General features: G+C 50.0%; 2 protein-coding genes across 2 annotated transcripts in view; both read left to right on the plus strand.

Moving 5' to 3' along the window:
- The first annotated feature begins 5,516 nt into the window (after window positions 1–5,516).
- Window positions 5,517–34,047, plus strand: PPM1F (protein phosphatase, Mg2+/Mn2+ dependent 1F). Its single transcript, XM_084867842.1, has 8 exons — window positions 5,517–5,588; window positions 11,576–11,823; window positions 17,487–17,632; window positions 22,624–22,826; window positions 23,997–24,185; window positions 25,897–26,040; window positions 28,752–28,845; window positions 30,030–34,047. The coding sequence occupies exons 2-8, from the start codon at window positions 11,627–11,629 to the stop codon at window positions 30,407–30,409; spliced, it is 1,353 nt and encodes a 450-aa protein (XP_084723968.1). The 5' UTR covers window positions 5,517–5,588; window positions 11,576–11,626; the 3' UTR covers window positions 30,410–34,047.
- An 11,260-nt stretch (window positions 34,048–45,307) lies between these two features.
- Window positions 45,308–70,738, plus strand: part of MAPK1 (mitogen-activated protein kinase 1) — a 57,423-nt gene continuing 31,992 nt past the window's right edge. Inside the window, exon 1 of the mRNA XM_084867846.1 lies at window positions 45,308–45,670. Coding sequence (XP_084723972.1) covers window positions 45,552–45,670 — 119 coding nt within the window. The 5' untranslated portion in view covers window positions 45,308–45,551. The remainder of the gene's footprint in view (window positions 45,671–70,738) is intronic.

Consider the following 70,738-nt stretch of genomic DNA (forward strand, 5'->3'; position numbering starts at 1 on the left):
AACAATGTGAACTTTGATAAGCTGTTCTCGATAATCAGTTCTCAACAATTATTTGTTATTATTAAAGTTTAACATTATAAAATTAGCAAAAATAATATAAAACTCATATCCTGGCTAAATAGCCACATGGCCGCCGAAACCCGTCTACTCCCTTCCCGTTCTCCCACCGTTCCCTAGCTTGTCGTTGCATTCTTTCCAAAAATTGGGACTTGTTTAAAACGGCCACGGGGCGAAGGACAAATTGTTGAAAATCGGGACTGTCCCGCCAAAATCGGGACGTCTGGTCACCTTACTCTTTGCCCACAGATGTCTCCTGGGGGGCAGCAGAGAGTACCAGCCGGGTGGAGAGATCACCCAATACAGTCTGAAAGGGTGCTCTGACTTTCCCCATCCCGGCATGCAGACCCCTCTGCAGTGCTGACTCCGCAGTTCCTGCCACTGAGCGCCGGGTCCGGTTTTTCCATCACCGGAAGCCGAAGCCGGCGCGTGCCTTGCTTCGACCAAGGAGACGTGAGCCAGCGAGCAAAGACTTAAAGAGGGTGTGCCCCCCGCTTCTCCTGCCGCTGTGAGAGCCCGGGAGCCGTGTGAACAAGCTCAGACCAGCCCGTGGGAAACACGACGCTGAGCCAACCGCCAGGCGTGAGAGTGAGGGAAGGTGTGGCCGACCTTCGGTTTCAGGTGAGCCGGTCCAGACCAGAAACACGGCTCAGCCGATCCCCAGGGCCGGGAGCAAGCGGACCGGTGCTCCATGGAGGGGCGGTTGGTTGTGGGGCGTACGCGGACAGGGCTGCGGGCATCGTGTGGGCTGCTGGGACCGGCTGCGCCCGAGGTCAGTACCCACGGACCCTTGTGGGCCATTGTTGGAAGCTGCCCACTGAGAGGTGTGGACAGGGAACCCGGGAGCCTGCTCAGCCTTGGAGCTCTGGAAGGTCAGAGCCAGCCACCCACCGCCTAGTTGAGACAATGACAGCTAAAGCAACCTCCACCTTTCAGCCTTACGTGAATCCCTGCTGATTGGCTATTAGTAGAGCTATGGGTGGATCCCAAGATCTTAATAAAAGGGATCCCTAAGCCAGAGCAAGGCGAAGTCCTCCCCCTTGAGTTGGGCTCCCGCCTGGCCCCCGGTATTTCCAAGTTAACATTTTCTAGTCTCTTTCATTTGTGCGCGGCGGCCTCCAGGGCCTGGACCCGGAACCTGAACCCGGAACCACGCGGGATGTGAGAGGGGTTCACTACAAACTGGAGCCCAGATGTGGGACACTACAGGTCGTTAGGTCCTCCTGGTTTTGGTTAAACTAAATTGAATCTGGTCCCTGTCACTTGTCACAAAAAGGGCCCTTGATGGCCCACGGTTGGATAGACTGTGCAAGCCAATGGGTGAGAAGGATGAAGACATTGGCCGGTGAGTGGCTGGTCGGCTTGGCCCTGGCGTCCAGGCTGGATGGAAAAGGAAATGACATCAGAATGGAGTGGGAAGGTGAGCGTCAGCAGTTCAAGGTCCTTCCTCCTGGAAACTGTAGGATTTCCCTCTCGGGATCTGCTCTTGGAACTGGGTCACACCCAGCGGCTTCCCCCTGATCTCCCTCGGAGACCCTGAGCTCAGGGTGCCTCCCATCGGCCCGTTTTCCACAGGCTCCCGGAGGCCGCCGAGCTGGAGCACGCTCCTGCTTACAGGTAGGCACACTAGGGAGACCCGTCCCTGACCGTCATCCGAATTGGTCATGTATTTAGGCAAGGCGAAGCTCGGCTGGGCCCTGGCTGGTTTGGCTCAGCGGATAGAGCATCGGCCTGCGGACTGAAGGGTCCCGGGTTCGGTTCCAGTCAAGGACACATGCCAATCAAGCAGGAGGCAGCCGATCAGGGATTCTCTCTCATCGTTGTTGTTTCTGTCTCTCTCTCCCTCTCACTTCCTCTCTGAAATCAACATATATATATATGAGCTCAGATGGGCTCATGGATCACAGGAGCTTTTTTTTTTTTATCTGGGTGCCAGGGAAGAAAGCTGCATCCAGTCTTAAGTTTACTCAAAGGACAGAAACTTCCTATGATTATTAGTTTTATTTCTAATAAATGCAATATTTGATTCTTCGTTAGTTTATTTCCCCCCTCCAATTTTGTTACAAATTTGGGTGCAGCATAGAGCAGTATGATATTTATTATACATCCTTAAATTCCAAATAAAATGGATTTCAGAATTAAGTAGTGAAAAGAATAAGTAAATGGCCCTAGCTGGATTGGCTCAGTGGATAGAGCGTCCGCTTGCAGACTGAAGGGTCTCGGGTTCGATTCCAGTCAAGGGCACATGCCCAGGTTGCGTGCTTGATCCTATCCATGATTCATTGTTGAGGTTTCTATCTCTCCCTCTCCCTTCCTCTCTGAAATCAATAAAAAAATATATATTTTAAAAGATGACTTTAAAAAAAAAAAAAGGAATAAGCAAATGTAACACTCTGTTGCCCATTAATCACATTTACGACATTATTCAACACGAGGACGGAGATCCCACGGAGCAATACAGGAGACACACTGGTTCCAGTAAGCGCGGCCTGTGGTGGCACAGACAGGCAGTTACGTCAGGGCATTCCGGCTCCTCTGGTTGGTAAAGGGGATCCGCTGGGCAGTACATCTCACGTGGGGGTGTGGGCCACGTGGACACCCCACTGCAAGTGGCCTGGAGTCTAGGGGTGAGGTTTGCACCTCCTTCCCAAGGTCGCAGCTCAGTGGTGGTTTGAAAGCCCGGGACTAATACGATCCCATCTCTATGGTGAGCCTGGCAGTGTGTGAGGGCACAGGGAGTGGCAGAGCCGGAGGAGGGAGGTGTTACAACCACCTGCGGGTGGTGAGGGGGAAGCAGAAGGCTGAAGGTGGGGGCTCCAGAACAGGAGACATTTGGAGACCAGGGAGAGTTCGGTCAGGGTTGGGGGGCAGAGACAGGAGGGAAACCCAGGCTGAGCTGCTTGGGAGACACACACACACACACACACACACACACACACACCCCGTGCTGCTCCTTCTCCCCCTCGCCCGCCCGCCCGCCCGCCCTGGGCACAGCTTTGTGCGAACAGAGGCTCTGGCGGGGTGGGGTGGGCCTCGCCGAGAGGCTCCTCAGGAGCTGGGGTGTGATGGAATGCAGACGGGGAGGGGCGGACAGAAGCCACAGGGCACGAGGAATCCCACAGGCATGCCCTGGGCCCGGTGCCAGCGAGGGGCGCGCTCCTAGCCAAGCCCCGGGGCCTTGCTCTGCCTCCTCGCCCAGCTGCCAGCCTCGGAGGGAATCAATAGCTCCGACACAGGTGAGGAGGCCCGCAGACACCTGCCAGGGCGGGAGACCCAGTCCCGGGTGTCACCTCACCGACACCGTGGTTCTCAAACTTCACCCCACGGTCACCCTGCCGCGCGGCTGGTCCAGACACACTTTGAGAAACACTGATGCAGGTTCTCACAACTCTATGGGGTGGGTTGCTTGTTATTGTCCCCATTTTTCTGGGGGAGAGACTGAGGCTGGAGGGAACCTAAAAAAAAAATGTCCAAGGTCACACAGGTTATAAGTAGCCACCTCAGGCCTTGCTGACGACAGGATCTGAGGGGCGAGGGGTCATTAGGAGGATGGGATAAGGCACCCCCCCCTTCACCCCGCTTTATCTGCCCAGACACCCCCTGCCTTCCAGACCCACCCCCATCCCGGGCGGTTACCTTTCAAATTGGCCAACCGCAGTTCTCCAGGTTCCTGGCTTCACTAAAACTTTCCTTAGTGACGCATCCCAGGGGCCTTAATTCCTGGGAAGGAAGGACACAGGCCAGTGTGCGGACACAGGTCACGGGGGCAGGGCCACCACAGAGCTATTGCGGACCCTTCCTCCATAAAATAGATTTAAAAAATACTTTAGCCCTGGCTGGTTTGGCTCAGTGGATAGAGAGCATCAGCCTGTGGATGGAAGGGTCCCCGGTTCGATTCTGGTCAAGGGCACATGCCTGGGTTGTGAGCTCGACCCCCACCCAGCAGGGGGCGTGCAGAAGGCAGTTGGTCAATGGTTCTTTCTCATCATTGATGTTTCTAACTTTCTATCCCTCTCCCTTCCTCTCTGTAAAAAAAAAAAAATTCCCCCCCCCCAAATTATACTTTAGAACTGCATTGATATGAAGATGAATATATCAGTATTATATACTAAAAGATTTGTCTTTCACCTAAAAGTTCATCTATTTCTTTTGGTGTTAAATCACTTTTGTGGGCCTCTGTGCTAGCAAAAAAGTGGCCCCTAAAGATGTCTCGATCTTTCTGGCCCCTAAGTGGCAAAAAGGAATCACGATTGCAGATGGAATTACTCCTAAGATTGCCTTCATCTGCTTTCAAAGAGGGAGGTGATCCGGGTCATCGGGGGGGGGGGGGGGGGCCGATGTCGCCACAAGGGTCTTTCCTCGGAGGATGGAGAGACACAGGCAGAGGAGTGGCGCATCATCAGAAGCTGGAAAAGTGAGGAAGCAGAATCCCACCAAAGCCCCGGAGAGGAATGCACCCGCCGACACCGTGAACTCGGCCCATTGAGACCGTGTGGACTTCTGACCTCCAGAACTGTCAGTGAATTTGTGCCAGTTTGTGGTAATTGTCATAGCAGCAGAGACATATACACTTGAGTGGCCAGATTTTTTTGATCTCTGAACGCCTAATAATCTGGCCACTCAGTAGTGTATATCCTATGTAATAAAAGGCTAATATGCAGATTGTCCCCTCGACTGGGAGTTCGACCGGCAGGCAGGCAGGCCAGCTGCCCATGTCCCCTCCCCCTGGCCAGGCTGGCCGGACCCCACCCATGCATGATTTCATGCACCGGGCCTCTAAAATATATATATAATATATATAATATATATTATATATATTATATATATTATATATATCATATATACATATACATATACATACTAAGTGGCTAGATTATTATGCGTTCAGAGATCATAATAATCTGGCCACTCAGTGTATAGGTCTCTAAAAGCATGGTGGGTGGTCCTAACCGGTTTGGCTCAGCGGATAGAGCGTCTACCTGTGGACTGAAAGGTCCCAGGTTCCATTCTGGTCAAGGGCATGTACCTTGGTTGTGGGCACATCCCCGGTGGGGTGTGTGCAGGAGGGCAACTGATCGATGTTTCTGACTCTCTCTTCCTCTCTAAAAAAATCAATATTTTTTAAAAATAAAAAGTATGGTGGGTGGCCTGGGCCTCCTTTCCTGAGGGATGGTGGGCCCTGGATATTCCGGGCGCGTATCCGTGCTGCACAACGTGCTTAACTTGTGGGCGCTGTGAAATAGGGACTTCTTGTCCCCTGGCCTCCATTCCAAGGCCAGAGAAGTGAAGCAAGCCCCCTGCGAGCAGCCAGAACCCGGGAGGGCCGCTCTTCCCCTGAAATGAAAGGACCGCGGTCACGAGCCTGGAGGCCGCCAGGGGGCAGCAGAGGCCTGTCCCCCGCGCCCCCCCCATCCTCCCGCCCTGGCCGGACTGCGCCTGCGCGACGCCCGCGGCGCCGGGGCACGGGAAGTGGGCGGGGCCGGCCGGCGCGGCTCGCGGAACGGAGCGCGGGGCGGGCGGCTGAGTGGCAGGTGAGGCCCGCGGGGACCGGGGGCGCGGGGATCGGGGCGCGGGGCTGGGGGCGGGCTCCGGTGGGGGTGGGGGGTCTAGTGGTGCAGGGGTGACGTGGGGGCGCTGGGGACCGGGAGGGGCGGGACGGGGTGCTGCCGAGGCGGGGAGGCCGAGGTGGAGACTCCAAAGGGTCGGGGGGCCGAGTGGGGGGCTGAGGAGCCCGAGGCGGGGAATTGGGGGGGCGCTGGGGAGCCGAGAGTGCAGGGCGCCTGGCGGGGGTGTGGCCGGGCCAGGGCCAGGTGGGGACCGAGGGCCAAGGAAGAATGGGGGGTGCTGCTGAGGGGTGAGCCGCCCCGGGTTGTCGGTTTGTCCGGAGTGCGGCCCCTCCCCACCTCGCCGCCCCCCTCTGGGGTGCTGGGGCCGCGCCCCCGGCCCACACCCCCGCCTCCCCGGCCCCTGCGCCTCTGCAGGACCGCGTCCCAGCCCCGGTGCCCCCACCCCTGGCCTGCCGCCGCCCTCGGGGCGCCCACCCCCTCCCCCAGGTGTGCCTCGGGGGCTTTGCTGGAAGCCGCGGGCTGGGCTGCAGCAGCGTCAGCGGGACACGTGTGAGAGGGAGCAGGGGAGCCGCCCCTGCAGCTGTGCGACCTCAGGCGAGCCCCTCGGCCTCTCTGTGCAGGAGGGAGAAGCAGCGCCCTCCCGGGTTCTGGCTGCTCTGGTTGTAAGGGTTTCAGTGCAGGGCCTGGCAGGGTGGGGCCCAGTGGATGGTGATGGACTCCCCCCCCCCCCCCCCCCCCCAGCCAGGCACACATCCTGAGTGACACACGTCCTCATGGCATTCCCCGGGGCCCCGTCTTTGGGTGGGGCTGTGCTCCCAGCTGTGCTCCCACTTGGCCAGAGACACTCTGAGGGCCGGCACTCACTCTGAGGCCATCGCCCGCTCCCTTCTGGCCTTTATGCTCATGTCCGTCCCGTTGTCAGGTTTCACTCCTCCTGCAGCCCAGGTGGAGCTAGAATAAGGAATAAGGGCATCTTTGATCCCAGGGACCTCAGGGGGCTGTGCACCGTCCCTGAGCCTGTTTCTTCGCCGGCCACGTGGCCGAACGAACGGCTTGTGCTTTCTGCTTAGCGGTCGGAGGTAAACAAACAGAGATGCCGCTGTGAAAGCCATCAGCCTCCACACGAGTTCCTTGGGAGAATTCCCCCGAGATCCCGCCGGATGCCAGCCCTGCCTTAAAAGCCTTTCTCCGCTGCCCGCCGTGTCCGTGTCCCAGGGAGGGTTTCAGCTTTCTCTGTGAAGGTTCCCGGCCTCAGGCCGCACCTCGCAGCCCACTCCACCCACTGGTGGTGGCAGGAAGCCGGCCCCTCCCGCTGCCATCACACCTGCGGGCTGCCCGGGGTGCACAGGGCAGTGTTAGCCCCTGAGGGGGCGGGGTGGGCTTCCTGACCTCGGGGAGCTTACGATCTAGTGAGGAGGCCAAGCCTGTGAAAGTGGTGGTGGTTGCTCAACAATGCCACAAAACTTCCCGTAAAAATGGGTAGAATGGTCAGTTATGTGTTGTATGTGTTTTACCACAAAATTTATATATGTATATATACAAATTACGTATATTTATGTACATATACACTGTGTGTGTGTGTGTGTGTGTGTGTGTGTGTGATCTATATGAAAAGACCTGGATGCATTTACAAACTCTTCCAATAATTTGTCAGAGCAAAGAAAGAAGATTCTTTTTTTGCAGAAATATTTTAAACCATGAACACCGTCGTTTTGTAACCGTGATGCGATTCCCCTTTCTGAAGATTGCTATCTTCGCCCCCCTTCCCCCCACGAGGTTTCTGAAGTCAAGCAGGACTCAACAAGTATTTTGTCCAGACCTAGAAAAATGGCAATTGTACAAATAAGTGTTCGCTGAGCTTATGAGTTAAAACGAGTGAACTGGAGGAGAGCCGGTATTTTAAATGGGGGGAAAACGGACTTTTTACAAGCCAGCTGCCAGCAAGCGTGTTCTGAAGCCACAGAAGGCAGGGGGCTGGCCTCGGTGGTGTTTGGGCTAGAGAGGTCTCGCCGCCCTCCAGCCAGGCCCCGGAGCACGGAGGCGAGGGCGGGGCCCGCGCCAGGGGCACAGAGATGGAGAACGGGGCCATGAGAGAGGCCGAGTTGGGGCTGCTGGCCGAGGCAGGATGGGCGGGGTTTCCGTTGCACTTGGGGCCAGTGGTCACGAACCCCATGGGGGGACATTGGGCACGTTAGCTGGCCCTCATGCTGCAGCCCCTGCCTGTATTAAGCAGGGACAGCAGGGTGTTGGGAGGTGATGCACCTGTGGGCAGGCGTTAGCTGGCAGCAAGGTCACTCGGTCACTCGGTGCAGAGGGGCGTCGTTTGAGGAGCCAGCGTTAGCCGGACTGTTTGAGGCAGGTGGCTCTGGGGGCTGGAGGCTCAGTATCCTTCCATGCTCACCCTGGATCTTTGGTGACTTACACACACCCATGAACATCCCTGCACCAGCCTCAGCGCCGCCTCACCCTGCGCTGCCTGGGCCTGGCCTGGCCTGGGCCTGCGCCTGGGCCTGCGTGGTTCCGGACACTGTCTCCTCAGTTGGTCCCCTGAGAGCTCAGGGCCACAGCATCATCCTCCTGGCCTTCCCAGGGCCACCTCTGGATCCCCCTTTGGGTTAGGAGTTCCTTGACACCCGGCCCCTCACTCCCCCCCCTCCTCCCCTCTTCATCCTTTATCTCTAGGCCCCAGGCTCCCAAAGGCTGGGGTTGTTTTGCTCATATCCATGTGACTCCAGCCCGGAGCCGGGAGTTTGTTGAGAAAAGGAAGGGCCGGGAAGGAAATTACTCGTGTGTCACAAACCAGCTGGGCCCCAGAGAACGGAAACCGTGTCCTGGTTCCTCTCCTTGCGTCTCGCCTCCTCCGGGGGATGCAGACACAGCAGGCAGGGTGGGCGGCTCTGGGCCACCCACCTGCGTGGCCAAGGAGCGGAGCTGGTGCAGGCCTCAGAGTAAGCCAGCCCGCACCCCGGGCTGCAGGCCAACCCCTCTGGACCCTCCCCGCCCCCTCAGGCTGCTGTCCAGGCCCACACCGGACCCTGGGGGTGGGGCACTGGGCACAGGGCACACGACCGCAGCCCCCTGTTGGTGAGCAGGGCTGAGGCAGAGACCAGGTCTGCAGGGCTGCGGTGCAGAGAGACGGGCCCCTGAAGCCCCAAGGGAAACGGGCTCTCAGGAGGGGATAGGGTTCCTGGCATAGAAAACAGTGCCCCAAGGCCAGGAGGCTCCCGTGTTACCGAGCGTCCAGCAGCGCCACCACCAGCGAGCGAGGTCAAAGGTGAAGGGCCTTGAACTCTGTCCTTCATGCTGGCGGCCAGGCCTCTCCAACGGGGGCCCTCCCGTGCCTCCCGGGGGGTCAGTGAGGACGCTGTCTCGTTGTTCGGATCCTGCGGAGTATTTGTTTCTGGGCTCAGCCTTTCCCAGCCCGACCCGGGACCCTCGGTGCTGCTTGGGGCAGCTTGGCCTTACACTCATTTCTCTTCTCTAAGCAACAGGAGGCCGGGACTTTCTGCCCGGAGGTGGCCCAGCCCGCTGGGAAATGCTTGCTGTCCTCTTGTTGTCGTCATCGGCCGGATTCTTGTGTCTGTGGCCCTGGCGGGGGCCTGGCTGGCCGTCCTCCTCCCAAGCTGGCCCTCACCACCCCGCTTTCTTGACCCCAGACTTTCCTGACCTCCCCGTGTCACAGTCTTACCCTGGTGGTTGCAATGCAGCAGTCTCCCTTCTCCAGTTTACACTCTTTTTTTTTTTTTTTTTAAGATATATTTTTATTGATTTTGTACAGAGAGGAAGGGAGAGAGATAGAGAGTTGGAAACATCGATGAGAGAGAGTCATCGATCAGCTGCCTCTTGCACACCCCCTACTGGGGATATGCCCGCAACCAAGGTACATGCCCTTGACCGGAATCGAACCTGGGACCCTTCAGTCCCCAAGCCAACGCTCTATCCATTGAGCTAAACCGGTCTTGGCCAGTTTACACTCTTGAGCTTTTAACCCTTTGCCTTTGTAATCTGGGGTTGCACTGTATCCGCTTCTACTAATGAGTAGATGGAAGGATAACAATGAACTTAAGTCTGTCCTATCACACGTGGCCCCATTTCTACATTATTTCTTTCTTTCTTTCTTTCTTTTAATATATTTATTGACTTTCTACAGAGATGAAAGGAGAGGGATAGAAAGAAACATTGATGAGAGAGAAATATCAATCAGCTGCCTCCTGCACACCCCCCTACTGGGGATGTGCCTGCAACCAAGGTGCATCCCCTTGACCGGAATCGAACTTGGGACCCTTCAGTCTGCAGGCCGACGGTCTATCCACTGAGCCAAACCGGTTAGGGCTCTACATGATTTCTGTGTGTCTACTTTTAAAAATTAACTCTTGCCCAGGCTGCTGTGAGTTTCGCCCCGTGCACTGAAAGGTAGCAGGTTCGATTCCCGTCAGGGTACATACCAGGTGTGTGGGTTCAGTCCCTGGTTGGGCGTGTAGTAGGAGTCAACCAATCGATGTTTCTCTCTCACATCAATGTCTCTCTTTCTCTCAAAATTAATACATTAAAAAAATATATACTATTTTTCTGGGGGATACATTGGTGGAATTCATTCCCAGAGAAAGTCTCTCAGCCTGGATGCTAAGGAGAGGAAGAGAGCAAGGGGCAAGAGTGAGGAGCCAGCCTGTAGGAGCAGGTGGCGGTGGGAGGTGACTGCCCAGGTGTGTGTGTTGTGAAGGGAGGGGCACAGGCCGACCCTGGGGGCAGGGGATGGAGACCTATGGGACGGTTTGGTCCTGGAGGGCTGTGAGTAGGAGGCGGAAGTCCAGTGGACCCTTGGGGCCATTGGTTGTCTGACAGACAGGGCCTCTGCTGGCATACAAACTGAGCCACACAGGCTGGGGGAGGAGGGAGGGAGGGGCCGGGTTTGAGGTGGAGAGGGTGGCTCTCAGCTGGGGGAAAGGAGCCAGAGTCCCTCATTGGGGTGACAGATGGGGGTGAGTGACACCTTCCAGACGTGAGAGAAGTGGGGGGTGAGGGAAGGGAGGGGTGATGAGCGTGGGCTCCAGAATCCCCCCGTGACCCCATCATCTATTCTTGGGCCAAGGACTGCCCCTCCCCAAGCTGCAGGGTTCCCACCCGGGGAATGGGGGCTCGTCCTGGCTCCCGGGAGTGTGTTAGGTAATGCACAGGCTGGAGCCGGGAAGCCCTCTGCCTTCCTGAGGTTGCTGGGAGGAGGGCCCTGGAGGCTGGAGCTATGCCGGGACGGGCGGGTCCGTGGCCTGTGCCTGCCTGCCAGCTGATGGAGAGAACTTACTGGGGTGCCCACATCCCAGACTCTCCTGATTGTCCCTGGTTAATCCTCTCTTCCCTCCTGCCACGCCCTTGGGCACCCCACAGCCTGGTGCCTTCTGGAGTGGCCCAGGGCCAGCTCTCTCCGGCATGTGGGCTCTGCCACCACCCTGTCCAACAGGTGACCCTTCACCCACCCTCTGGGTACCACTTTCAGGCCCACAGAGCTGCTTCCATCACTTCCTCACCTCCCGGGTGCCCAGGGCCCTAAGGTCAGGTTGGACCCCCTCACCTGCCACATTGACCTGCCTCAGTGGCCTGGTCCCAGTTCCCTCTCCTGCCCACCACTGGCCATGCTGGCCATCTCTGCCAGTAACGCAGCCTCCTTAGGACATCCATGCAGGTGCTGCTCCGGGCTCCCTCCCCTGAAGCCGCTTTCCGCATCCCTCTCCGATCAGACCAGCCTGGGTTGTGCCACCGGCTTACTTGGGCCCCCTGAGCTGGGTGGGAAACTGGGTGGCCCTGCCCTTCCGCCCTGAGCCCCGGGCGTGGTGTGACACCTGCTGTCTGACGCCCGGAGGTGCTGGAGACCTGGCGTCGGCACTGCGGGGCCCAAAGACCCCCCAGCAGGGCACCCAGTGCTTCCTGTTCTTGCTGACCCTCCTGTCTCTCCCTAGAGTGAAGCCTGCCTGGAACCCTGGCAACAGGCCCCCCGGGATGCTCTGGGCATGGCCTCTGGAGCCCCAGAGCAGAGCGGCCAGATGGCGGAGGAGACCCCCGGCTTCCTGGACGAGTTTCTGCGCGACTTCCCGGCCCCGCTGAGCGCCGAGGGCGCTTTGCCGTGGAAGGTCCCGGGGACGGTGCTGAGCCCCGAGGAGGTGGAGGGCGAGCTGGCCGAGCTGGCCCTGGGCTTCCTGAGCAGCAGGTAGGCCGCGCCCACCCACCGGGCGGGGACAGCGCGGGACAGAGGGCGGGGCATGGCACGGGCCGCAGGCCGGCCTTGAACCTGGCATTGCCCCCGCACATCCTTCCCTGTGCGAATCCCCGTGACAGCGCCGTGTTGGTCCGAGGGCAGCCGTGTCGGAGCACCGCGGGCTCCGTGGCCTGGAGCACACACATGTGCTGTCCCAGCTCTGGAGGCTGGAGGTGAGAGATCGTGTCAGCAGGGGATGCTCTCGGACAGGCTGTCAGCCAGGACCTGCTCCAGGCCCTTCTCGGTGGCGTCTCTCCCTGTCTCTCTGTGCGTCCCCTTCTTGTAAGGGTGCCAGTCCTACTGGACGTGGGGCCCACCCTGCCCCAGTCTGACCTGCAAAGACCCTGATTCCAAATAAGGTCACACTGTGAGCCACCGCAGGTTGGGACTCCAGCATATCCTCTGGAGGGCACGATTCAATTCGTGACAGGTGCCAAGCAGCAGGCCCTGTTTCTGTCCCGTTTTGCGGATGGGGAGACAGAGGCCAGAAGGGCTAGGAGGCTGGCCGGGGCCTCCATGTTGAGGCAGGGCCTGGCCATGTGCCCTGCATGCAGGTCACGCTGCCCCACCGAGCAGCGTGGTGGTGTTTCCCCCGTCTCACAGGCGAGGAAGCCGAGCCACAGAAAGGGAGCACAGCCAGTTAGCAGATCTCGGGGGGGGGAATGGAAAGGATAGGGTGAGGCTTATGGCCTGTGACACTCATCCTTCCTCAAAGGACCACACCCAGAGTCCCTAAGTCTCTGCATCACTCCTGAAATCAGGGCCCGGCCCTGGCCTCCATGTGCTTCCTGTGTGACAGGTCAGCTCCATTCCCCCCGCCCCCTCCCGCCCCCCAGTGAACTGCCCGCTCTGCTGTGCGGGAGCCTGGGTTGCTGAGCACAAAGGCCCCCATTGTGGGCCGGCTTCCGGGCCACGTCCATCCCAGCATCCCCCACGGCTGGTCCCACGGAGCTTAGGAGAGAAGGCCCAGCGACGTGTCCCTCGGGATGGCGAGTGCAGAGGAGGTTGCCAGCGGGTTTGGCTTTGAGGAAATGTTTTAGAGGCAGGTGGGGCGGAGCAGGCCTGGGACCTGAGGGTGCTGGACGGGTGCTCGGGGGGTGGGAGACGGGAGGGCTCCCAGAGGTCTGCCTCCCTCGGGGCCGGGAGCACGAAGGCAGGAGGAGAGGGAGCCGCCAGGCGCAGCTGCGCACTCGCAGGGGAGCAGGGAAATGCAGGGGTGAGGGGGGCTGGGGTTGTGGGAAGAAGGCACCTCTGCTGACCAGGCCGAGGAGAGCAAGAGGACACTGCGTGCCAAGGACGACATGCCCGTGGGGACAGAGAGGAACAGCTGGGCCTCTGGGACCCGGGGCGGGCACCAACCTGAATCGGGTCCCAGGTCAGGAAGGAGAGGGCTCCGAGAAGGGATGTGCAAGTCGGGGAGCACCCAGGATGGGTGGGGCTGGTTTTGCTCCAGAGCAGGGGAGATGGCAGGGGGGGTGGGGGGGGGGGAGAGGAAGGGGTTGGTTAGGAAGAGGAGGGTGGCCGAGCAGGAGCAGGTGGCCGCCCTCCTGCCCAGAAAGGGGTCTGAGCTGGAGCAGTCAGGAACTGTCCACAGGCTCCGTGGGGCTCAGGGCCTTGGGGGAGCGAGTTTCCATGTCCTCAGGGTAAGTGTAGGGAACAGCAGGACTTCCTTGAGGTGGAGTGGGGCTCCTGGAGCCCAGCAACAGGCCCTGGGCTCAGGCATTAAACGGGCACCCCGTTAATTAGCAGGATGACAGAGCAGGCCTGAGGCTGTTGGTGACAGAGAGGCCGGGCGGCTGGGAGGCTGCAGGGGTAGTGCTGGCCTCTGAGAATCCACCTCAGAGCACCTGAAAGTGTAATACTTTATTTATTATTTTTTTAAATGTATCCAACTTTTAAAAAATATAGTTCTATTGATTTCAGAGAGGAAGGGAGAGGGAGAGAGAGATAGGAACATCAGTGATGAGGAGAATCATTGATTGGCTGCCTCCTGCACGCCCCGCTTTTGAGGATGGAACCCACAGCCCGGGCATGTGCCCTTGACCAGAATCAAACCCGGGACCCTTCCATCTACAGGCCGATCGACGCTCTATCCACTGAGCCAAACCAGTCAGGGCAACGTGTAATATTTTAGTCACATATTTTCCAGCCATCTTAGTGGATTTATTTTTAGTTCTATTTGTCTTTTTCTAGTTGTTCTTTCCTACGTAAATGCAGATGTTGGCATGCTGTCTTCACTGCGTGATGTCAGGAGCGTCCCACCCGGGCTCCCGTTCCTGGAGCTCGAGCCTGCGGGCCGGCGCTTGGGTGAAGGGGGCCCCGGGCGCATTGGTCCGTGAGTTTGTTCAGATTGTAAATGCTCTCTTTTACGACACTGACTGGACGTCAGATCACTGAGGTCAAGGGTGTGACAATTTCTATCCTGTCTTTCCCCAGTTGTGAGCAACTAGTTCCATGTTACATCTCAGGTCCCCAAGCGGTGTGCACCTTACACTGTATTATTTATGTGCCTTTTCATCCCTGCTGCTAAACTAGAAACTCCAGCCCTGACCCATTTGACTCAGTGGATAGAGCGTCGGCCTGCGGACTGAAGGGTCCCAGGTTCGATTCCGTCAAGGGCATGTACGTTGGTTGCGGGCACATATTCGGGGGGGGGGGGGGGGGGGAGTGTGGGGGGGTGCAGGAGGCGGCTGATTGATGTTTCTTTCTCATCAATGTTTCTGACTTTCTATCCCTTTCCCTTCCTCTCTCTGTAAAAAAAGAAAAAAAAACCCCAATAAAATATATTTAAAAAATAATAAACTAGAAACTCCTTGAAGATAAGTGGGCGGGACTAGAGCGTTTGTCGGCTCCCTGGTCCTTGCACACACACACCTGTCCCTTCACTGCATCTTGTGTTAGCAGCCCGGACTGACTGGGGGCCTGAGAGCCTTGAGAGTGTGGGGGGCGGGGACCCCCGGAGAGGCGGGAGGGGCATCCAGGAAGCCAGCCTGTGGCCCGCGGCCAGGCATTGTCTGGGTCCCCGCGGCCGGAAGGAAGCTCGGTGGCCGCCTCAGCGGGACTTCAGAGGGCCTGCAGGAGGGTGCAGCCCGACCTCCCGGGTGCAGCCGCCCCTTCTCCCTGCCCTGAAAGAGGAAAACCCGGCGGTGGGCAGGAAATCCCCAAATAGCAGAGGAGCTCATTTCTCATGTCTTGACTGGTTGTTTTTCAAAGGCAGTGAGTGCCAGAGGCTCCTCCCCCTGAGCCGCCCTCTCATTCATCCGGGCAGATTCCTGAGGTCATCTGTAGACATCACAGGTGCTCGGCCCCAAAGGGACATGACCTGTCCGCCAGGCTGTGCGAGGGCCTTGCCCTCCGGGTGAAGCCCCGTGTTGTCAGCCCAGCAGAGAACCACAGGCCGCCCGCCCGCCCGCCCGCCCGCCCTGGACCAGGGTCCCCAGGCCTCAGGGAAAGGCACAGGGGGGTGAACACACATCCTCCAGCCTGCAGGGGGCTCCCACTGGTGAGGAGGCAGATTCTGGGGTCAGGATATATTATTATTATTATTTTTTTAAATATATGTATTGATTTTTTACAGAGAGGAAGGGAGAGGGATAGAGAGCTAGAAACATCGATGAGAGAGAAACATCGACCAGCTGCCTCCTGCACACCTCCTAGCGGGGATATGCCTGCAACCAATGCGCACGCCCTTGACCAGAATCGAACCTGGGACTACCCACTGAGCCAAACCGGCCTCAGCAGGATATATTCTTTATTTTGTTTCGTTAATCCTCACTCGAGGGTGGTTGTTTTTTTCCCCCGTTGATTTTTAGAGAGTGGAAGGGTGGGAGAGAGAGAGAGGAAGAGAGACACTGATATGAGAGAGAAACATCGATTGGCTGCCTCCTGCATGTGCCCCCGCACCTGGGGCCAGGGTATCGAACCTGCAACCAAGGTGCGTGCCCTTGACTGGAATAGAACCCATGATCCTTCAGTCCGTGGGCTGATGCTCTAACCATTGAGCAACCGGCTAGGGCAAGATATATTCTTAAGGCTGTGGGGTATCTGGGGTGGCGACCCCTGTGTCTGGGGGAGCCACGAAATGCTTGCCAGGAACATGGTGTGGGAGGCTGGGCAAGCAGGCAGGCAGGCAGGCAGGCGTGGGAAAGTGTCTTGTGGCAGAATTCTCTAGTCCTTCCCCACTGGCCTCAGTCTCTTCATCCCCACGACTTCCTAGGAGCTGCCACTTACTCGTCCCTCTTCCTGAGCCCCAAGTCCCATCTCCTCCCTCCATTGGCTTTCCCGCTCCTGCCCACGCCCTCCCCACAGTTCTGATCTGGGGAGGGGCTGGCTGGGATCGTCGCAGCACTCAACAAGTCTTGCCTTCCAGAGCTATTCCTCCGTGGCCCTGGGCAGCCACCTCTCCGGCTGTCCCGGCCCTCCAGCTGCTGACTGCCCCGGCGAGCTCCTTCACGCTCGATCCCTCACCCCCGTTCACTCAGAGGCCCCGTCTCCCGTTCAGGCCTCTTGGCCTCAGCCGGACCCGAGACTCACTGTGGACGAGGGGCCTGTCCAGTCCCCGGTTGAGCGCCTGCTCCGTCCCCTCCTGGCCGCCGCCAGGTGCTGTTCCGCCAGGGCCTTGGCCTCCTCGCAGCGTTTACCCTTCGTCCACCCTGAGGGGGGAGGCCGGAGAGGCCCAGCCCATCAGGCACATCCCTCTTCAAAGCTCACCGAGGTCATGGCCCGTTTTCTGCCCCCCTACCCTCAGCCGCCCCTTGTACCAGCTGCTCTGATGGGCCAGGGACCCCCCTTGAGCCATGCGCCGCCCAGCCTTCTAAGCACAGCCCGAGGGTCCCACGGTGCTTTGTTTGTTGGTTGTTTTCTGGGGTGGCCGTGATGAGGGACCACAGGCTTGGCGCCCTAACCGACAGTAATGTGTTGTCTCGGTTCTGGAGGCTGGAAGCCCAAGATCAAGGTGCCAGCAAGGCTGGTTCCTTCTGGTGGTTGTTGGCCGCCCTTGGCTTGTAGGTTCATCACTCCAGTCCCTGCTTTCATCCTCACAGCATTGTGTGTGTGTGTGTGTGTGTGTGTCTGTGTCTATGTCCCAATTTCCCCTTTTGATAAGGACACCAATGTTACTGGATTAGGGGTGACCTCATCTTAACTAATTACATCTGCAACCAGCTTATTTCCAAACAAGATCACATTCCGAGGCCCTGGGGATTAGAACTCAATCTATGCATTTTGAAGGCCACGGTTCAACCCACAAGCTCCCCAACTCCCAGAGGTCCCCAGCTAGTACTGATGACCAGGCACCTGTCATCAGACTGAACGTTGGACAGTTGGTCTGGCCTGGCCGTGGAGGCCAGTGGACACCGCCCACAAGTCTGTGACACCTCCGCCCCCCACCCCACCCCGGCCCACGTCTGGAGCAGCACAGGCCCCAGGAGAGGGCGTCAGGTGGACGTCGGCTCCCCAAGGACAAGAGGTTGACCTGCTCGTGTGGCCCCCGGTTGGGGCGCAAGTAGTGGCTGCCGCCTCCTGCGGGGCTTCCCTGGGCGGAAGGGGCCTGAGGGCTTTCTCTGACGCCGGCTTCTGCCGAGGCGCCTTCCCAGCTCCCGTCTCTCCCGTCCCAGGAACGCCCCGCCGCCCCTGGCTGCATCGCTGGCCCATGAAGCCGTATCCCAGCTGCTGCGGACGGACCTCTCCGAGTTCAGGAAGCTGCCCGGGCCGGAGGAGGAGGACGGCGAGGAAGCGGAGGAGGGAAAGGCCCCTGTGACCCGTGAGTCCTCCTCTTTATCGGGACCCCGGGCTCAGCAGGCAGCCGGCTCGCCAGCCAGACAAGGGACAGGCTGCCGGCGAGCACCGGAGCGGGAGGAGGCAGGGCTCCCTGGCTTCCAGGCCTTGGCCGTGTGCCGGCGGGAAGGCGGGTGGCAGCACGTGGCTGTGTGCGTGGGCTCAGGACGGGGCAGGGGCGCAGGATGCAGAGCAAGCGCTCCCGGCCATCGCCGGGCTTCCAGACAGCCGGGTGAACGGTGTGCGTGTGTGGCCCGTGTTACAGCGGAGGACACCGAGGTCCCGCTGCTCCGTCACGCTCTGTTCTGCCTCACCGACCTCATCGCCCTGCGGTGCCGTGGGTGCGGGTCCCAGAGGCAGCCTTGATGTCCAGCGGAGAGGACATGCCAGAGCCGGGCCCCTGGCCCAGGCTGACTCGGCCCGGCAGTGGAGATGCAGTGGGTTCCCGTGCGAGCTTGGGGAGTCAGCCTCCCCCTGGACAGTGGTCAGCGGGGCGGCCCACGCCATGCAACAAGAGGGACCTGACCCCAAACCGCTTTGGCTCGGTGGAGAGAGCGTCGACCTGCAGATTGAAGGGTCCCAGGTTTGATTCCAGTCGAGGGCATGTACCTTGGTTGCGGGCACATCCCCAGTAGGGGGTGTGCAAGAGGCAGCTGATTGATGTTTCTCTCTCATCGATGTTTCTAGCTTCTCTATCCCTCTCCCTTCCTCTCTGTGAAAAATCAATAATATATATATATATATATATATATATATATATATATATATATTTTTTTTTTTTTAAAGAGGGACCCAAGACAGAGAGTGAGCCTTCTCCTGAAGAGGCAGAGCTCTTACTTTGCATGTCTTCTTTCATGTTCCTCGTCATTCCTGTCTATCACATTTCACCCTAGTACCCGCTCGGGTCAGACCAGAACTACAGCAAGCCAGGGCTGCTGGGCCGGGGCCTGCGGCGGGCTGCGCGGTGGGCCGGGCTGGGGGCCAGCTCGCGGTGGCTCTGTGCTCCCCAGTGAACGGGGCAGCTCCGGCCGCAGGCCCGGCTGGAGCCAGTGGGATGCAGAAGACGGAGTGGGCTCTGGGGCCTCAGCAGATTCTCCTTCCTTTGCCGTTTCCTATCTGACCGTGTTATTTTATTAGTTTTTAATTGAGATGTAATTGACACATCACACTGTGTGAGTTTAAGGCGTACAGCACTGGTTCATTTATGCAGTGCTTTCACTAGCACCTCCCTCACATCACTTAATTGCAGGCACACCTCCGAGACACGGAGGATTCGATTCCAGCCACCACTACAGAGCAAGTCATAATCTTTTTCTGGGGTTGGGGAATGATCTTGCCTTCGGTTTATTAAAAAAAAAAATGCAACATTTGACAAGCACACAGTAACGCAAAGCATAATAAAACAAGGTATGCCTGTATCAGCATGAGAGGGAGCACTGAGGGCAAAGCCAGGAACAGGCCAGGAAAAGAGGAAAACAGCCTTTTCCCGCAGTAGCGCCAGGCCCTTCTGTCCTGGTCCGCGGCTCTTTTCCCAGGTTCCCTGCCCCCCAGCCATTCCAGCACACCCTCCTCTGGCCCCCACCAGAGGCCTGAGACAGGCAGCCATTGTCCTCTGCAGAGCCTGCAGGCCCCGCCTCGCCCGAGTTCCGGCAGGAAGCCAGCGCCACCTGTTGGCGGGGAAGGAGCAGTGCAGCGTCTGACAGCAGCAGAGACCTCCACGTGGGGGCTCTCGCTCCCATGCAGGCCTGGCGTCCCTGCCTGAATCCGCCCGCCATCGCTGTCACGGGAGTGGGGCTTGGTGAGAGTTATCTGTGGGTGTCAGGAGAGACGTCACCCAAGGGCAGAGAAGAGACTGAGACCTCTGTGCCACGGGGTCAGGTGGAGCACCGGCTGCCCCTCCCCAGGGAGCGGTGCCTGTGGGTGCCAGAAAGCAGGCAGCCCTGTGAGCAGCCTAAGAGTGTGTGGGCCAGGCGAGCCTCCCCACGGCTTATCATTCTTGTCGGTAATTGTCCTTTGCTGGAGCCAAGATTCAAGTTTCAACACGTTGACGAAAACACTAGCGTGACCTAAGGCAAGAGAGTAAACGGTGCTGTGTCTCCCTGGGTGTTTCTGACCTGACACAACCAGTTCTTGACAGATGCTGAATGGGTGCGGTGGCAGCGGCCAGTTCCAGGCACCCCCAATGCGAGGGTTTCCTCGGACACGCCTTCCCCTGTCCTCAGCCCTGCTTCTCTCCTTCTGTAGCCACTGCCGCGAGGCACGAGCTGCTGCTTCTCCAGCTCCCCAAACGCTCCGAGTGTGGCCCGTGACTTCCTGAGTCTGCCCTGTCCCCAGTGGCTTGCCCTGGGGCCGCTGTCCTCGTAGGTGTGCCTGCCTCCAGCCACTGGGCCAGCAGGGGTCTTGGGAGGGGTCTGTGCAGCAGAACAAACTGGGTCTCTGAGGTGAAGCACCTGAGGTTTCCTTTGCACCTGCCCATTGTTCATTTTTTTTTAGAGCCAGGCTTCGGTAGGACTTGGATTTTTGTTTTAAAATCTATATTGTAGGTGCTGTTACCTGTTGCTGCATAACATTGCTCCAACATTAGTGACCTCAAACAATAGACATTTATTATCCCACTGGAGGCCTGGTACATGAAATTCGTGCACTGTGTATGGGAGGGTGTCCCTCAGCCCAGCCTGTACCCTCTCCAATCTGGGACCCCTCGGGGGATGTCCAACTGACAGGTTAGGCCCAATCCCTCTCATAGTCCGGGACTGCTGACTCCCAACCACTCGCCTGCCTGCCAGCCTGATCACCCCCTAACCACTCCCGTCAGCCTGATTGACGCCTAACTGCTCCCCTGCTGGCCCGATTGGCCCCAATCTCCCTCCCCTGCCATCCTGGTCACCTCTAACTGCCCTCTCTCGCAGGCCTGATCATCCCCAACTGCCCTCCCCTGCCAGCCTGGTCACCCCTAATTGCCCTCCCCTGCATTCCAGTCACCCTAACTGTCCTCCCCTGCTGGCTCGGTCATCCCTAACTGCCCTCTCCTGCAGGCCTGGTTGCCTTCAGCTGCCCTCCCCTGCTGGTCCAGTCGCCCCTGCCCTCCCCTGCTGGTCCAGTCGCCCCCAACTGCCCTCCCCTGTTGGCCTGGTCACCCCCAACTGCCCTCCCCTGCTGGCTATCTTATGGTGGCCATCTTTGACAACATGGGGGCGGCCATCTTGTGCGATGGCATGAGGGTCAATTTGCATATTACCTCTTTATTGTATAGGATAGTTTCTGAGGGGCTGGAATTTGGGAACAACTGAGCAGATAGATCTTGCCCAGGGTCTCTCATGAGGTCGGACGAAGGCCAGTGCGGGCAGAGGCTCTGCTTCCAAGATGGTTCAGTCACACGGCCGTTGCCAGGAAGTCTCAGTTCCACGCCATGTGGACTCCCCACAGGGCTGCGTGAGCGTCCTCGCGACATGGCAGTGATTCACAGGGAGACAGAAGCTGCAGTGCCTCTTAGGACCTGGGATCTGAGGTGACCCACGCTCACTTTGGTTTTAGCATCTTCATCGGAAGCAGGTCACTCAGTTACACGCTCGGGGGAGGAATTGAGCTCCCCCCGCTCTTGAAGGGAGTCGTGTCGAAGCATTTATAGCTGTATTTTAAAGCCAACACCTGGGGCTAACACCTGTGAGATAAATTGGGAAAGCACTGAAAAGGTGTACTTGAGAAAAAAATCGCCCATAAACCAGCCCCGTAGCTAGCCTCTGCCGGCTGTGGCTGTGCCCTCCCTGCCTTGTATTTCTGGGCTCAGGCGGTAGGAGACTTTTTCACAGACTCGATATGGAACTTTCTATCCTCTTTTCTTCACAACATTGTCTTTAATATCAGTGTTTCTTTCTGAGTGTCATGATGTAAGCATTTTACGTGCTTACAAACTCTGTAAAAGTCCATTTTTGTTTTCCCCTTTAGTTTGCTTTTTTAAATTAAACTTTATTTGAGAGAACCCTAGCCTCACATGCAGCTATAGGAAATAACACATGGGGATCTCAGGCATCCTTTACCCAGTTCCTTCCAACGGTAACGTCTTTACAAAACTCCTGAAATATCATGGCCAAGGATCCTGACGTAGTCAAGATCCTGGATAGTTTCATCCCACAAGACTCTGTATGCCACCCTAACACTCCCCCACCCCCCCCACACACACCCACACACACACACCCTGGCAACCACTAATGGTCTCTATAACTTTGTCATTTCAAGAATGCATGTAAGTGGAACCACACAGTATATAACTTCTGAGGATTGGCTCTTCTCATTCAGCATGATTCCCTGGGGATTCATCCGGGTATCCGTGTGTGCCAGTAGCTCCCCCCTTTTTCCTGCCGAGTGGTCTTCCATGGCAGGAGGCACCCACGTTTGTGTAGCTGTCCACGCACGGAAGGACACCCACGCCGAATCGGGTTCCACCCGTCACACGTGAAGCTGCTGTGAGCAGTGAGCAATCGGGCACACGTTGCGTGCGAGCATCGTCTTAATTTCTCTGGGATGAATGCCCAGGGGTGCAGTTGCTGGGTCAATGGCAATTACATGCTAATTTGCAAAAATCATTTTTAATAGTAGCTTAATTCACAGAGAACAGACCAGAATTTACTCCGTCGTGAATATATATTGTTTCTAACTAGTGCAGAATTATACAGTGATCCCGTACCCTGTTCTTAAGTCACCTGCACTGCTGGCTATTTCTCTGGGTGGGGGTGCTCCGTGAGAGGACGTGTCCCACCAGACCCTTCCCGCTGCTGATGACACAGGTTGTCACACGTTGTTTGTCAGGCCGTGTGCCCCGGGGGAGACGGGCTGGACCGGACGGGCCTGTGCAGGCCTGCGGTGGGGCTGTCTGGAGAGCTGCAGAGACCACAGGAAGGGGGTGAGGCAGGGAGAGCGAGCGGAGCGCTGGCGGGCCTGCGTCGGTGCTTCCTGACCGCCCTCCGTCTTACCCGTCAGTGCTGGATGCCAAGGGCCTGGCTCTGAGCTTCTTCAACCGGCTCTGGGACGTCTGCAGCCAGTGGCAGAAGCAGGTGCCCCCGGCTGCCCGGGCTCCGCAGCGGCAGTGGCTGGTCTCCGTTCACGCCATCCGGAACACTCGCCGCAGGATGGAGGACCGGCACGTGTGCCTTCCTGCCTTCAACCGGCTCTTCGGCCTGACTGTGAGTGCCCCGCCTCCCGGGCCCCGCCTCCCGGAGGCCCGTGTCCGGGCTCAGGCCTGGGAGGGCGTGCGCAGGGGCAGAGGGTGGGATACCACTCCGGGTGCCATAGACCTTCCCACCAGGGCCGAGGCAGGAGTGATGCCTACAGCTTCCGTCTGCAGGTCGAGGTGCTGGACATCTCTCAAGAGCCCCTCCAGCCAGCGCCCGACCCCTCCAGCCAGCGCCCGACCCCTCCAGCTGGCCCCCGACCCCTTCAGCTGGCCCCCAACCCCTCCAGGCAGTGCCCGACCCCTCCAGTCCGTGCCCAGCCCCTCCAGTCGGTGCTTGACCTCTCCAGCCGGCCCCCGACCCTTCCAGCCGGCGCCCGACCCCTCCAGCCGGCCCCCGACCCCTCCAGCCGGCGCCCGACCCCTCCAGCCGGCCCCCGACCCCTCCAGCCGGCCCCCGACCCCTCCAGCCGGCGCCCGACCCCTCCAGCCAGCCCCCGACCCCTCCAGCCGGTCCCCCGACCCCTCCAGCCGGCGCCCGACCCCTCCAGCCGGCCCCCGACCCCTCCAGCCGGCGCCCGACCCCTCCAGCCGGCCCCCGACCCCTCCAGCCGGTCCCCCGACCCCTCCAGCTGGCCCCCGACCCCTCCAGCCGGCCCCCGACCCCTCCAGCCGGCCCCCTGACCCCTCCAGCCGGCCTTCGACCCCTCCAGTCGGCGCCCGACCCCTCCAGCCCGTGCCCGACCCCTCCAGCCAGCGCCCGACCCCTCCAGCCGGCCCCCGACCCCTCCAGCCGGCCCCCGACCCCTCCAGCCGGCCCCCGATCCCTCCAGGCAGCGCCCGACCCCTCCAGCCCGTGCCCGACCCCTCCAGCCAGCGCCCGACCCCTCCAGCCGGCCCCCGACCCCTCCAGCCGGCCCCCGACCCCTCCAGCCGGCCCCCGACCCCTCCAGGCAGCGCCCGACCCCTCCAGGCAGCACCCGACCCCTCCAGGTAGCGCCCGACCCCTCCAGGCAGCGCCCGACCCCTCCAGGCAGCACCCGACCCCTCCAGGTAGCGCCCGACCCCTCCAGGCAGCGCCCGACCCCTCCGGCCAGCGCCCGATGAGAGCCGTTGGCTGGGTCACAGCCTCGGCCAGGCCCGAGGTCAGCAGGGCGGTAACTCCCGCTGCCTTCCCACCCAGGACCCCGTGGATCGCGCCTACTTTGCGGTGTTTGACGGCCACGGCGGAGTGGATGCCGCGAGGTACGCCGCCGTGCACGTCCACGCCAGCGCCGCCCGCCAGCCGGAGCTGCCCACGCGCCCCGCGGGCGCCCTCAGGGAGGCTTTCCAGCGCACCGACGAGATGTTCCTCTGGAAGGCCAGGCGAGAGGTGAGCACAGGCGGCCATTAGCACGGAGAGGCCCAGCCCTGCGGAGGGATAGGAACTTAGTGCTGGAAGGTTCTTGACTCATTTTGTTCTTACAACCAACGGGGCTTGTTTTTCGTTTGAACGGAAGCCACAGAAAGCTTGCCGCGTGCCGCTGGTGCAGCCTGGCCCTGCTGCCGCGTGGACCTGCCCCACTGCAGCTGGTGTGCAGACTCAGGATCTTGTTTTCTTTTACTTATTTATTTTTATATTTTTTCCAAAGAATTTTTTAGAGAGAGTGCAAGGAAGGGGGAGAGGCAGGCAGAGAGAGGAAAACATCTCCGAGGGAGAGACACTTTGATTGGTTGCCTCCCACACATGCCCCAAGCAACTGGGACCAGGGATTAAACCTTCAACTGAGGTGCTTGCCCTTGACTGTGCCCTTGATCGAATCTAACCTGCAACCCTTCAGTCCATGGGCCAATGCTCCAATCGCTGAACCAAACCGGCGAGGGCCCAGGATTTTGTTTTAATCAAGCATGGTAAAATGACAGAGACGTTTGTCCTGAAAGAAGAGTCTTACTTAGAGGAGTTGGTCACTTACAGTTCCCACCGGCCACAGGGTGCCACAGGGGAAGCACCACGTGGGCCAGGAAGCAGAGGGAGAGAGGAAAGCCTGGCTGTGGCCTCTGCAGGAAGCATGGGTGAGGCAGGGCCAGCCAGTCACAGCAAGCTCAGGACCGGACAGTTGGAACCCCTCTGCAGGCCCTGGGCCGCAGGCACAGTCCCGGCTGTCGGAGCCAGCGAAACATTGGCCCGGCATGAGGGGCGGAGCAAGTGGTTGGAGACATGGGCTCCTGACCCGCTGGCTTGTGCATGAAAGGGTCTCTCGGGGGAGACGTTTGGTATCTTTAGTCCCAGGGGACTGGGGCATTCTCCCCAGGATTAGCAAGGCCAACACAAATGATCATAAAATACAGAAAACAAAATCATCATAAAATATAAATCACAAAATACAGAAAACAGCCTGGCCAGTGTGGCTCAGTGGTTGAGCATCGATCTGTGAACCAGGAGGTCAGGATTCGATTCCCGGTCAAGGCACATACCTGGGTTGGTGGGCTTGATCCCCAGTGTGGGGCGTGCACGGAGGCAGCCGATCAGTGATTCTCATCATTGGTGCTTCCTTCTATCTCTCCCTCTCCCTTCCTCTCTGAAATCAATAAAAACATACTTAAGAAAAATAAAAGACAGAAAACAAAACTCGTGATTGACATGCAGCCACACTTGCCCTGGCTCTCCTAGTCCCGGGCAGGGTCTCGGGAGGAGCTGGTGTCCCGCTGGGAATGCTCTTTCCCCGGGAGTGAGAGCCGCACAGGGGATGGGACGTCTGGTTCTGAAAGAAGAGAGAACCCGTCCTCCCCTCAACCCAGCGCTGAACCTCACCCGCGTTCTCGTCAGCTGGCTCTCCTGCCGCCTGAGGGGTCGGTACAGGGATGTGTCCATTTTGGACCTCGGGAAACCCAGTCGACACAGCGGGTGAGTGAGGAGATTAGGGGTGGGGGCTGCACCACCATCAGACGCTCTAAGCACAGAACAGGAATATCACAGTGCCATCCTGCATCGGCAGCCCTTCCCTCTCTCTCAGCGCTCCGCCAGCGGTTCTTCCGGCTGGAGTGAGAGTGCCTGCAGGGCAGATGCCTGGCCCCCCTCACCCGCTCGGCATCTCTTCCCGCAGCGACTGCAGAGTGGAACCACGGGTGTGTGCGCACTCATCGCGGGAGAGACCCTGCACATCGCCTGGCTGGGGGACTCGCAGGTCATCCTGGTGCAGCAGGGACAGGTGGTGAAGATGATGGAGCCACATAAACCCGAGCGGCAGGTGAGGGGCTCCCTGGCCTCACTGCTGGGCCTGTCAGGGAAGCAGATGGCCAGGGAGCCCTGGCCAGGCATTGCTGGGACAGATATAGTAAAAGGAGACCTTGGGCCCTAACCGGTTTGGCTCAGTGGATAGAACGTTGGCCTGCGGACTGAAAGGTCCCAGGTTCGATTCCGGTCAAGGGCATGTACCTCGGTTTTGGGCACATCCACAGCGGGGGGTGTGCAAGAGGCAGCTGATCGATGTTTCTCTCTCATTGATGTTTCTTTCTTTTTCTTTTCTTTTTTTTTTTTTTTTTTAATTTTAAATATATTCTATTGATTTTTTTACAGAGAGGAAGGGAGAGGGATAGAGAGAGAAACATCAATCATCTGCCTTCTGCACCCCCTCTACTGGGGATGTGCCCACAACCAAGGTACAAGCCCTTGGCCCGAATCGAACCCCGGACCCTTCAGTCCACAGGCCGATGCTCTTGTCCACTTAGCCAAACGGTTTCTGCTCATTGATGTTTCTAACTCTATCCCTCTCCCTTCCTCTCTGTAAAAAAATCAATAAAAAACATATTTTCAAAAAGGGACCTCGGGCCATCTTCCCAGGAAACCCTTGGCGCTCCTCCCCAGGGAGAGCTCCCCTGTCTGACTCCAGTGCCCAGGGGTCCCCTAAAGCGTGGGTCATGGACAGCCAGTGTCACAGCCACACGGAGCCCAGAGCTGCAGGGCAGAGCTGAGCTGTGTGCCCAGAGGCGGCCGGGCAGTGGGATCGTGTGCAGTGTCTCTCATGCACGCAGACCAGCAGCGGCTCCCCTGGGCTCTGGGGACGAGGGCAGGAGGAGGCGATGCCAGGCTGGAAGGAACCAGGCTTGGGGCTTCCTTAGGCAGAAGCTACGCTGTAACCCTGAGGTCACTCACCCGCCCGAGCTTCTGGGTTTCCACCTGGAAGCAGGGATGGCCATTCCTGTTCAGGCCATGCCTCACAGAAGTGTCCGCTCTGTCTTCTGAGGCGGAGAGCGAGAGTTTGCATCTCTGGGGGTGCCTCAGGCCCCACCTGCTGCTCTGCACTGGCTTTTCCACCTACTCAGGTCAGTACATACACATGGGGTGCTCCCACCCTCTCCCAGGGCCGGTGGAGTCCCATTCATGTCCATCCCTCCTCGATGGACATGGGTTTTTTTTGTTTGTTTTTCCCCCCCAGTCTTTTTGGAACTAGAAACAGGCAGCTGAGTGCTGCATTTCCGTGTTCAGGGTCAGGTACATCTGAAGGGCACGTCCCCAGAAGCGCAGTCGCTGGGTCAGAGGGCACAGGTTTGCAGACGGCCCCCTCGGGCGGTTTGAGCGGCGAGAGGCCTCGGCTCGGGGTGCGTTTCTGTCCCGGAACCGGCTCCGGCCTCGTTCCGAGGCTGAGCACCGTTTCCGTCACCTTTCCCGGGAACTGCCTTTTGCCTATTTTTGTCCTGAACTGTTGCTATTTTTCTTATTGATCTGCAGGCGCCTTACATGCTTTAGGGAGGTTGGCTCCCTGTCTGTGCAGCGATCTGCAAATTCTTTTGTCCTTCTTTCCGGGCTTTTCCGTGTGGAAGTGTCGGTTTTATGTAATTGTGTGGAACTGTCTTTTCTTTTGTGGCTTTTAGAAAGCATTGCATAACAGCCAGGAATGACAGCGTTCCTTAGCCTCACAGCCTGTGCTCAGCAGCCTACATATGCCCTCCCCGTTGTACAGAGGGAACTGAAGCCCAGAGAGGTGAAGTAACTTGCCCAAAGCGCACAGCCAAGAAAGGGCAGGCATTCTCGGTCACTCCGGAGCCTCCAAAGTCCGCTCTCCGGTGGGCCCTCCTACCCAGACAAGCCGCCAGGTGACATGAGGCCCAAGTTAGGTCTAGATACAAACCTGTGCTTGAGGTCCCGGTTCTGCACCCACGTAAGCTCAGTGGTTAGCACCTCCTCTGAGCCCCTGCGCACTTTTTGCAGGCAGCATTTCCCAAACACTGCCTGAGCTCAGTAGAGAGGACCATGCAAAGAGCAAGGACAGAGGTCCATGCTTGGGCCTGGCTCCACCCCTTCCACGCCTCAGGCTCATCATCAAAGAGCAGACACTGGTGTCACCACCTTCAGGCCATAGGCTCAGGTCTGGGAGCCTCCTTCCAGGGGAATGGACAGAATCAAAGACGTTTTAGGACTCACGGCTGGACCGGGCCTGTCTGTCCTCTCTGGCCTGGAGCACCGCAGTCCTCTGGGGAGCCGGACAGGGCCTGTGGGTGGGGGAGAAGGATGAGGACCCAGGGCCACCGGGCTTTCCAGGGCCCGGCTCAGGTTTCACCCGGCCCTGCCAAATGGCCGCCTGTCACACACGCTGTGTCCTCCCTGCGGCTTACGGGAAGGGACAGCGTCCTGGCGGAGGGGCCTGCCGTCTGACCCTGGGGCTCGCGCTCTTTCCTTCGCCTCGTGAGCATCTCCCTGGCTCGGGAACGGGCTGTGGGTCGGTGGCTGTGAGTGGCCCGTCTGTATTTGCTCCACAACCTATTTAGCCATTTCTGCACCTGGCGGACGATGAGGTATTTATAATTCCTCACTGTGTTACTGATGCCTCCTGGGGGCATCTTTGAGGAGCTGTGTGGCTCCCAGCGCTGCCTTAGAAACCAGCTCAGCTCCTCCTGGCTGGCAGCGCCCGCCGCCCTGCCCGCAGGAGCGCGGAGGCCCCACTCTGGCTGTCTTCCGCAGGACGAGAAGGAGCGCATTGAAGCGCTGGGCGGCTTCGTGTCGTACATGGACTGCTGGCGAGTCAACGGGACCCTGGCTGTCTCCAGGGCCATCGGTAAGGAGACGAGGGGAGGGTCAGAGGCTGCCCGGGGCCAGGCCTCGGGGCCCAGCTGCTGGGCACGGCAGTGTCATGTGCTGGAAAGGCACCTGCCTTTAGTGAGGCTGCTTGGAGAGTGACTGTCAGACACTTTGCACGGAGAACTGCGGTTCAAGTGACATGTCATTATCTCTTTGTTAAAACACTTTCCTCAGAAAGACCTAGGCCCCGCTCCCCTTGGTTAGCGGGGTGATAAGTATTAAATGTTCCCTGAGTGAGATGTATCCCCCTTCCCCCCCAATCATGCCGATGCTTCTTTTTTCTGTCTTAAAATCTGAAGTACAAGCTTCCCGCCCACCTCATTCTATTTTCTCAGCAGCCTGTCTCTGCCGGGCCTCACTCCGGGCTCGGCAGCCATGTCTCTGCTTCAGATTCCTGCTAACTAACCCCTCGATGGGACACCTGTCCCTCCGGCCTCCCAAACGCGTCGCCTTCTACATAGCCCTCCTCCTTGTGGCTTCTGCCCTCGCATCTCTGGACACACGAGGGCAGGGAGGCCGGGCGGGCCTCCGTGGCAGCTGAGGGGCCAGGCTCCCGCCCCAGGAGAGGGGAGCTGGGCGGACGGGATGACGGGGTCCAGTCCACGCTCCTTGGGCAAAGGAGACAGTCCAGTGAGACTGTCGGCCCAGAGCAGGAGAGGGGCCGGCAGGAAGCCCTGCGGGGCTGGGGGGGTGTGAGCTGTCCCAACCAGGAGGGGCCGGGGATGCGGGGCTGGAGCTGCGTTTTGGAGGTAAAGCCAATAGGACCTGCTAACAGGTTAGACGTGGGGTGTGAGAATCAGAGGGGACCCTCGGATTCTGGTGCTGTTTTCCACGCTAAGGAGACGGGAAGAGCAGGCGTGGGGGAGGAAGAGCGAGCTCAGCTGAGTGCCTGTCCGGTGTCTGACGGGAGCCGTCCAGAGCTCAGGAGGGCCAGGCCGCTCCCCCTGGGCCCCGCCCCCCGGAGTGACAGAGCTGTGTTGGAGCTGAACTCTGGCTCTTCCCTCAGGAACACCGGAATAATCCGTTACATCCCCTCCATGGAAAGTTATCTTTTCACCCCCGGCCTTGCCTGTGAGCGGGCATTGGAGGAGGGGAGGCCACAGCGGCCTGGCCTGGCCGGATGGACAGCTTCTGACTCCAGCACTTCTCTCCCTCGCCCAGGGGATGTCTTCCAGAAGCCCTATGTGTCCGGAGAGGCCGACGTGGCCTCCCGGGAGCTGACCGGCTCCGAGGACTACCTGCTGCTGGCTTGTGACGGCTTCTTTGACGTGGTCTCCCCCGAGGAGGTGGCCGGCCTGGTGCACAGCCACCTGGCCAGGCAGCAGGGCAGCGGGCTGCATGTCGCCGAGGAGCTGGTGGCTGCGGCCAGGGAGCGGGGCTCCCGCGACAACATCACGGTCATGGTGGTCTTCCTCAGGGACCCCCGAGACCTGCTGGAGGGGTGGGCCCAGGGGGCCGGGGAGTCCCAGGCTGACGGGAGCAGCCAGGACCTGCCCTCTGCCCTCTCGGAGCCAGAGAACAACACCCCGTGGAGAAGCTAGGAGGCCCAGGGCCCCGGTGGTCCCCCCCTCTGACCCTTCCCCTCCGGTGCCCAAGGACCCAATGGGCAGGGGCAGGCAGGCGGCACCACCCGAGCAGTGCTTTTCCCTGGGACCCCTGAGCCCGTGCTGCTTGCATCGGTCCCTCCTGATGGCTGAGGGGCCGATTGCCGCGAGCCTTGCTCGTGACAGGCAGTGGGACGGAGGAAGCCTTGCCAAAGAGACGATGACCTGGGACTGGATTGGCTCTTGATCCCCATGGGGTGGGGGTGGGACCAGAGGCCACGGTCACTGGCCGTGGCCGGACCAAAGACACGGCCTGTGTGGGGGCAGTGGCGCGCTGTGGGGGACCCAGAGCCGTGGGTATTTGCAGACACGTCCTGGGCGCCCAGCGCAGGTTTTCCCCTCCGTTCCTCAGAGGCCACAGCGGGGAGGGTCCGTGTCGGCACACGCCCCTGTCTGCGCTCAGCTGGCCGAGCTCGCCTCCCCCGCGGGGGAGGGTCTGGGACTGCGTCTGCAGCGGCCGCCCGCCCGCCTGCGTCAAGGCAGCCGGGACACGAGGGGCCCCGGCCTCACTGGTCCCGCTCGTCCCTCCGAGGGGAGGGGAAGCTCAGAGATGCTGCACTTGTCTTGTGTGCTGCTGTTGTTGTTTTCCAGAGAAAAGCCTAATTCAGAAGCAGTATTTCGGTTTTTCTCTCTGTTCTGTCAGTGCCAAAGTGACCTGTTGTGTCAAATACCCTAAGCGGAGCTTAGCATTTATTTTAATCCTTAGAAACTTACGTATTGGTTGTTGTTGGTTTTTTTTTTGTTTTTTTTTTTTAGGGCAAACTTCTTTTGCAGTATTACTGAATTTTTTTCTTAAATCAAGATTGAAATAAAAACCATTCCAGGTAGTGTTAATAAGCCATTCAAGTGCCTTACACCGTTTTAGGGAAGGCTAGATGAGTTCCAGAAGGCGTGTTTGAGTTTCCATGAGAAGGATTTACTTTGTTACAGAGGGTGGCTCAGTCCGGAATTCTCCCAGAAGAGTTCTTTCTGCCTCGCTGAGGTGTGCCGCTGACAGGCAGCAAGGTGGTTCCCAAGAGCATGGGCTGCTCGGCGGGGCCTGGGCCGGACTCGGGGCCCGGGAGCCTGATCCCCACCTTCCTTGGTTCTGCCTCTTGGCATCGGGCCGGGCCCTAGGCTGAGGGCCTGAGCTCCATGAGCGGGCAGGCACGCCCTTGCTGCTGTTTGGAACGTTCCAGAATGTCTTTCTTGTGTGTTGGTAGTTGGGTTGGTCTCATTTGGAAACACATTCTCGGAGGCTCTGGCAAGTCTGGTGTAGCCTGTGGGTCTGTGTGAAGGCAGCAGGCATGTGGCTGGGAGTCTGTCCCACCCGCCCGACGGATGCCCCTCTTCTTGCCAAGAGCCGGCAGCCTCTGCTGCCCTCCCTGCCTGTGGGAGGGCTGGTCGGGCCCCCGGCGGCCCTGGGGAGGTGAAGCTCAGGTGACTTTGTTTGCTCACGTCACGTGGGCACTACAGCTGCTGTGAGGATGGAGGTGGCAGGGCTGGGCGAGGGCTCCAGGCGGAGGTCAGGCCTGGGGGAGACGGGTGTCCAGTGGGAGGACCTGGCTTGCAGGGTGGGCAGGGCTGCTGCAGGCAGAGGCTGGCAAGTCTGGGAAGGGCAGTGAGTTGCTTAGCTGAGGCTTCAACGGAAGGTGGCCAGGGGGCTGGGCCGTGGGAGGAAGCTGGGTGCCGGGCCCCCAAGGCCAGGAGTCCCGTAGAGGCATTCTGAGCCCCCCACAGCTGCAGAGCCCCCGGAGGCTCTGCTGGGGAGCCCCCTGACCCCAGAGGCACTGAGCGGAGGCCTGGGAAGTGGCGGGGATGATGAGAGGATGTTGCAGGGAGAGGCCCTTGGTCCATCCAACAGGTAGGGAAGGAGCCGGGGGGGGATGAAGATGCTGAGCCACATAGTCAGTGCCTTGCTCAGGGCCTCATGATAAAAAGCATCTTAAACGTGATCGCTGCAATTCAGAGAATGTTTGGCAGCCAACGTGACCATGTGTTACCCCATTTAACTTGAAGGCCCGCTGCCTTCTGGGGGCCAGAAGCCTCCCGGTCGGCCCCTCCCTTCCCTACCAGCCTGGCGTCCTGAGGGCACGACCTTCATGGAGGGAGGGAGCAATGGGCTTGCTTTTCTCTTCTTTGCTCATCCTACTCCGTTGATTGCTGCCAAGAGAGGAGCTTCAGTGCGTGGAGTCTGGATCCCACCACTCGGTGGCCTGATTTGTGCCCCGATCTGAGGCTCCACCAGGGCATTAACTCCAGGCTTGTCCTGGCATCTCTCCGGCCCGAGCCAGACTGTTGGAATCCACCCCCTCGCCCCCAGCGGAGGCCCTGCGCCAGGCATCGCCGTCTGCGTGGCTGTCAGTCCGGGGGGTCCTCTTACCCTGCTGCCCGGGCTGGCCTGTGCGAGCGCCTAGGCACAGAGCAGGTCTTTTCTGTCCTGAGGGGCTGCACTGGGAGCCACTGGGCATCTTCAGCCACCGAGCATCCCGGTCCACTTCCTATTCAGGGCACAGTCCCACGAGGGCCCCCCGCCGAGACACTGTGGTCCCCTCTTCAAGTCCCAGCTTTGCCACTAGCTTATTGCTTATGCAAGCTGAGCAGGTCGTTGCATTTCCCTGGGACTCAGTTGCCCCTTTGCAGGGCACAGGGCTGCACGGAGTCTGCAGCAGCTCCGGGAATTGTGATGTGGAGGTGCAGGGGGTACTTGGGTGAATGCTGCCAGCGCCGAGGGCCCTTCCCCCACCGCCAGCAGGGAGGGGGTGAATAAGTTCTACTAGTGTCTATTCTTAAAATGAAGTGGGTTGGAAAAGAATTGAGCTCCCCATGCCAGCGCCTTATAAGGAATACAAAAGCTGGAGCGTTCCAGCCTTGCTTTTACAGGTAGAGCTGATCCGGAGCCAGCAGGGGAGGGAGAGGCAGGCAGCTGGGGGGGAGGGGGCTGGGAGAGAGGCAGGACAGTTGGGCTCCCCAGAGCGGCTGGTCAAACTCCCGACCCGCTGAAACCCTGGGGCAACTGCAGAGCCTCCCTGGCCCAGCCAGTGCTCAGCATCCAGGGCCTGGAAATGGGGGTGTTTTAGGGAGAGAGCAACGGGGTGCTCCCTGAGGTACCCGGTCGGCTGTTGGCCGCCCCCCGCCTTTGGCCATGGCCCTGTCTCCTGTCCTCCCCGGCCCACACGCAGCCCCTGGCCTCGCCCCCTCCCCCAGCTACCTCAGCAGTATTCCGGGGCCCGGGCACAGTTCCGACAGCTCCTTGGCCTGGCTCCCGCGCCAGCTACACGGAAACTGGGTGGGTTTGTGCAAAATGAGCCATTGGGTTTGATTCTGCCTGTAGCCCAAAGGGGCAGCTGCCTGAGCGCCTTTTCCAAGGCTCCACAACTTTGCCAAATTCGCTGAGCTTTGCCATTCACGTGCTGTGCCAGCCTTGCCAAGGATTTGTCTGCGCACATTTCGGTGAGGTTCTGTGGCGGAGGGAGGGATCTCTGTCTGCCCTGACCTGGCTGTGGGGACAAGCCCCAGGTGGGAGGCCAGAAAGGCTGTCTCCTCTCCCAGGGCTGTTGTGCTCAAGTGTCAATAAACCACGAGTCTGAAACCTGCGTCGAGTCCTGAATCCTGCCTTCTCCCACCTCTGAATTCCTGGCTCCCCTGGGAGTCCCGGGTGTTCGGAAGCTCCTGGGGTGAATGGGGGCCATCTACAAGTCTCCTTGGAAGGGGAGCAGTTGGATTCTGGAGGCAGCCCTACCTCTGCAGCTATCCTGCCCGGCCTGGTGCACACCCCTGGGCTCCCAGCCCACCCTCGCCAGCAGTAGGAAGTCTCATTCTCTGTGGGCCTGTGCAGGGGCGGCAGGAGAGATGGAGGCCTCTGGGGAGCCAGCAGGAGTCCCTGGTGTCCCTGGGCCACAGGGGGTGGAGACCCTGCCTGCACAACACCCACCCGGGGGAGAGAGCGGGTCCATGGCCCAATGGGCGGTTCTTCCTGGAGCTCCTGGCTGAATTCAGACCCCTAGGGAACATTGTCCGCATCCAAAACACTCCCTGCAGAAGCTGCCGAGCCAGGGCCCCGAATGCTGCCCGAACTTCTCCCCAAAACATAGGGTGGGGTAGCTTGTGCCTTCAGGCTGGTTGGGGCCAGCTAGCCGTGGGTTGCTGTGTCGCTCCCTCCCTGTCAGCCCCACACACCGAGCCTCTGCCCTCTCCCTGCCTGTGGGATCCTCCCCCTTGCCCTTTCAGGTCTGGTTGGCCTCATTCCCACAGTCCTTCCCCAGGCCCTCCTGAGGGCTTTTAGCCACCCCCTCCTGCTCCAGGCAGCCTGGGCATCAGCCTCCCGCCCTCCAGACCACACTGCAAGGGAGGCAGCATGGTCTCTCCATCCTATCATTTTGGGTGGGGGGGGAGCGCGCGGCTGGGGCTTCCAACCAGGCCCTGCCCCTCCCCCAGCCCCACCTACTCACCCATCTGCCTTGTGCCTCCCTCGCCCCCTCCGCCTCCTTCAGAGCTCCCGCAGAATCTGCCAAGCAGATCCTCGGTCTTAAGTATATGCTGTCTTGATTGTTCCCTAATGAGTCGCCTCATGTGTCTGAACCTCATCACTAGAGCCAGATGGTGGTTCCGCACTCCCCCCTCCGCCCCGCCACGGAGCCTGGAGCCCAGGAGAGCGTTCTCTCTGAGGCCCCTGGCTGGGGGCAGGGGGAAGCCTGAGGACTGGGCGCACTGCAAGCAGGGACCGAGTGACCCCTGAGGGGCCAGAACATCAGCCGGGTTCTCTGCCAGCAAGGAGACAAAGCTGCACCAGGGGTCAAGTCTGGACGAGGCTCTGCCAGGCACAGCACAGGGGCCCATGGGGGTGCCACAGGCGGGCCCCTCCTCACACCACTGTGTTAGCATTCTGGCTGTGGCAGGGAGGGTCCTCCTCCTCCTCCTCCTCCTCTTTTACCTCCTTCCTCTTCTCCTCTTCTCTCCCCCCACCCCACCCACCTCCTTCCTAAAATTATAAAAGCAATACGACAACATGACAAAACTTGGAAAAGAGAGAAAATCAAGCTGTGGTTTCGGGTATGGAACAAAATAACCAAATAAGCACGGTAAGTGTTTAGCGATATAGTTTAAAAATAAAACTTCCTGAAAGGAAAGGCACCTTTTGCCCAGAGCGACCAAAACAAAGTGTAGTCGGTGGAGATGAGACAGATGAAATATATTGGCGAGAGCTATGTACTTTAGAGTCAGAGCTGTATAGATGTATTTCATTGGCTGCGATTGGGTACATTCAGTGTCTGTAGCATCATGGTTGAGAATTGAAGCCTCAACTCATGAAGCTGGTTCTCAGAGAACGCTCCCCTTTCCCTGCGGCCTCTCCTGGCCTTCAGCTGCAGCCCCAGTGACAGGCGCAGGCTGCCCACTCCTGCCTCCTGCCACCCATTTCTCCATTTCTTTCTTAAAAAATAAAATTAAAAAAAAAAGATATATATATATATATTATATTATTTATTTATTTATTTATTTATTTATTTATTTTTTCCACAGAGAGGAAGAGAGAGAAACATCGATGCGAGAGAATCATCCATCAGCTGCCTCCTGCACACCCCCCACTGGGGATGTACCCGCAACCAAGGTACATGCCCTTGACTGGAATCGAACCTGGGACCTTTCAGTCCGCAGGCCGACGCTCTATCCATTGAGCCAAACCGGTCTCGACCCATTTCTCCATTTCTGATCCCCACAGCATAGCACATCTGGGCTGAGTCTTCCACTTTTAAAATATGAAGGATTTGACATAAATACATTGAGCATCAATGTCCGAGATCAGATAGGAAGCATAGTAATTACTGCCCACCAACCAACTCAAAACATCGTCTTGCCCATAGTGTTCGCCATCTGCATCCTCTTTAGAGATGACTTCTGTATAGATTTACCACATACATCTCCTTGTACATTTTATTCTACTTGGCTTTTTTAAAACTTTATTCTGTATTGGTTTCAGGTGTGTGCAAGGTGGTTAGATAATCACATACCTTGGTATTTCCAGTATCCCAACTGATGCCATACATAGTTATTGCAATATTATTGACAATAGTCCTTGTGTTTTACCTAATCCCCATGACTATTCTGTAACTACCAATTTGTACTTTAAAAAAACAAAATGTTTTATTGCCGAAACCGGTTTGGCTCAGTGGAAAGAGCATCGGCCTGCAAACTGAAAGGTCCCAGGTTCAATTCCAGTCAAGGGCATGTACGTTGGTTGCGGGCACATCCCCAGTAGGGGGTGTGCAAGAGGCAGCCGATCAATGTTTCTCTCTCATCGATGTTTCTGGCTATCTATCTCTTTCCCTTCCTCTCTGTGAAAAATCAATAAAATATATTAAAATAAATAAATACACAATCTTTAAATAAATAAATAAATAAATAAATAAATAAATAAATAAAAATATGCAGTTCAGTGAGCAGGATTTGGGCACGAATTAGATGTTGGGGTCAGTCAAGAATGAGGTTTAGGAATATGTCTCCTTTTTGGCTCGGGGAGCAGGGAAGATGGAGGGGCTCCTGGGTAAGATCACCAGTGGGCAGGTGAGGAGTTCCGTGGAGATTTGCAATGAAAGGCTGCGCTCTTGAGTTTGGAGATAATGCATGAGACTCGGTTTGGCAAGGACAGAATTAGGGTGAGGCAACTGAGGAGCCTAGGGTGCAACTTTTAAGGAGGGGCCTGCTCTCGGATGTGAATGCTGTGCTTACATAACGCTGAGGGCGAATGTTTCCTCAAATGCTGCCCCCGAGGCGCCTCCCTGACTTGCCTTATCGTAGTCCTGGCCCAGTTTGAAAACTTCTAACTGGCAAGTGGGAGACACTGACATTCAAGGAATGGACAGATGAAAGGAATCTAGAAAAGGAGATGAAAAACAGCTGGTGCCAGCAAACCAGCCCAGCCTTCAACCTAGTACTAAAGAAATTGTCTTTCTAAGCTTTCTTGATTTTCTAGGGTGTTACTGCATTCATATTTGCTCCCTGACTAAAACATTAGTTAGAATGCTTGTTAATTTCCCAGTGGCTAGGGATTCTAAAATTTAAGTTTGTTTGATTATTTGTTAAATGGTGCTGTTTTTAGAGGATTTGACTTGAATAATAGTTGCTTATTTCAATTTGTTAAAACTTTTTGTGGTTCCGTATAGAATATTTTTGTATTTTATATAGGTGTAAAACTCAGCATGTATTTTTATGTCTTTTTTTTTTTTAAGTTTTTTCACTTTTTTAAAAAATATTTCATTGATTTTTTTACAGAGAGGAAGGGAGAGGGATAGAGTTAGAAACATTGATCAGCTGCCTCCTGCACACCTCCAACTGGGGATGTGCCCACAACCAAGGTACATGCCCTTGACCAGAATCGAACCTGGGACCCTTCAGTCTGCAGGCCCAGGCTCTATCCATTGAGCCAAACTGGTTAGGGCAGTGGTTGGCAAACTCATTAGTCAACAGAACCAAATATCAACAGTATAACAATTGACATTTCTTTTGAGAGCCGAAAACCGACTTCTTAGAATGGGCCATGAAGTTTCAATCGCACTGTATGTGTGCACCCACACGTGGTATTTTGTGGAAGAGCCACACTTAAGGGGCCAAAGAGCCACATATGGCTCGAGAGCCACAGTTTGCTGACCACTGGTTAGGGCTGTGTCTTTTTTAAAAAACATATTTTATTGATTTTTTTTTTTTTTTTTTACAGAGAGGAAGAGAGAGGAATAGAGAGTTAGAAACATCAATGAGAGAGAAACATAGATTAGCCACTTCCTGAACACCTCCTACCGGGGACGTGCCCAAAACCAAGGAGCATGCCCTTGACCAAAATCGGACCTGGGACCTTTCAGTCCACAGGCCAACGTTCTATCAACTGAGCCAAACCAGTTAGGGCTATTTTTATGTCTTATTCATCCTGTTGCTTAACTCATTTTTTGCTTATTTTATCATAGTCTGACAATGGTAATGTATTTCACTATAACTGTGTTTAATTAGTTTTATTGTAGTTCTAAAGATTTCTGTTTGCTGTTTTATGTTGCTATGTCATTTGGTGCATTTAATTTCACAATGCCTTTTTATTATATGTGTTTTGGGCACACCTTTTTTTTTTTTTTTAACAACAGTACATCTTCAGAGTTTGCCCTTTGGTCTGATCTGAGATTTTCATATAGGAATTTTAGTTATTTACATTTTCTCATTTACACTTGTTACACCTAGTCTAACTTTCCACCATCTAATTTTCTGGTATTTTGATACTGTTTTTATGATTCTGTCATTTCTTTTTTTCCTTTCCTTTTTTCTTCGTTAATCCTCACCTAATGATATTTTTTTCCCCTTGATTTTCAGAGAGAGTGGAAAGGAGGGGGAGAGACAAAAAGAGAGAAGCATCAATGTGAGAGAGACACACTGATTGGTTGCCTCTCGCATGTGTGCACCCCAACTGGGGCCAGGGATTGAGTCTACAACCCAAGTACTTGCCCCTGACCTTGCAACCTTCAGTCCGAGGTCTGAAACTCTAACCATTGAGCAACTGGCCAGAGCACCATTTCTTTTCCATTTATAATGTGAGAAAAGTGACCACGACATATCTTGATTTGCTATATGAATTACATTTTCCCCTTTATATTGTCATAATTTATAGACATAAAACTTTTTATGCCACAAAAAAGCTTTTTACACTGAAAAAAACATAAATTTATACTTTTAAAATAATTTTTACCTTTATTTTATGAGAAACAAGACCTAGTGTGCCTTGCTTTTTCTACCACCTTTCCCCCTCTCTGCTTTTCATTGCATTAATCTGAGGTTAAAAACTCTGCTATTGAATAAACCCCTCTCCATTTTTTCTTTTGTGTTTTGTTACCATAGCAACAATTATTTCACCCTATCAGCCTCAGTGTATACCGAGTGGTGTTTTTATTTAATTATCTCTCTATCTTTAGCTCTTTTCAAGGCTCATAGCCAGTTCTTTTCTCTCATTTCATCATTCATGAGGTTCTGATTCATGTCTTGGTGATTTATTGTACAATTCTGAACAGTTTTTGCAGAAAAGGGAGTGAATTGGATAAAGTACTAGTTGGGAACCTAAGTCAAGGTGACTTCAGTAAAAAAAAAAAAAAAAAGAATGTATTCAGCTGGAGCCTGTAAAGTCCAGGCTCAGCTGAATATAGTATCGAACTATGACATCAGAAAATACTGTGCTTTCCCTGCATCACCGTCATTCTACGAGAGCATTTCTCACAACATGGTGTTTGGCCCCAGACTCATACTCACTGCCTGAGCTCCCTGGCAGAGAGAGAACACTCCCTTCCACAGCTGTTTCTTTCAAAGTCTGCGCTGAGTGTCATTGTCCTAGATCAGGTCACATGCCCATCCTTTGAACTCATGTCTGTGACTCTGATTGGGGAGCCCTGATCACATGCTCACTCTTGAGAGTGCAGAAGAAACCGTTCGCCAGTGGAAAATTGGGTTGTGCTACCAGAGAGAGGAAGAGTTGATGCTGTGCAGGTAAAAATAACAGATGTCCATTGTTTTCTAAGTTTCTACAGATCTGTGAATTGTCACCATCCCCCAAAAAAAGACAATAAGGAAGACGTTCAGGTGGCCAGCTAGTCATCTAAATAGGGTCTTATACTTTGATGGTGTTTAGTTTGGTTTCGGTGGTCCAGAGCCTCGTTCTCACCTTGGTGTTCCCAGAAATGTGTTGTCACTGTGGCTAGATAATGTTTCCCTCTGCACTGGCTCGTGCTAACCTGACTCAGCAGAGACTGGTGTATAACTTAAAACCCGTCTTGGAATGAACAATAATTGCCACAGGGCCTGAAGAAGGGTGTCTTCTGGTAAGTGTACTTTCTCTGTCAGAAAACCCCAAGGGAAGCCAATCTCTCAGTATAAGGTTGCTTACTGCCCATGGAACCAGGCAAGAGAAGTTCTCTGGAGAAAATCAGCTGTTGGGATATGTGGTAGCTCTAAAATGTCCACCAATGCTGGGCGAGTGGAGAGGGATTGGTATGTGCTAGGACTGAAAGACAAGAGGAATCTGAGCGTAGTCTGGCTGGACCATGGAAGGGCAGAGTCAAGGGAAGTGGAGTGGAGGGATGGTCAGTCATGGCCTCACTCTGAGAGCTCTGGGAGCCGCTGACTTGCTTTAAGAAGGGGACTGACTTGGTAAATTTTATTATGAAAAGACTGGGTATAAATAAAGAGAAGCCCTTGGAGATGGGCAACATGAAGCTAGAACAGGGAAGTCTACTGTGACAGCCCAGGTGAAAGAGTTGATGCAGCAGACTTTAAGCAACAGAATGGCAGTGGAAATAAAGCGAACACACTTAAAATAGTGCTTTCCAAAGTTTAATAAGAACCTTTTAGATCTTGTGAAAATGCAGATCTTGCCGAAACCGGTTTGGCTCAATGGATAGAGTGTCGGCCTGCGGACTGAAAGGTCCTGGGTTCGATTCCGGTCAAGGGCATGTACCTTGGTTGCGGGCACATCCTCAGTAGGAGGTGTGCAAGGGGCAGCTGATCGATGATTCTCTCTCATCGATGTTTCTAACTCTCTATCCCTCTCTCTTCCTCTCTGTGAAAAATCAATAAAATATATTAAAAAAAGAAAAAAGTGCAGATCTTGATTCAGTGGGTCTGAAGTGGGACCTGAGATACTGTAAAGGCAGTCCTCAGGTTACATCGGAGGTCCGTTTGAGGCACGACGTAACTCAATTTTCGACAAAGTGGGAACCCACCTACATAAGCACCTACGTCACTCACATGGAGCACATGCACAGCAGTAATGAGGTGAAACAGTAAAAAAAAAATGTAAAAGAAAGGTAACAATTCCTGACTGTTACTTGTGGCAAATAAATAATAAAAAACAAAGCACATATGTACATACGTCGAAATGACAGCTTTTTTTATATATAAATAAATGGGAGATGGCAACGTAACCATGAAACCACGTACCTGGTGTCCGATGTAGCCTGAGGACTGCCAGTATTCCTAACAAACTCCCACACAATGCTGCTGCTGCCGGTGGTCTGGAGACCATGTCTTCAGCAGCAATGATTTCAGAGAGGAAGGAAATAGAATTCACAAGAGTTTGTGATTGGTTGGGTAGGGAAGCGGTCGGTAGGGAGGTAAAGTGAGATGTTAAAGATCATATCCAAGCTTCCATTTTGAGTGTCTGAGTGAAGGTGATGCTATTCACAGATACAAGACGAAGAACAGGTTTGGGTGGGGTAGATAATAACAACAGATAACATGTATTGGGTACTTACTATGTGCCAGGCTCTTTACATAGTAAGTTTTTCTCTACAGCAAATTTATAATTTGAAGAAGCTGAGGAACAAGGTCATACAGGTAGTAAACGGAGCAGTCAAGATTCAAACCCTCTGGCAGTGTGACTGCAGAATACGTGCAATCTGGATATGTCAAGCTGGGCAATGGATTGATGTTTCTCTCTCACATCGATGTTTCTCTCTCTTTCTCTCTGGGTGTCCTGAGATGAAGGAGAAATTAAGGCACTGGAGGGAATGAAGCCATCTGTGGATTACAGCTTGACTCCTGAGTTCTGTCTATTTTGTTCCATATTCCTTTGGGCATTTAATTATTATAGAGGAGAAATCTGGAAAAAAGTTTTTAGCTTTTTTTGTAAATAATTTTTTTTTTTTCTGATTGGATACTGTTAGTTCTTTATCCCTGAACTTTAAGAATTTTTCCAGCATATGTCTTGAAGTTGGTTTATGCTTATTAATGTTTCTATTGTAGATCCCAATGAACTCATTCCATTTTCCACCCCCACCTCAGATATTTTTAGACCTATTATTATAGTGTTTTTTATTATAATTTTAATTATCATCTCTAATTGATTTGTTGTCTCCTTTTGGGAGATGCCTATAGTTTAAACCTCCATGATGTTCTATCCATTTTCTTCTCAAAGAATTCCATCACTTAATTATCTTCCATATTGCTGATTTGCTCTTCCACATTGTGAAATGTTTTTTAGTGCTTTGACCAATTAATTTTACCTTGATTATTGTGGTGTTAATTTCACAGTACTCTCTATTTATCTTGGCCTGTTTTTTAAAAATATATTTTATTGTTTTTTTTACAGAGGGGAAAAGAAAGGAATAGAGAGTTAGAAACATCGATGAGAAACATCCATCAGCTGCCTGCTGCACAACCCCCCCCCCCCACTGGGGATATGCCTGCAACCAAGGCACATGACCTTGACCGGAATCAAACCTGGGACCCTTCAGTCTGCAGGCCAACACTCTATCCACTGAGGCAAACCGGTTTTGGCTGGCCTGTTTTTTTTGTTTTGTTTTGTTTTTTATTGATTATGGTCTCACATAATTGTTTTGTTTTTTAAAAAAAATATATTTTATTGTTTTTTTTTGCAGAGAGGAAGAGCGAGCGATAGTTAGAAACATCGATGAGAGAGAATCATCGATCAGCTGCCTCCTGCACATCTCCTACCGGGGATGTGCCCGCAACCCAGGTACATGCCCTTAACCGAAATTGAACCTGGGACCTTTCAGTCCACAGGCCGATGCTCTGTGTCCTCTTATAGCCAAGAATAAGTGTTTTCTAAAACTGGATTCTGCTTCATGGACTAAATATATTTCAAAGGAGTAATTTTTGGCTGTAGCACTTCTTTTTTCATGTGCCATATACTGTATATTTTTCCCACAGGGCTCTTTAATAGATTAACTAGTTTATCTTTTCGGTTGTCTGCAAGTCCAGAGTTGACTGCTTTCTTTTATTTATTTATTTATTTATTTATTTGTTTGTTTTTTATTAAATTATTATCTGTGTACATATTTTAACATTGCCCCTCCCCCCCATACATACTCTCCCTCCCCAGAGTTTTGTGTCCATTGGTTGTACTTATATGCATGTATACAAGTCCTTCAGTTGATCTCTTATCTCCCCCAGATCAGAGTTGACTGCTTTCAAGATCACAGCGCTGGACAATCAGGATGCAGGGTTTTCCTGTCTTACTCCCTTCTAAAGATGCCTGTGAAATGGTTCAGAAGCAGCGGCTGAATCTTTTATGTCTTGTCTTAGCTATTCTTAGCATTTACCTGCTTCAGGATTCCAGTTTTTCTTTTTCAACCTTTGTCGTTTATGACTATTTTTAGCCTCAGTATGTATGTCTCATATTCTCTAGATCTTGATGCTTTTGTTTAACCTTTCCATTTTGGTGTTACCTATCAGTATCTCCTCTAAGTTTCTATCCCTATAGAGTCTATATCAATCTAGGTCTCAGTCTCTGAATTTTTCTTTTTTTTGTTAATCCTCACCTGAGGATATTTTTCCATTGATTTGTAGGGAAAGTGGAAGATAAAGGGAAAGACAGAGAGAAACATCCATGTGAGAGAAACACATCGATTGGTCGCCTCCTGTGTGCCCCCTGACCAAGGGCCTGGGCAGGGGGAAGCCAAGGTACATGCCCTTGACCAGAATCAAACGCGGGATGCTTGGTCCATAGGCGTCAGTCTCTGAATCTTAATGGATTTCTCTAATGTCTGAACCTACTTCAGCAGGTCTTCAAATATGGTGGATAGGTTACAGGGATTGATGAAATGCTGTAGGAACATAATTCTTGTTTATATCAACTTAGCCTGTGGTAAAACTGATTTCCTTATACCTTCTTCCACTTGAGGTCTCAGAATCTTTCCACATTGTTAAGTAAAGACTTATTATACTGTACTCTCTAATCCTTTATAGTCCACAGCACTTACCACAACTTGAGCATTATCCTATAAAATAAAGATATAATATGAAAATGGTCATTACGCCGTGAAGTGTTAACAACCGGATCGTGCAACAGTAGGAGGGTGGGGCATCGAGCTACAAGCAGGTGGTGGAGAGCTACCCAAGGAAGCAGGGCAGCAAGCTCTGGAGGAGGGAAGAAGGGGACAGCTACAGGAGGGCGGGGCAGTGGGCAGAGAGCTATTGGAGGGCAGCAGTGAGCTACCGGTGCACGGATTCCTGCACAAGGATACTAGGCAATACTAATAAAAGGGCAATATGCTAATTAGACCGGATGTCCTTCCAGACGAAGCCACAGTGGCACTAGAGGGCAGAGGCAAAGGCAGTTATGGAGCAATTGGGCAGGCGAGCAATTAAGAGCTAAGGGTAACGGGGTGGGAGAGGGATATCCCAGATTGGGGAAGGTGTAAGCCCCGCTGAGGGACCTCCCCAACCCCAGCACGAATTTCAGGCACCAGGCCTCTAGTATATATTGATTTGTCCATCTCCTCCCCGTTTCCGTCACGGAAAATGTCCAGGAACTTGGTAGGTGCTCAACAAACACTTGTTGAAGGGAACCTCTGGTCTGATGAGAGGATCCTCCCACCTTTTGTGTTTCACACTTTCACTGTATGCAAATACCTTTCTCGGTCTCCGTCATGCCTTTCGGTTTCTGCCCTGGTCTCAATGTTTCTAGGTTGGTGTGGGGATCACGGACTCTTATAGGCCTGGTGCAGGCCCGGGCCCGAAGCCCGTGTGCGGCGCGTCGTCGTCCCTCAGACACAGTCCCGAGTCGCGCTATGGCTGAGTCAGGACCACACACACTTCAGGGCTTTCCTGGTCCCTAACCGTCTATCAAGATCAGTCCTGCGGGCTCTTTCCTGACGCCTCGGAGACCTCCTACGTCTCCAGAGCCAGCTCCGGGCTAACCCACGTGACGGCGTAGGGCGGTGCCGCCGCCGTGTTCCGCCCAGAGTTCGCTACTTCCGCCGGACCGCATAGCCCCGCCCCCGGACCTCGGAGAACCAATCCGCGCGCACGCTGCGTGGCCCCGCCCCAGCGCCCTCCTCAGCGTACGTCCCGCCCTCCGCCCGCCCGCCCGCCCGCCCGCCCGCCGGCCCGCCCGTCAGTCAGTCAGTCAGTCAGACTGGGCAGTCGGTCCTGGTTGCTTCGGGCTCTTAAGCTTTCCCGAGCGACGCCCTCCTTGCTCCTTCCCGCTTAACGGCGGCGGCTGCACCGGCGGCGGCGGCGCGGTCCCTACGGGAGGTGCGGCGTGGGCCGGGAGACGGCCACACAGCGTCCAGCCCAGCGCGGCGGAGGCGGCGGCGGCGGCGGCCCGGCAACCAACATGGCGGCGGCGGCGGCGGCGGGCGCGGGCCCGGAGATGGTCCGCGGGCAGGTGTTCGACGTGGGGCCGCGCTACACCAACCTCTCGTACATTGGCGAGGGCGCCTACGGCATGGTGTGGTGAGTGTCCGCGTCCGCCCGCAGGCCTGGCTGCGCCCGCCCACCCACCTCTCGGGGCCGCAGCGGACGCTGCCGCGGCCTCGTCCGCGCCTCGGGCCTCCCGCGCCACCGCGCCCCCGACCCCGGGCTTCTCCGCGGTCCGCGCACCGGGGGCATGCCCGCCCCGGGCCCATCGAGGTGTGGGTGTTGATCGCGGCGGGCCCTTGTCGTGTAGAGGGGCGCGGAGGGCGGAGGCCAGGGCCCGGGCCACCCAGGACCCCCGGGAAGGGAACGGAACCCCACCCCCCACCCCGCTTTGCTATCAGGGTGGTCTTTTTGACGTCCGATTATAAAGCCAGGAGTCCCTCCCGATGCTCGGTGGTGGTGGTGGCGGCGGGGGCCTGGTCCTGAAAGCGGCTCGCCTCGGTTTGCGTGCAGAAACGATCGTCCCCCTGCCTTCCCTCGCCTGTGTTTTCCGCGAACGGCTTTCATTAAATGTCCTCAGTGGCGCCCGTAGTGCTCTCCTGCGCAGGCTTTCTAAAAAGCATTAAGTGGTACCGGTGTTATCGTTGTAGATGGAATATTTCCACCTCGAAGCTTTTAAATGGGTTTTCATATCGTACTGTTGACGTTTCAGGAAGGATAAGTCGGCGTCGCTCTCTTCATTGATTAAAAAGTCCTTTGGAGTTGGGCCTAATTCGACTCTTTTTTCTTCTTCTTCTTCTTTTCTTTCCCCCGAGTGAACTCTCTTAGCAGCAAAAAGGCATCCAGACGTCTTAGCACCATTACTGTGGACTTTGACTGTTAATGTTTTAATGGCCAATATATATGCAGCCTTAATGGAGTTCTTGCAGTCGCAAGCAGGCTCCCTCGTCTGAATCCTCAGAAAGGTTTGGTGACAGTGTTGTTTTTATTAGCTCTCACTATCTGTGGAAGTGTATGCTCCTTTACATCTAAATCTTGTGGCTGTGTCTTGTGTTGAAGGAAGGAGCAAACTAATATTTGTTGAATACTTCGTGGCAAGTACGGTGCTAGGTACATTTTTATCTCATTTTATTTGAACATCCACCTTGAGGGAGGAAAAGGTGGTGATACCATCTCTTTCAGGTGAGAAAGTATTTCAATGTGAAGCCAGTTCCTAAGGTCACAACTAAGGCGGCAGACATGAGGCTGTAGACTAAGATCCTGTTTCAAACGCAGTTCTTTCCATTACACCCTGCTATCCTCCTTAAATAGTGTTACTAATGATTTTACAATTTTAGCGTATTTTACTGTTGTAAGCAAATGCATTTCAGGAACATTCAAATTTGAGTGATCATAATTTTAGAAATGTTCTAGAGGGCATATTTTACCAAGTATGTGAGCTAGTCAGAAAGACAAGTTTAAATTCTATTTTTTAAAAACCCCACTTTAATTCAATATTGAGGATTCTCATTCTCTTCCGGAGCAAAATGGCTCACAGTATACAACTGTAGAAATTAACATGAATTCAGAGGCTTAGGAGCCAAAAGAAATTAAATTAGGTCAGGCCTAAAGAAATAAGGCACTAGACAGTAATGAAGAGAAAGTACTGCCTGCAGCACCATTTCTCTGTCATATATCTGATGGCTGCTGCACCTGCTGGTAAGTTTGCCCATAAGTGTTTCATTATGAGAGGCTCAGAATTGCCCACCAAGTCCTTCGTCCTTTTTAAAAGAAATTAGCATCTAAAATAGATACCGAAAAATCTTTAGGTTTAGGACAGTTTTTTTTTGTTTGTTTTTTTATCCTTACCTGAGGATATTTTTTCCCATTGATTTTTAGAGAGAGTGGAAGGGAGGGGGAGAGAGAAACATTGATGTGAGAGAGACAACATTGATTGCCTCCCAAACACACTCTACTGGGCCAGGGATCAAACCTGCAACCAATGTATGTGCACTTGACTGGGAATTGAACCGGTGACCCACCGGTGCTGACACACTAACCACTGACTTGCATGCGCCAGGGCTACGTTTAGGATATTTTAATTGAAAGTTTTTTTTCTTTTTCCTGTTTGATAGGATTTTTACTAGTCTGGAAATAATTTAGATCTGGTAACTATTTCTATCACTGCTGTAAATTTTAAAGAAATATATATTTTATTGAGTTTTTACAGAGGAAGAGAGAGGGATAGAGAGTTAGAAACATTGATGAGAGAAACATCCATCATCTGCCTCCTGCTCACCCCCTACTGGGGATGTGCCCGCAACCAAGGTACATGCCCTTGACTAGAATCGAACCTGGGACCTTTCAGTCCTCAGGCCGATGCTCAATCCACTAAGCCAAACCGGTTTCGGCTGCTGTAAACTTATTTTACCTAAGTATTAGGTGAAATGCCAGATCCTCTTTAATTTTTCTTTCTTAAGTAAAATACAAATATAATTGGAATTAAAACTGGATTTATATTGTAGCTTTTTATCTTCAGGTTAATGATAGACCCTAGCAAGACTTTAATTATGTTACATATTTTATCATTTAATAAGTGTTGATTGGCAATGCTGGGTGTATGGATTTTCTTAATTGAAAAGTTAATATTTGAATAGTAATATTTTTTAAAAACATAACGTTTCCAGAAGGATTTTTAAACTTTTAGTGTTTCGTTTTTTTCATTTCCTGAATCAGTTCATTAGGAATTTACCTTTTCTGTGCAGAGCTTTTTCCTAATCATTATGTGGAGGATATAAAGATGAAGAGTGTAGCTTGAAGTGGGCCTTGAAGAATGGGTGTGATTTTGATAGATGGTAGGCACAAGTGACAGTGTAAACAGTGGAATCTGATCCTGGATTAGATGGCAAATGGTAGAGGACTAAAGGCAAAACTGAGTTTGTATATTTGTGCAATGGAGAAGCATCAGTGTTTTGTTTTTTTTTAAGAAGCAGTCACATGGTCAATTTAAAATTTTAGGGGAAGGTAGGTCAACACAGGTGGAAATGAGAAGAAGAAAAAAAAGACTGAGGTGGGGCTATTATAACTCTAGTGGCAGTGGATGGTAGCAGATGGGAGTGAGAGACTTTAATAAGACCTTATAAAGATAGAATTAGTAATGGGCTCTTGTCAGAAGAGTGGTACAAAGACTTAATCATGGCAAGTTTGGGAAGAAGCAAATGATGAGATCGTAAAGGGTAAGAGGCTGAGAGAGGTGGGATTTGGATTGGAGAGTGATTTCTGAGACAAGGCTAGGTATGGGCATAGTTGTAATTCCACTGCTTCTAGCGTGGGACCCTTGGAGGATGGTGGTGCCATTATTCAAGAAGGAGTATCAGAGGTAGAGCAGGTTTGTGAGGCAGAAATAGTGAGCTCTGGTTCAGATTAAGTTTGTGGTGCCTGTTGGCCATTAGGCTATGTCCAGAGGCATCTTGAAATTTATAACAGGGAAGGTAGAACCTGGAGATGAAAACTTGTGTAAGTTTTAGTATTTCGTGGATGGCCACAGATTCTTATTTGAGGTCATTGGGTAGGTGAAATTGCAGACAGATGTTGGGTATGTTCATCTGTTTAGTAAACAATCCATAGCATTCAATAGGTTTTCAAAGGGGTTCATTATCCCAGAAAGATTAAGAGCCACTGAGGTAGAATAGAAAGAGTAAAGAGGTAATTCTGGCAAACAATTACTTTAAGAGGTAGGCAAAGGAAGAGGAACCTGAGGACTGGTGAGATGCATAAGAGTCAAGAAAAAAGAAAAGGTATGAGAGGAGAAATTGAAGCTGTATATTTGATCTAATTAAGATAAGTCTAGCAGAAACCGGTTTGGCTCAGTGGATAGAGCGTCAGCCTGCGACTGAAAGGTCCCGAGTTCGATTCCGGTCAAGGGCATGTACCTTGGTTGCGGGCACATCCCCAGTAGGGAGTGTGCAAGAGGCAGCTGATGGATGTTTCTCTCTCATTAATGTTTCTAACTCTCTATCCCTCTCTCTTCCTCTCTGTAAAAAATCAATAAAATATATTAAAAAAAAAAAAAGATAAGTCTACTTTGAGCAAGTTAAATTTGAAACACTTTCTGAATATGACTGAAAGATTATAGGGTTATCTCCATAGAGATACTTATGAAGCCTTGGGAGTGGACAAAATGAGGAAAAATGTAAAAACTTAGTCAAAGGAATGTCTGACTTTAGGTGTCAATAGAGGGCAAGTTACAGAAGAGACCAGAGAAAGTGTGGTCAGAGACCAGAGAACCCTGAGTGCACATTATCAGAGGAGCCAAGGGAGATAATGGTGATTAAGGGATTAGCATTGGATCAGAATACGTATAGGATTTATTGACTTTCAATTCTCCCACCCAAAACAGATGGCTCCGACCAAAATGTCATTGTGATCACATTCTCAATAGTACAATATCCTGATCTATTAAGCTTTTTTGTGATTATGATAAACTAGTACACCTACCATGTAGTCACTACTTTTTTTAAAATATATTTTATTGATTTTTTTTGAATATTTTTTTAATATATATTTTATTGATTTTTTTACAGAGAGAAAGGGAGAGGGATAGAGAGCCAGAAATGTCGATGAAAGAGAAACATCGACCAGCTGCCTCCTGCACACCCTCTACTGGGGATGTGCCGGCAACCAATGTACATGTCCTTGACTGGAATCGAACCCAGGACCTTTCAGTCCGCAGACCGACACTCTATCACTGAGCCAAACCGGTTTCGGCACTACTTTTTTTTTTTTTTTTTTTTTTTTTTTTAAACATATATTAATTAATTCTCATATTCACACTGCAAAGACAATTACTTTGTAAGTGAGTAAATGAAACAAAGGTTAGTTAACTTACCCAAGGGGGCACACAATTAGGAAGAAATAAAGCATCCCAGTCTGTCTGGTTCCTACGTGACACTCAACCAAAGATCAGAGTTGAAAAATACATTCTTTCAGTAATAGAAAATAGCTGTTGTCTGCTTTTGCTGGTATCACTTTTACTCTTTCTAAAAACCTTGAATGTAAGGCCATTCACTCAGAAAATACTTTTTGAGCACCTTTTTATGTGCCAGGATTCACATGATTCCTTTCCTTTAGTAGCTCATAGTCCAAATAGTGGGGCAATAACGTAGGGGATATACCAGTGCTGTACAGGAATGTGTGAGGTGCTGTGAGAAAAAAGGCCTTTGTGGCACGGAACTTTCTTTGTATGGCTTCACATACTTCTGAGCTGAATGTTAATGTATGGCTAGGAGTTTTGCTAGGTAGAGGAAAACGTATGTGCAAAGGCACAGAAATTTGAAAACAGCACATCAGGTTAAGAAAACCACAAGTTGGGCCGAGACCGGTTTGGCTCAGTGGATAGAGCGTCGGCTTGGGGACTGAAGGGTCCCGGGTTCGATTCTGGTCAAGGGCATGTACCTTGGTTGCGGGCATATCCCCAGTAGGGGGTGTGCAAGAGGCAGCTGATCGATGACTCTCTCTCATCGATGTTTCTAACTCTGTATCTCTCTCCCTTCCTCTCTGTACAAAATCAATAAAATATATTAAAAAAAACAAAAAAAAAAACAAAAAAAAAACCCCAGCTGATTTGCCAATAAATATCCAGAGCTACTCTGCCTCACATCAAGTCTATTTCACCCACCTGTGTGCCTAAACCTGCTTTTTGCTTTTCTTTTCTCGGTTACTTCTTGGGGCTCCTACACATTAGAAAACCAACAGGATAGATGTCTTCCAAGGTCCCTCTCAGATTCTCAGTCTTAGGGCAGGCTCTGGATTCTAAACCTATGCCTGTATAGGAGCTGGGAATTGGTGTGTGGAGGTCGGGGTTTGCAGGAGATATGCCATGACCAACTGACCAACATTTGCTGCAAGCCTGCCTTGCTTTAGGTAATATGGTGTGAAATTTTCCATCTTTCAGGTTTTTTGTGTTGTGTTTTTTTTTTTTTACACTTTACAGATAAGAAAACCAGATCTTAGAAAACTTGTCCAAGGTTCACAGCCAATAAATACATAGCAGGATTGAGATTTTTCTAGATCTCCAAACCTGTGATTTTAAAAAAAATTTATTGTTTAAAGTATTACATATGTCTCCTTTATTCCCCATTGACCTCTCCCCAGCCACTCCCACTGATTTGTGTGTGTGTGTGTGTGTGTGTGTGTGTGTGTGTTTAACTACTGTAGGTTTTCCTCTGTTATTCCAAGCTACCTGGAAACATGTTTCTTGTTTATAGCCTGTGTTCCTTTATTGGCACCAAAGTATAAAATGATGGTTGTCATAGTTGACTTGAGCCTGTTGAGGAGGGTGAAGAGGCAGAAACTGGATACCTGAAAGGAATGAGGCAGTAGGGTCAAAGCAACTTAGTTTTTATCAGGAAGGTAGAGTTGACTTCTCACTCCTCCTACTTATCTCTACTAGTTTCTTGATTTTTATTAATTTACTAATATTGTTAAGCATTATCTGGTTTAGGTGGTAGAATCAAAGTAATGAACAGAAGTGTTTTTTTTACACTGGTATTTACAGTCCGACAGGAAAGTAATAACATTTACTGAGTATGATGAAGTGCAAAGTGCTCCTGGAGGGTATAAAAGGTGGACTAAGTTTGATAGAAGTCTGGGAGGATTTCCTGGAGGAAGTGGTGTTAAGCTGGGACCTGGAGAATGACTAGGAGCTAGCTAAATGAAAGGTCGAGTGCTGGAGTGTTTCAGGCACTTCCTTGTAGATACTGAGTTTATGATTAAGATCCAGGGTCTGCCCTAACCGGTTTGGCTCAGTCAGCCTACGGTCTGAAGGGTCCTGGGTTCAGTTTCAGTCAAGGACATGTATAGTGGTTGTGGACACATTCCCAATAGGGTGTGTGCAGGAGGCAGCTGATGAATGTTTCTCTCTCATCGATGTTTCTAACTATTCCTTTCTGTTAAAAAAAAAAAAAAATCAATAAAAAATATTTTTTAAAAAATCCAGTGTCTTTCTCATGCTACCAAAGGGAAAGGAAGTACAGTTAAAGCTCCAGGTACGGTTGCAACTAGGAACTAGAAAATAAATGAAGGTATCTACCTCCCTTCTCTTTTCATTTACGAAATCTTGCACCCTGCATCTCTGCACAGCTGTTTCGTTTTTCTTTTCTTTTTTTTACTACTTCCCGATGCACTTAGCATAAGAGAGATGACCACGTTTCCCCAAGGTATGTGTTTTTAATTCTCTGATTTCTGGGGGGAAAGAATCTGATCCAGCTTGAAATAGTGTCCACCCCTGGTCCAGTCAGCTGAGGCTCAAGGTGGAGTCATTTGATAAGGCTGGACATCTCTAAGGTATGAGCAGTGGGGTTGGGGGTAGTCAAAGATGTTTTCCATTGATTCCTGGCTTGGCAGGTTAAGTTCTGGTGCCGTTTCCTTGCCCTTCTCTAGGCTGGAATTGGTCTCTGCTGTTGGAGCCTGTAAGGAAGGAGAGGAGAGGAGAGGGAGTAATTGAGGCAGGAGAAGGATTTTGGACTGCTCTTCTGTCTTCCCATCTCTGGCCGTGTGGGGGTGGCAGCTAAACTGGGCAGCATCTTTTATATACAATATATACATATCCTATGTAATAAAAGGCTAATATTGCAAGTTGTTCCCTCGACCAGGAGTTCAACTGGGAGTTCAACCAGGGGCGGGGCCGGCCAGCCAACCACCTAAAAGCCCTCCCCCCCTTGTCCCAATTGGGGCAGGGCAGCCGGACCCCACCGTGCACAAATTCATGCACCCGGCCTCTAGTATTATATATAAAACATGTGACATACCTGTGAGTTATCTGGGAGGTGTTTAACAATAAACACCAAAGACCTCATCACCTACTGAGTGACTTCTTAATCAGAGTGACTGAGCCCATCATTCTGAAACCTGGCCACAGTCCACACCCCAGAGTTTTATCTTCTTTCTGGAGTTGGTATGAGTGTGAGCTTTGACTATGTATATGGGACTGGAGCCTTGTTAATGTAGTAAGGGGACAGTGATACACATCAGGATTGTGAGGGCTAAGTGAGATATGTAGGTGAAGTGCTGGGCACACAATCTCTGGATAACGCTGTAATTGTTATTCCCTCCAAGTAAATGGGTTTGGCAAGACCCGATCCTCTCTTACCTCAGTTTCTCAGAATACTGTCTTGGTGTGTAAAGGGGAAAGTGCAGAAATAAAAATATTAGACTTGGGGTCACACAGGTTATGTGTTGAGTTCCAGTTATATGATCTTGTGATCTCGCTCTCGTCCTTTAATTTAAGAGTTAGAGCATCTTCTCTACCAGGCCCTGGGCCATGTCTCTCAAGAATTTGTAATGTAGTGTTGGGGACAGACTGATAAGGAAATAAATTACTGTGTAACATGGTAAAACACTTATGAGATCATTCTGGACAGAGCAGCTAACTCCACCTGGGCTTTCTAGGTATAAATTAATTTAACAAATTGTGTATGTACTAGACACATTATAGTTGTGCAGATACATCAGTGAATAAACCATCTCAGAGAGCTTACTGTCAGATGCTTGGCCAGGGGAGAGGCTTAAAGAGAAGATTAGAAAGGCTTGATTAGGGCCCTGGCTTCAAGTACCTTCTAATGAGTTTCCTTTTATTTCTCTCTATAGCACTTACTTTTTTCAAAGTCTATTGATATGTCATTTGATTTTAAATGTCCTTCCCCACTTCTGCATTTGGAAAAGTGAAAAAGGCGGCTTATGCACAAAACTTTTTTTTTTTTTTTAAATCCTAACTTGAGGACATTTTCATTTATTTTTAGAGAGAGGAGGAAGGGGAAAGAGAAAAATATCAATGTGTGATTAGAGCCCAGAGTCAAACCCTCAGTCTACTAGTAGGTTTGTGCCCTGACCAGGGATGGATCCCAAGACCGTTTGGTGTACAGGAAGAAGCTCCTACCAACTGAGCCACACAGGCCAGGGGCTTACAAAAGTCTTTAAGTAGGTTATTTCTATTTTTACTAAATGAACATGAACATTTCTGAGCAGTTTCTATAGTAAGCAGATATTTGTTTTCCTTTTTTATACATATGTCCCCTAAAATGTTGAGAATTTCAAGCCATGTCATAATTGCCCCAACTTAAGATTCATACTTTAAGAAATAAAACTGTTTTATTAAAAAGTTAGTGGGACAGCCTACTAAGGAAATTAGTAGTTTTTTTCTCAGCCCGTCAGGATCCTACACAAATTCAAACATTGTTATCTAATATGCAGTGCTGTTTTAATAACAATGTAGCATTGATGGGTTTGTGTTTCTTAGCTCAGGTACCTCAGAGCCTTTTGCCCAGGTGCTAGAGGCATAGCTGATGAATGAGTCTAATGCGGATTCTGAGAATTCCCGAGGCCAAATGAAGAGAATATGAAGACAGCAGCTCCTACCAATTATTAGAGTCCCACATTTTGCAGATTGAACCTTAATTTGGGTTAACAAGTTTTTTTGTTGTTAATTCTCACCAGAAGGTTTTTCCCCATTGATTTTTTAGAGAGTGAAAGGGAGGGATGAAGGAAGGGGAAAGAGAGAAACATTTCTCATCGATAAGAGAGAGAGAGAGATTGGTTGCTTCCCATACACTCTCTGACTGGATAAAACCTACAATCCGAGGTATATGTCATTGATTGGGAATTGAACCCTCAACCCTTTGGTGCTTGGGCCAATGCTCTAACCACTGAGCACACAGACCAGGACAACAGCTATTTTTAAAAATATATATTTTATTGATTTTTTTTTTTTTTTTACAGAGAGGAAGGGAAAGGATAGAGAGTTAGAAACATCGATGAGAGAGAAACATCGATTAGCTGCCTCCTGCACATCCCCTGCTGGTGATGTGCCCGCAACCAAGGTACATGTCCTTGACTGGAATCGAACCTGGGACCCCTCAGTCCGAAGGCTGACTATCCACTGAGCCAAACCAGTCAGGCTAACAAGCTATTTTATTTATTTATTTATTTGTTTATTTATTTTTAAAGATTATGATTTATTGTTTATTTTTATTTTTTTTAAATATATTTTATTAATTTTTTACAGAGAGGAAGAGATAGGGATAGAGAGTTAGAAACATCGATGAGAGAGAATCATCGATCAGCTGCCTCTTGTACACCTCCTACTGGGGATGTGCCCGCAACCAAGGTACATGCCCTTGACCGGAATCCAACCTGGGACCTTTCATTCCGCAGGCCGACACTCTATCCACTGAGCCAAATTGGCTTCGGCTAATAAGCTATTTTAAAATGCTCATTCTCCTTATGGTGTTGAAGCCTCATTCATCCCTTTATACTATAGTAATTTTTCAAAAAATTAACCAAGTGGCTAGCAAAAGGAGGCTGTCTGTAGCTTTCTACCTGTTATTTTAAAATAGCTAGCTATATGGGCATACCATAAAATTATTGTTTGTTTTGTTAATCTTCACTTGAGGATATTTTATATTGAGTTTTAGAGAGAGTGGAAGGGAGGAGGAAAGATAGAGTAAAACATCGATGGAGAGATAAATCAAATCAGTTGCCTTCTACACATTCCCCGACCCAGGCTAAGGATCGAGCCTGCAACTGAGATACGTGCCTTTGACTGGAATCAAACCCAGGACCCTTTAGTCCACATGCTGATGCTCTATTTACTGAGCCAAACTGACCAGGGCAAAATTTATAACATTTTAAGTGTTCAGTTCAATTATTGTGTTAGCAAATTTACAACATTGTGCAACCATTACCACAATTCCAGTTTTAGGACATTTTTATCATTCCAAAAAATTTTCTCTTGTCATTTATAGTCAGTTCCCACCCCCGACTCCCACCTCCAGGCAACCCTGATCTGCTCTCTGATTTGTTTGCTCTAGAACTTTCATGTAAATGGAATCATGCAAGACAATAGTTTTTTGTATCTGGTGTTTTCTTCACAGTGTTTTGAGGTTCATCTATGTTGTTGCCAGGATCAGTAGCTTGTATCTTTTTGTCATCAAATAGTGATTCATTTGGATGGTGATATCATGTCATGGACATTTGAAATGTTTCCAGTTTTTGTTAAAAATAATGGTGCTAGGAACATTCATTTGTAAGTTGTGTGGACATATGTTTTTATTTCTTTTAGGTACTTAGGAGTTGGAGTCGCTTTGGCATAAATGATTTGTGTGTTTTTGGTAGGGGAGAAGATGGTAAAGTGATTTTATTTTAAACTGTAGTAAAACTAGATTAATTTATTGAACAAATATAAATACCCTATGTACTGGCCACTGTTTTAGGCACTGAGAATAGAGAGGTAAATGTAGTACCAGCTCTAGAGAAGCTTAATTTTCAGTGAAGATAAACTACCACAAGAACTTAATATTTTGCTTGACAGTAAGTGCTATGAAGAAAATTAAAATGGGGTAAGGGTAGAGAGTGGAAAGGGGAGGGCTTTTCCCTGTAATTTTATAACATTTTTAATGCTACACAATTAACATTTTTTTAAACATATGGAAGTATTACAAGCACAAGTGCAATTTTTTACCACAAATCTTTTGAGAGTAAATTGCTGATAAAAATGACCCACCTCAACAGAAGACTTTAATGTTATTTCACCAGACAAGGACTCTCCTACATAATATTGCAATCATCACTATCAGGAAGTTAACACTGACACCTTCCTAATTCCTACTCTTTAGGCCCTGTTCAATAATCACATGTTGCATTACTCTTTGGTCTCCTTCATGCTGAAGCAGGTCCTCAGATTTTCTTTTGCATTAATGCCTTGATACTTGAAAATTAGTATGTTTTAACTTTTTAAGAAACCAGCAACCTATTTTCAAAAGTAGCTGTACAATTTTACATTTCCATCATCAATATATAAGACATTCCAGTACTTCACATTCTTACCAACACTTAGTCAATATCTTTAATTATATCCTATTTGATATAATTAATGAGTTACACTTTACATATTCTTCATGACTATTGATGATGAGCATAGCATCTCTTTATTTGCTTATTAACCAACTGTATATCATGTTTGGTGATGTGTCTATTTATATCCTCTGTCCATTTAAAACTGATTCAATTTTGGTATATGTAGTTTTAGCATTCTTCAGGTTTTTCTTTAGAATAAGGATAGCCAAGAATTTGAAGCATAATTTGAATCTAATTATGAGACAGCACCAGACAAACCTGAGTTTAGTGATAGTTTATAAAAGAACTAGCCTGTGCTCTTCAAAAATGATAAGGTCAGCCTGCCCAATGTGGCCCAGTGGTTGAGCATCAATCTATGAACTAGGAGGTCACAGTTCGATTCCTGGTCAGGGCACGTGCCTGGGTTATGGGCTCCATCCCCAGTGGAGGTGTGTGCCATCTCATCATTGATGTTTCAACATTCCAACCAACTGATCCACCCAGGTAGGTTGATAATTAAAAAAATTTTAAATCAACAAAACAAGCCTTTCTTATTGAAAATACCAGTTTTGTAATTCTAGCCAATGTTTTTTCATTGTTTAATCTTGAACTTTTCTGTGCTTTGCTCCAGAATCTGAAAGAGAACCTTTCACTCCTCTCCCTACAGCCAGATTCTCTCAGGAATGATTTGTACTCTCCCTTTGCTCCTGAGCTGCCTTCTGTACTCACCGCAGCCAGATTGCAGACCCAGCACTTCACTCAGACCTGATGCTCTGATCATTTTTTGTGTCTTTCTCAATTTTGGTGGCTTTTTTCTGAAGGAAACCCTCACAGCCCACAGCCTCCCTTCCCCCCCCCCCATAAAAAAAAAAAGATTTTGATCGTTCTGGGAGATTTGATGTTATAAACCATTTTCTTTTTTAAACGTTCCATCCACTTTGCTGAAACACACCTGGTTTTCCAAGTCTTTGACCCTTTGTTCTTAGTTCTTGGGCTCTCGTGTTCAGTGCAATTTCTCTGGATGACCTCATCCAAATTCCTACCTCCTGAAAACTTCTCTCCTAAAACAAATAAAAAGCCAACCCCCAGACCCTCCTAGGTGCTGACATAATTGTCTCCTCCAGTTCTTACCCACTGTTCTGCCCTTGAGCTTCACCTGCTCTGCTGGACTTGTTCTAGCAAGCCCCCCCCCCCCCCCCCCGCAATCTACTAAATACTTATATATATTATATACTATTGTGTCTTATTTCCCCCTTTTCCATGTATCTGTGACTCCAACATGGAATGTCAAAATAATAAGTTTTATTAAAAACAGGTAGTTTATATAGCAATTCCCCACTTGTTGGGCATTTGAATTGCTTCAGTTTTTAACTTTTAAAGTGATATAGCTATTAACATTTTTAGTACAAACAGGCTCCCCACCCCCTGTGAGTAATTTTCTTGGAACCTATTTCTCAAAAATAAAATGACTAGGACAAAAGTAGTGTGTGGCTAGATTGTTAGATTGTTCTTCAGAAACAGCATTGGAATTTCTGCTGCTACTGTTAATCTTTTTCTTCTTCTTACTATTAATCTTTAAAAGTCCCTCTTTGTTCCACCTGTTCCCTTTTGCTGTGACAATACGGCCTTATTCTTTTATTTATAATTGAACAGAACTTTATAGGTGTCTTGTTTTTGGTTTATATGTAAGGCTAAACTTTTTTCTAAGTTTTACCTATTTATCTGATGTTTGAACTGTATTTAGATTATTGGACCATTTATGTACTAGAAGCTGGGTATTACTGTGTACTTTCTGAAAGCTTTAAAAATATGTGATCAAATTAATTAATTATTGGCTATGCTATTTTATTGCATCAGAATTAATAAAGACTTTTAACCTTTAAATTCAGCCTTTTAATCTGTGTGGAAATTATTGTGGAAGAAGAGTACTACATTTAATATATATTTATTGATTTCAAAGAAGAAGGGAGAGGGAGAGAGAGATACAAACATCAATGATGAGAATCAATGATTGGCTGCCTCCTCCATGTTCCCTACTGGGGGTAGAGCCCACAACCAGCATGTGCCCTTGAGTGTAATTGAACCTGGGACCCTTCAGTCCTCAGGCAAACACTCTATCCACTGAGCCAAAACAGCTACGGCAGAGAGTGTTTCATTTAAATGCTTAATTTTATTTATCTTATTCCATATCAATAGTTTAGGTTTTATCAGTAATTATAAATTACTTTCCACTTTGTCTAATTCACATGAGCTTTCATATTAAACATACAGATATTTACTTAGGTCTTTCTGGAATCTAGTTGTTCATTGATTTACATGTTATTTTTAATTATACCTGGCATTATAAGCTTTTTACTTGTTTGTTTTCCCCAGAAATTTATTTTTTAATTTCTCAGCAGGGCATCTACCTTGAGTCCTTGTTAAATCTTATACTCTGGTGTAGTGGGTTGGCTAAGATTAAAAAAAAATATCAAGATGCCTTTTTCTCCCTCTTTCTTACCCCAAAAACTCAGAGCCAGTTTGTCGTCTTGCTCCAGGCTCTTGTTTCCTGTGCCTTGTATTGGTTCTATTAACTCTTCAGATACAGTAATCTGCAAAAAGAAAAATTTTCTTAAAAAAAATGAGACCGTGCTTTTTTTTTTTTAAGATATCTAATTCCAGGACATCTTCACCCTAAAAAGAAATCCTGCACCCATTACCAGTCACTCCTATTTTCTCCCCTAGTAACCAACCCTTGTCTCCTTAATTAACCCCTGCTAATGTGGAGCTCTTTGTCTGAGCGTGCTTGTGTCCTTTTTGCATTCTGTCTTTATCTTTCCCACATGCATTTTATTTTAAACTGTCAAGGATTTACTTCTCAGAGACGTTTTTTATTTGGCATTGACTCATAAAATCAATTTAGAGAATAATCATCTTTACTGTTTTTAATTTTCTTAGTTGGGCCCAAGGGTGTGTCATCTTCTAGTTCTATTTCTGTATTCTCAGATCTTTTTTATCCTCCCCACTATTTAGCTTTGATATTCTTCCCTTTTTTGAGTCTGTTAGGTTTAACTGATTAGTAGGCATACTTTGTTTTTTCATTCTTGCCAATTATGCTCTTGGTTTTCTGTTTTATTTCAATTTCACAAAATATTATTTGATTTTTTTCTTAGGAATTTCTCAATAGTTAATCTTAACTCTTTCTGCAGGCCTCTATTATTGTAGATTCAATTCTTTCTTTTTAAATCTGTTTTTTAGCTCTGATGGTTTCACCTGCATTGTCTTCTATTTAACTGCCTGAATTTATTATAAATTATCATCTTACAATTTACATTTTGTTCGGCTCATTTTTAAAAAATCCTGTTTCTGCTGTTCACAGATATCTTTTTTGTTTTAAATTATTTTGTAATATGTCATGGTTCTGAAGTATAATTCTGGTCTGTTCTTATTTAGCCTTCTTTTTATATATATCACTGTAAATGTTGCTAATGAGCTCCATTCCGTCTTTATCTCCATTGTTAATAGACTGGACTCTTTTTGCGAAGCCTGCTTTTTTTACCTCCTAGGCTCTAGTTAACCACTCCCAGCTCCTGGGTTAACCTTTAAAATTTGCTTGCTGTGTTCCTTCAGTTGAGTTTATCTTTGTTCTTTGTTTATAACATGTTTATTTTGTTTGGTTTTGAAGGAAGAGGCAGTCTGTGTCATTTCTCACTGAAAGTTTCCCAGATTCTTTTGTGTAAGACTTTCTGATCACATTCTTGTATAATGAAAAGAACACAGATTTCAGAAGAAAGACCAAGAGTTGATCCTAGCCTCTCATTGGGCTGCTTTGGCTAGCCAAGGCACTTAGACTCTATGGCAGGACTTTAACTCTTTTAAAGTTTTATATAGTTAGCATAATGTAAGGAAAATATAAGGAACATTAAAATAATGCAGCATTTACAATGATCAATAGAACATTTATATAATTATTATTTTAAATGATTTTATGATTAATTTCAAGTGGTAAAATAAAAAATGACATTGGGGTTGAGACCTTGGTAAAACTATTTTCTTTTGGGTGGCAATAATATTGTTTGCATTTGTATTGTATATATGATATGAGTTTCCACATACTTATTCTTCCAGATAACCCTATATGTGAGAGATAAATAATTTTCCAGTTTTACAGGGTTTAGCAAGGTTAAGAGAATTGCTCAAGGTTATATAAGCACAGAGTTGTGACAGTGCAAAAACTTGAATTCAGATTTCAGGACTTCCAAGATTAGGACTTTGTAGCATGACCCAAAATAAAGGTTGAGTCATTTTAAGGTTGTTTCTTCAGTATGTGACTCTCTATCACTTCAGTAGGTTTTCCGGAGTGAGTAAAAGGCAGGAGTTTCAGCAGTTGCCCTGGGAATCATCAGTTATCCAGAATGTGCCATTCACTAGTCGGTGTTGTGGGTTATCTGGGCAGCCACCATTTCTGGCAGTACTTCTCAGTCTAGGTGTTTGATTGTATTTGGAAACAGATGTATTTATTGCTCAAGGATGGAAGTGAGGAGGGAAAGAAAAGGAATTGATTTTAGAGCTAAAATTCCCACAGTAACTTGGGCCAAGAAAATTTTGAGTAACTTTACAAAAAATCATAATTCTGCTGACCAGTGTTCTACGGAATTCCTGTACGTTTCTGAAGGCCTTTGGGTACTCTTTGTATACACCGTTGGATTATTGAACACAGGAACTCAGGCTATAACCTGGATTATGGAGGAGTTGGGAAGTCATCAGGAATGAAGGTAGTGCCTCTGTCATTCTCTGTTTCATATTCCCCTGCAGAATTAACTGGACATATGGCCCATTCCAGCATTCTCAGTCCTCCAAACATTCCTGTACCAGGTTGGCCCGCAGGAGTCTTAGATCCTCTGTGTCCCAGCTCTGTGTGCTCTGAGAAGAGATGCTAGTTGGCCCAGCTCAGCCTTTGTATGGATGCTCCCTGTGCTGGGTGATCACTCAGGAGTCAGAATCAAAGCATTCCTCTCAAGGAACAGACAGGTGAAGGAGAAAATCTCTGTGAGTAAGGGTGATGTGTCTGTCACAGAAAGTCACCGGGGGAACTTTGTAAAGAGTTCCAGGCTTTGTTCCCCAGAGTTTTCTTCAGTCAATAGGTATGGACTAGAAACTGGGTGTCCACTTTAATATCTTCTTATTAATTTCAGAAAGGAAGGGAGAAGGAGAGAAAGATAGAAACATCAACGATGAGAGAAAATCATTGATTGGCTGCCCCCTGCACGCTCTATCCACTGAGCCAAACTGGCTAGGGCAAAAGTACATATTTTAAAAAGTAATATTGTATCCTTCTCAATGTTTTATATCAGAGTTCATGATGTCAGTAGGTCTTATTCCTGGAGATGTTAACTTCAGTCACTTGGTTAAGATGGTGCCTGCCTATTCCTTCATACTAGTAATTAATAGCTATCTTTGGGAATGTACTTTAAGACTGAGATATTCTGTTTCTTCTTAGATTTTCACTTACTGATATAAGCAGCCATCTGTGGATCTTGTCTGAAAAAAATTGTTGTGGTATTTGCTGAATGATAATTTTTTTTATTTCCCTCATTTCTTTCATAATTATTAATTGGGGTGCTTCTGTAAGAAAGAGCTGTCCCACCCTGGCTGGGTAACTAGGTTGGAGCATCGTCCCCAAAAGATTTCGAGTTTGATTTCTGGTCAGGGTGTGTACAGAAGGCAGTCGATTGATGTATCTCTATCTCTCTCCAACCCGTCTTCCTTTTCTCTCTAAAATCAGTAAAAACATATCCTCGGGTGAGGATTAAAAAAAGAAAAAAAAAGCTGTTTCTTCATTTATTTACTCATTTATATCAGTATGAACTTATGGCTATTTGTTTTATTCTGTAGGTTACAATCCAATGTTGCCATTGTTTATCTTGTTCAAAGTGTTTCAGCTTTGACCTTTGCTCCTTCTGTTGGATTCTTAGGTCCTTTCAACAAATCCCACCCACCCACCCACCTTTTTTTTTAAGTACCTTCTGAGGTGCAAAGTTTGCTCATTGCTACTGGGATATTATTGCTTCTAGGTCTTCTCACCAAATAACTCTAGGAAAATAGATGTATGTATATCAACCCACACTTATTCACACATCTATATTTATTTCTGTATCTATTTGTGTACTATATATGTTTAAAACTATGAGTTCATACTGATAATTTCTGATTCTAATCCAACAGCATGTGGTTTATTTTAGCCTTCCTTATTGTTTGTAATTCTTTCACTAACCTGGCTTTTATCTTCCATTTGTTTACTTATTTGTTCAATCCCATTCTATACATAAAGTAGTTTCAAAATTACTAACCAATATCCTTGTGAGAAACAAATTTACTAACTGCATTACAGGATTTATCTGTAGTTCTTTGTGCTACTAGCTTTATATAGTATCCAGTTAAAATACTGTTTCCTAAAGTTACTTAGGCTGGTTTCTTCCTCATGCCCTCCAGTGTGTGATTCTGTTACTCTTGTAGTTAGGCTCATTTGTTACTGTTTGTGTTGCATTTTGTATTCTTTCCACATTAGGTTGGTTTTAATTCTTCATTTAATTTTTTGAGTATGGTGATACATTACTGTGATTCTAAGGGTAAGAGCTATACACAAGCTGTACTCAGAAATATCACTCCCTATTCATCCCTACCAGCTGTTCCCATTCTACCCTCACTGCCCACTCCCTTGTAGGTAGCCAGTCTCTTTAGTTTCCAGCTTATCCTTTCTATATTTCTGTTGTATATATAAGCACATTCATGTATATTTTCTTACTAGGGGCCTAGTGCACGAATTTGTGTACCTTGAAAGGAACTGTGGGCCATGAGGCTGTGGTAGGCACATGGGTGGGTCTTGGCCCATCCTCCACACTCATGCCTGGCTCCTCCTGCTGCAGCCCCAGTCCCCTCTCTGCTGGCAGCCCCAATTCCGCTGCCCCCACTCCCATGTGCTGCAGGTGCCAGCCCTGCTCATACCCACACTACAGCGCAGAGTAATTGGGGCCAGCGCCAGCAGCGGGTGCGAGCAGGGCTGGCGTCATCAGTGGGTGTGACCAATGGCTGCTGCCCTGATCACCCCTCAGGAGCAGGGGGAGGTGGAGAAGCCCTGAGGGGCGATTGGGACCAGTGCTGGGCTCCAGCAGTGGATGCGAGTGATGGCTCCAGCATGTGCAGTGGGTGTGAGCGGGGACTGTGGAGTGCAGTAGCAAAGAATTTTTAGTAACCACCAGAGGCTTGCCCCGATGACAGTGACTGGTGCTCCACCTTGGTTGGACACCCCCTCTCCCCCAGCTTACGTACTCCACCATCCTGCTGCAGCCAACACCCGCCATGTTCCACGCATACCCTCTGGTGGTCTTCACATGTCATAGCAACCGGCTGTTTGGTTATTCCGGTTGTTCTGCCATTTGGTCTATTTGCATATTAGCCTTTTATAATATAGGATATGAGGAATAATATAGCCATAGCTAGTTTGGCTTAGTGGATAGAGCATTGGCCTGCAGACTGAAGGGTCCTGGTTTGATTCCAGTCAAGGGCACATTGCCTGGGTTGCAGTCTCGATTCCTGGTAGCAGGTGTACAGGAGGCAGCCAGTCAGTGAGTCTCTGTCTCATTGATGTTTTAGTCCCTTTATCACTCTCCCTTTTCTGAAATTAATAAATACAGATTTTTTTTTTAAAGAGTAACATATTATAAATCTTTTATATCTTTCCCTATTCCCTCTCACTTAACAGTATATCTTGGAAACCACTCCATAGCCGTTCTTTGAGATTTTTCTCATTTATTTTTACACCTGCATAGTAAGGACTCCCATCATATGGATGTGTACCATAGCTTATTCAACCTCCCACTAACGTATGGCCATTTAGGTTGCTTCCAGTGTCTTGCAATTATAGATCATGCCTTGTGCATATGTATTTTCATGTTATTGGAGTTTTTCTTTGAAGTAGATTCTTAGAGTTGGGATTGCTGGATCAAAAGATAGATGCATAGATATATAATTTTTAAAAAGTATATTTTATTGATTTTTTACAGAGAGGAAGGGAGAGGGATAGAGAGCTAGAAACATCGATGAGAGAGAAACATCGACCAACTGCCTCCTGCACACCCCTTACCAGGATGTGCCTGCAACCAACGTACATGTCCTTGACCGGAATCGAACCTGGGACCCTTCAGTCCGCAGACCGATGCTCTATCCACAGAGCCAAACCGGTTTTGGCTATAATTTTGTTAGGTATTGCCAAATTACCCTCAAGAAGGATTGTTTAATATGCATTCCCACCAGCAATATCTGAGAGTTACTTGCATATATTTTATAACTTCACATACATGTGAATAATTATCAGATTTTGTTCAGGGTCTTTCTTACCTTGTTTATGTCCTCTTCTATCATGATGGTTTGCAAAAAAAAATTTTTTTTAACTGCAGAAACTTTTTTAATTGAAAGAAATAAAAAAATAGTTTTTCAGAGCTGCCAGTAGAGATTTTCTTTCTGGCATTTAGAGTTATAATTATGTCACATTTTTCTACGTCACCTAGTTTATCATCTGTTATATAATATCTCACTGCCTGCTTAATTGTGCAGGCAAGTTTAACCATTTTCCTCATCTTAGAGAGTCATTTTTCACATGTTGGAGGCAGGTGTTTAATATTTCTGACAATGAGGTAGTTCATAAGAGACTTGAATTTCTTGACTCCTTTACGTTTTAGCAATGTATTGTAGATAGTCATCTGAGCCTCTTCCCCTTGACCTCTTTGGGAACAGCTTACAAAAGTGTGCAAGGGTCCAGCCTTATATGAAGTAGATCATTCTCTTTTCAGACTGTAGCTCCCTACCCTCATGCCCTCTCTCCCCTGTTCCCCCTGACTTGAGACCTTCACCTTAATGGTTTTCCTAGTCTACTGGTCTTGTCTGGCCTTGATATGGATTCTGTCTGCTGACTGACCAGAATCTCACTCTCTCTCAATCTCTTTCTTCCCATTCTACAAGAAACCTTTATTTTGTCTGATCTTGCTTATAGCCTGATTATATATGCTGGAGGAAATAACTTTATTGTCATGATTGACATCACTAAAAAAATCTCTGGATACTGATTTCCAACATACACACACACACACACACACACACACACACACACACACACATATTGATTTCAAAGAGAGAGAGAGAGAGAGAGAGAAAGAGAGAGAGAGAGAGATAGAAACATCACTGATGAGAGAGAATTCCCACATGCCCCACACTGGTTATTGAGCCCACAACCCTGGGCATGTGCCCTGACTGGGAATCGAACTGTGGTTCATAGGTCGATGCTCAATCGCTGAGCCATGCTGGCCAAGCTCAACAAGATCTTTTTACTTGTTCTCATTCAGGCCCCTTCTCATGCCCCTTATGTCTGGTTTGCCTTTACATCTTCTGTCTTCACATCTGCTCTTGGACAACTCACTTACTGCACACATTTGCCTCTTGTTTCAGAGGTGACAGCTTTTGGCTCATCCTGAGAAAGAAGATCTAAATAGCTAGAGCCTTTGAAATCTGTAGGCTACGTTGGGAAGCAGAACATATTCTGTAGCATGATCATTATGATTATTTTTATTTTTGCCATCACTGTCTGCCTTTTTCAACATCATTTCAGTTGATCTATCAGAATCTGGCTTAATTATGAGCCTAATCTTGGCTCATCACCACCAAGAGAGCATAGCCAGGGCCCTTGTATGGTGCAGTGGCTGAGAACAAGGGTTTTAAAGATCAGCACACTTAGTCTTGAATCCTAGTTCTGTAAGCTACTAGTTATGTAAGCACAGGCAGATTAATTGATTCCTCCCCTTTACCTCAGTTTGTTCATCTATGAAATATAAGTTTTATGCTTCAAAGCATTCTGGTGAAGACATTCTATGAGGATTTTTCTAAAGCTCTTAACACTGCTAAGTGCTCAATAAACTATGGTCATTATGATTAATGAAGTCCCTTCTCATTTCTTACTCTTATCTACTTCAGGTCCAGAGACCCTTGATTGCTTGGCATTGGGGGAGACTTGATGCTGTTAGTCTTTGTTGATTATCTTTAGCTATTATCATAGCTCACTGCAAGCCAGCCTGACCTGGACCATTCCAAAATTCTTGCCCAGTGAGCGTGGGAGGGAATAGCTGAAGAGCAAAGAAATGTAGGGGAATGATCAAAAAGTGAGTAACCCATCTTCATCAGTGTCTCTCTTTTTCATGACAAGTTCAGAGCACAAATTACAAAGTCACTTCTAAGCAGCACTGCTTAGATGAGTTTTTATGTTGCAAAGAATGATAACTGACTACCCTAGCGTGCTTCAAATAAAACAAAATTTCTTGGTTGTGGGTTTTTAGGATGTTGATAGTCACAATGGTAAATCCTGATAAGCAATCTTAGATCTAGTAACATATACTAATTTTTCCTGTTTGTGTGGAGAGAGATGTTGTTTTTTACACTTAAAAAAAATAATTTGTGTACTTCAGTCCACCTAAAATTTGTGGGACCTTAACTGAGTCACCAGAGTCTTCACCTTTCTATGTTTATATCTATGCATGCATATGTATATACATTCAACCACATCACTGGGTATGAGGGTATTTTCCCCATTTTCTTATATAGCTATTATGCTTTGATCGTTTGTTTTATTTTATACTTCCAGTGTCTGAAAGAAGTCTGACAGAGTAATGGAATCTTCTCCTTTTGGTAACTTGACCAGTGCTATCAGAACAAATTTGGTAGAGCCAAATTAGGTCTAAAACTCAGACCTCCTGATTTGAGGTCTGATTTTAGGGTCTCATGTGATAAATATAATTAATAGTAATAATAAATAAAGATGACTGTACCACTTTGGCGTCTTTCAGTCTTTGCATCTGCTATTCTACACTCTTCACAGTCTTTGAGCTTATCCTCTGTTCTGTTTTGTTTTAGCTTTCCTAATTTTTGAGCCAAGCAAATGGTTGCTAAGAGATGTCTCAGCTAGTAAGGGATAAGGGCCAGAATTGCAATTTACTAGTATCTATTTGGTCCTGTTTTATTACTTGAATAGATTAAAAAATGCATTTGTAGACAAATTTGTTCAAGCTCTAGGCTGTGCACCTTTTCTAGTCAGGTTGCATACATGTTAATGATATCAGTTTTAAACCCTGATATCTATACTATGTTGGAGGATCGATTCTTTAAAATAATGTAAAATTATGATTTTATAGCTAAAATGACTTTTGACTAGCTTTTATTTGCTCACTTTAATCATTTGCACCCTCTTAAAGAAAACTTTCCACTGGCTTTCTTGGTTAGTAAATTATGAGAGAATCAAGCTTAAAGTAAGAAATATATTATTATCTACGTACTTATTTTTGGAACATTAATTTAGATCAGTCTAACTTACTTACCTCTGAAGACAAGTTAATTTTTATCTGTGAAACGAAATACTGTAGTTTTGTGTTCAGATAATTAAAGTTCACCAAAATGGATAGCTTAGAGAACAGCTTAATAGCTTTCTTTAAAAATAACTCATTCACGGCTGATAGGTAGCATTTTAGTTGCTTAACACCGGGTACAATATGTGGTGCTTGTGCATGATAAGATATCTAGTTTAATGTATAAAGTCCTAGTATGTGAAGGAAATGAACCATAGAGAAATACGCCCTTAAACTTTCTCCCAAATCATAAGGCGGAGTAGTCATGAACTCCACACTGACTTGACAAGTCAGATTCTCTAAGTTATCATTAGAATAAGTGCCCAGCCTTCCATAGTCATTTTCTAAAGCTTTAATATAAATATACAATTTCTGGTATGTTCACATTTTCTCCTTATCCGCCCAGCCCCCTGTTATTATAGTCATTTCACAGCAGAGACTCATTAATATTTATGGAAAATAGCTTATTTAAATAAAATAGGTCTTTTTCTTTTCTTTTTTTCTTTTCTTTATTTTTAAAATATATTTTATTGATTTTTTTACAGAGAGGAAGGAAAGAGGGATAGAGAGCTAGAAACATCAATGAGAGAGAAACATTGACCAGCTGCCTCCTCCACACCCCCCACCGGGGATGTGCCCACAACCAATGTACATGCCCTTGACCAGAACCGATCTCCAGACCCCTCAGTCTATCCACTGAGCCAATCTGGTTTTGGCTCTCTCCCCCTCCCCCCACTTGAAAAACTGCATTTTTTTAAAAAATTTTTATTGATTTTTTTACAGAGAGGGAGAGGGATAGAGAGTTGGAAACATCAATGAGAGAGAATCATCGATCAGCTGCCTCTTGCACACCCCCTATCGGGGATGTGCCCGCAACCAACATACATGCACTTAACCGGAATCGAACCTGGGACCTTTCAGTCCGCAGACTGACACTTATCCATTGAGCCAAACCGGTTTCGGCCTCTTTTTTTTTTTTTTTTTTTTTTAGTTAGCTAGCTAGCTGTAGAGTCACAGCTTTCATGCACAGACTTAAATTATACACTGAGTGGCCAGATTAGTATGATCTCTGAACACCTAATCTGGCCACTCAGTGTACATTCTATATAATAAAAGGCTAATATGCAAATTGTCCCCTTGACCAGGAATTCAACCAGCAGGCAGGCCAGCCAACCATCCATGTCCCCTTCCCCTGGCCAGGCTGACTGGACCCCTCCCATGCATGAATTCATGCACTGGGCCTCTAAAATACACTTACATACACACACACACACACACACACACACACACGCTGAGTGGCCAAATTATTAGGCGTTCAGAGATCATAATAATCTGGCCGCACTCAGTGTATAGGAAACAAGGCAAAGCAATGTATCAATAATATACAGTGAATATATAAATAATTACTATTTAGGATTGTTTTGATCTCAGTTTGAATGTTTATTCAGTTTACATCTGTACAATGAGAAAGTTATTTAATAAACCTAGACATTTCTTTTCTTTTTTTTTAAAATATATTTTATTGATTTTGTACAGAGAGGAAGGGAGAGAGATACAGAGTTAGAAACATGGATGAGAGAGAGTCATCGATCAGCTGCCTCTTGCACACCCCGTACTGGGGATATGCCCGCAACCAAGGTACATGCCCTTGACCGGAATCGAACCCGGGACCCTTCAGTCCCCAAGCCGATGCTCTATCCACTGAGCCACACCGGTCTTGGCAAACCTAGACATTTCTGATCCTAACTTAGTCATCACAAAAACCATCAATAATTCTTACAGGTAGGATAGATTTAGAGTGCTATCAATCATCTCATCTAATAAAAGAGTAATATGCAAATTGACCACACCTCGCTACACCCACAAGCCATGC

This window comes from Pipistrellus hanaki (genome assembly GCF_964339955.1).
Source record: "Pipistrellus hanaki genome assembly, chromosome: 19".
In the NCBI taxonomy this organism is placed as follows: Eukaryota; Metazoa; Chordata; class Mammalia; order Chiroptera; family Vespertilionidae; genus Pipistrellus; species Pipistrellus hanaki.

Coding starts and splice junctions, on each gene's coding strand:
- PPM1F (XM_084867842.1), top strand. CDS start 11,627: ATGGCCTCTGGAGCCCCAGAGCAGAGCGGCCAGATGGCGGAGGAGACC. Junction 22,827..23,996: donor ACCGGCTCTTCGGCCTGACT/GTGAGTGCCCCG, acceptor CTTCCCACCCAG/GACCCCGTGGATCGCGCCTA. Junction 24,186..25,896: donor TCTGGAAGGCCAGGCGAGAG/GTGAGCACAGGC, acceptor CTCTTCCCGCAG/CGACTGCAGAGTGGAACCAC.